The 71,261-nt window shown below is 55.7% G+C and overlaps 2 protein-coding genes across 2 annotated transcripts; one reads left to right on the top strand and one right to left on the bottom strand.

Annotated features, from left to right (window-relative positions):
- The first annotated feature begins 15,507 nt into the window (after window positions 1-15,507).
- Window positions 15,508-15,931, top strand: LOC137361191 (large ribosomal subunit protein eL33-like). The gene has a single exon (XM_068026114.1). It carries the CDS (start codon window positions 15,546-15,548, stop codon window positions 15,876-15,878), a length of 333 nt encoding a protein of 110 aa, XP_067882215.1. The 5' UTR covers window positions 15,508-15,545; the 3' UTR covers window positions 15,879-15,931.
- Window positions 15,932-29,856: 13,925 nt separating this feature from the next.
- Window positions 29,857-51,795, bottom strand: LOC137361192 (nuclear receptor-binding protein 2-like). Its single transcript, XM_068026115.1, has 4 exons — window positions 51,746-51,795; window positions 32,998-33,061; window positions 30,566-30,621; window positions 29,857-30,190 (listed from the first exon to the last, which is right to left on the bottom strand). Exons 1-4 carry the CDS (start codon window positions 51,788-51,790, stop codon window positions 30,089-30,091), a joined length of 267 nt encoding a protein of 88 aa, XP_067882216.1. The 5' UTR covers window positions 51,791-51,795; the 3' UTR covers window positions 29,857-30,088.
- Window positions 51,796-71,261: the final 19,466 nt, after the last annotated feature.

Genomic DNA, 71,261 nt, shown 5'->3' on the forward strand with positions numbered 1-71,261 from the left:
AAACTTGCCTCGCACATCCCCTCTAAACTTTTCCCCTCGCACCTTAAACCTTTGTCCCCTCGTAACTGACTCTTCCACCCTGGGAAAAAGCTTCTGACTATCCACTCTGTCCATGCCACTCATAACTTTGTAAACCTCTATCATGTCGCCCCTCCACCTCCGTCGTTCCAGTGAAAACAATCCGGGTTTTCCAACCTCTCCTCATAGCTAATACCCTCCAGACCAAGCAACATCCTGGTAAACCTCCTCTGTACCCTCTCAAAAGCCTCCACGTCCTTCTGGTAGTGTGGCGACCAGAATTGCACACAATATTCTAAGTGTGGCCTAACTAAGGTTCTGTACAGCTGCAACATGACTTGCCAATTTTTATACTCTGTGCCCCGACCGATGAAGGCAAGCATGCCGTATGCCTTCTTGACTACCTTATCCACCTGCGTTGCCACTTTCGGTGACCTGTGGACCTGTATGCCCAGATCTCTCTGCCTGTCAATACTCCTAAGGGTTCTGCCATTTACTGTATACCTCCCACCTGCATTAGACCTTCCAAAATGCATTACCTCACATTTGTCCGGATTAAACTCCATCTGCCATTTCTCCGTCCAAGTCTCCAACTGATCTATATCCTGCTGTATCCTCTGACAATCCTCATCATTATCCGCAACTCCACCAACCTTTGTGTCGTCCACAAACTTACTAATCAAACCAGCTACATTTTCCTCCAAATCATTTATATATACTCCAAACAGCAAAGGTCCCAGCACTGATCCCTGCGGAACACCACTAGTCACATCCCTCCATTCAGAAAACCACCCATCCACTGTTACCCTCTGTCTTCTGTGACAGAGCCAGTTCTGTATCCATCTTGCCAGCTCACCTCTGATCCCATGTGACTTCACCTTTTGTATCAGTCTGCCATGAGGGACCTTGTCAAAGGCTTTACTAAAGTCCATAATGACAACATCCACCGCCCTTCCCTCATCAATCAAATTAGTAAGACATGACCTCCCCTTCACAAAACCATGCTGTCTCTCGCTAATAAGTTTGTTTGTTTCCAAATGGGAGTAAATCCTGTCCCAAAGAATCCTCTCTAATAGTTTCCCTACGACTGACGTAAGGCTCACTGGCCTATAATTTCCTGGATTATCCTTACCACCCTTCTTCAACAAAGGAACAACATTGGCTATTCTCCAGTCCTCTGGGACCTCACCTGTAGCCAATGAGGATGCAAAGATTTCTGTCAAGGCCCCAGCAATTTCTTCCCTTGCCTCCCTCAGTATTCTAGGGTAGATCCCATCAGGCCCTGGGGACATATCTACCTTCATGCTTTGCAAGACACCCAACACCTCCTCCTTTTTGATAATGAGATGACTGAGACTATCTGCACTCCCTTCCCTCGGCTCATCCACTAAGTCCTTCTCCTTGGTGAATACTGATGCAAAGTACTCATTTAGCACCTCACCCATTTCCTCTGGCTCCACACATAGATTCCCATCTCTGTCCCTGAGTGGGCCAACCCTTTCCCTGGTTACCCTCTTGCTTTTTATATATGTGTAAAAAGCCTTGGGATTTTCCTTAATCCTGTTTGCCAATGACTTTTCATGACCCCTTTTAGCCCTCCTAACTCCTTGCTTAAGTTCCTTCCTACTGTCTTTATATTCCTCAAGTGCTTCATCTGTTCGCAGATGGCACAAAAATTGGTGGTGTCGTATTTAATGAGGAGGAAAGCCTTAGATTACAGATCGATATAGATGGGCTGGTAAGACGGGCGGAGCAGTGACAAATGGAATTTAATCCTGAGAAGTGTGAGGTGATGCATTTTGGGAGGACTAACAAGGCAAGGGAATATACAATGGATGGTAGGACCCTAGGAAGTACCGAAGGTCAGAGGGACCTTGGTGTACTTGTCCATAGATCACTGAAGGCAGCAGCACAGGTAGATAAGGTGGTTAGGAAAGCATATGGGATATTTGCCTTTATAAGCCGAGGCATAGAATATAAGAGCAGGGAGGTTATGATGGAGCTGTATAAAACACTAGTTAGGCCACAGCTGCAGTACTGTGTACAGTTCTGGTCACCACACTATAGGAAGGATGTGATTGCACTGGAGAGGGTGCAGAGGAGATTCACCAGGATGTTACCTGGGCTGGAGCATTTCAGCTATGAAGAGAGACTGAAAAGGCTTGGGTTGTTTTCCTTGGAACAGAGAAGGCTGAGGGGGGACATAATTGAGGTATACAAAATTATGAGGGGCATTGATAGGTTAGAAAGGAAGAAACTCTTTCCCTTAGTGGAGGGGTCAATAACCAGGGGGAAAATGGGACTAGAATTGTTCGGTGCTTTAAGGCTGGCACAGACACGATGGGCTGAAGGGCCTGTTTCTGTGCTGTATAACTCTATGACTCTCATGACTCTAATGCAAGGGAATGAGATTTTCTGGATTGCTCTACAGAGAGCTGGCATGGACTCAAGGGGCAGAATGTTCTCCTTCTGTGCTGTCATGACTCTTTGACGCGATGACATTCAACGACATTACCATCACTGAATCCTCACCATCAACATCCTGGGGGTTACCATTGCTCAGCCAGTTAACTAGACCAGCCACATCAATACTGTGGCTATAAGAGTAGGTGGGGAGGCAGTGGTGTTGTGATAATGTCACTAGACTACTAACCAAAAGCCCCAGGCGAATGCTCTGAGGACAGGGTTCGAATCCCTGTCACCACAGCAGGTGGTGAAATTTGAATTCAATTAATAAATCTGGAATTAAGAAGCTAGTCTAGTGGTGATCATGAAACCATTGTTGATTATTGTAAAAACCCATCTGGTTCAAGGAAATCTGCTGTCCTTACCTGGTCTGGCCTACATGTGATTCCAGACTCACAGCAATGTGGTTGACTCTTACATGCCCTCTGAAATGGTCTAGCCATTGTAAATTGCAGTGAATTCCAGACACCCACCACCCTCTGGGTGAATACGTTTTTCCTCATGTCCCCTCTGTTCCAAGGAAAACAACCCTAACTTATCCAATCTTTCCTCATAGTTGCAACTTTCAAACCCTGGCAACATTCTTGTAAATCTCCTCTGTACTCTCTCCAGAGCAACTATGTCCTTCCTGTAATGTGGTGACCAGAACTGTACACAATACTCCAGCTGTGGCCTAACCAGTGTTTTATACAGTTCCAGCATTACATCTCTGCTTTTGTATTCTATACCTCGGCCAATAAAGGAAAGCATTCCATGTGCCTTCTTCACCACTCTATCTACCTGTCCTGCCACCTTCAGGGACCTGTGGACATGCACTCCAAGGTCTCTCACTTCTTCTACCCCTCTCAATATCCTCCTGTTTATTGTGTATTCCCTCGCTTTATCTGCCCTCCCCAAATGCATTACCTCACACTTCTCTGGATTGAATTCCATTTGCCACTTTTCCACCCACTCAACCAAAACATTGATATCATTCTGGAGTCTACAGCTATCCTCTTCACTATTAACTGCATGGTCAATTTTTGTGTCATCAGCAAATTTCCCAATCATGCCTCCCACATTTAAGTCTAATTCATTAATATATATCACAAACAGCAAGGGACCCAACACTGAGCCCTGTAGAACACCACTGGAAACAGCTTTCCATTCGTAAAAACATCTGTCGCCCATTACCCTTTGTTTCCTGTCCCTGAGCCAATTCTGGATCCAACCTGCCACATTCCCCTGTATCCCATGGGCTTTCATTTTACTGATCAGTCTGTCATACAGGACCTTGTCAAATGCCTTACTGAAATCCATATAGACCACATCCACTGCACTACCCTCATCAATCCTCCTTGTTACCTCCTCAAAAAACTCAATTAAGTTAGTAAGACATGACCTTCCCTTAACAAATCCATGCTGACTATCTCTGATGCCATTCTAAGTGGCAGTTTATCCTTTCTCTCAGAATTGATTCTAATAATTTACCCATCAGACTGACTGGCCTATAATTATTTGGTCTACCCATCGCTCCCTTTTTTTACTTAGAGACACAGCACTGAAACAGGCCCTTCGGCCCACCGAGTCTGTGCCGACCAACAACCACCCATTTATACTAATCCTACATTAATCCCATATTCCCAACCACATCCCCACCTTCCCTCAATTCCCCTACCACCTACCTACACTAGGGGCAATTTATAATGGCCAATTTACCTATCAACCTGCAAGTCTTTGGCTGTGGGAGGAAACCGGAGCACCCGGCAGAAACCCACATGGTCACAGGGAGAACTTGCAAACTCTGCACAGGCAGTACCCAGAATCGAACCCGGGTACTGGAGCTGTGGGGCTGCAGTGCTAACCACTGTGCCACCCCCATGGCATAACATCACAGACCTCCAATCCTCTGGTACTTAGTATTTAATGAGGATTTGAAGATGATCCTCAGAGCATCCACTATTTCCTCCCTGGCTTCCTTTAACAACCTGGGATACAATCCATCCGGCCCTGGCGATTTATCCACTTTCAAGGATGTCAGACCCTCTAGTACTTCCTCTCTCATTATGCTTATTGTATCTAATATTTCACACTCCTCCTCTTTAACTACAATGTCTGCATCATCCCATCTCCTTTGTGAAGACAGAGACAAACAAATTCAGTCAGAACCCTGCCCACATCTTCTGCATCCACGCATAAGTTCCCTTGTGCATCTCTGATAGGCCCTACCCTTTCCTTAGTTATCCTCTTGCTCTTAATGAACTGATAAAACATCTTTGAGTTTGCCTTGATTTTAGCTGACAATAATTTTTCATGTCCTCTCTTTGCTTTCCTAATTTCCTTTTTTACTTCACTCCTGCACATTCTATACTCCTCTAGGCTTTCTAAAGTATTAAGCTATTTGTGATCATCAAAAGCTTTCTTTTTCTGCTTTAACTTACCCTGTAAGCTTCTAGATAACCAGGGGGCTCTAGATTTGTCAGTACCACCCTTTATCTTTGTGGGGACATGTCTACACTGTGCCTGTAGTATCTCGCTTTTGAATGCCTCCCATTGGTTTACCACTGATTTTCCTTCAAGTAGCTGTGTCCAGTCCACTTTCGCCAGATTGCCTTCCCCCAATTAAAAACAAGGGTTCCCCTTGTCCTCACTTTCCACCCCATCAGCCTCCATATCTAAAGGATCATCCTCCGCCATTTCCGCCACCTCCAACATGATGCCACTACCAAACGCATCTTCCCCTCCCTTCCCCTGTCAGCATTCCGAAGGGATCATTCCCTCTGTGACACCCTGGTCCACTCCTCCATTACCCCCACCACCTCGTCCCCGTCCCATGGCACCTTCCTCTGCAATCACAGGAGGTGTAATACCTGCCCATTTAGCTCCTCTCTCCTCACTATCCAAGGCCTCAAACACTCCTTTCAGGTGAAGCAGCGATTTACTTGTACTTCTTTCAATGTAGTATACTGTATTCACTGCTCACAATGTGGTCTCCTCTACATTGGGGAGACCAAATGCAGACTGGGTGACCGCTTTGCGGAATACCTCCGCTCAGTCCGTAAGCAGGACCCCGAGCTTCCGGTTGCTTGTCATTTCAACACTCCCCCCTGCTCTCATGCTCACATCTCTGTCCTGGGATTGCTGCAGTGTTCCAGTGAACATCAACGCAACCTCGAGGAACAGCATCTCATCTACCAATTAGGCACACTACAGTTTGCCGGACTGAACATTGAGTTCAATCATTTCAGAGCATGACGGGCCCCCCATTTTACTTTTATTTTTAGATTTTTTCTCTTTTTCCTATTTTTATATATATTTTTTCTTGTGTTTATTTTATTTTATTTCATCTTAGTTTGTTCAGTTTGCTTACCCACATTTTTTTTCATGTTTGTACTTGTGGCTGTTCAATTTTCAGTCCGTTAACACCCTATCTGTACTAATACTTTGTCTTTCAACACACCATTAACATATTGTTTGCCTTTGCTCCATGACCTTCTGGTCAGTTATTCTGTGACCTTGTCCTTTCTACACCTTCTCCTTTGTTATCTCTTGTCCCACCCCTGCTTTACTTGCTTAAAACCTTTTACATTTCTAATATTTGTCAGTTCTGAAGAAGGGTCACTGACCTGAAACATTAACTCTGCTTCTCTCTCCACAGATGCTGCCAGACCTGCTGAGTATTTCCAGTATTTCTTGTTTTTATTAAAACTTTTACACCTGTTTTACCTTTGTCCTTTTCCATGATTATGCTAAAACTAACTGTATTATGGTCACTGTCTCCAAAATGGTCACCCACTGTTACTTCATCCACTTGTCCAGCTTCATTTCCGAAGATTAAATCTAGAATTGTGCCCCCTCTCGTTGGGCTTGTTACGTGCTGGCTAAAAATGTTTTCTTGAATGCAGTTAAAGAATTTTGTCCCCTCTGTGCCCTTCTGTTTGTATCCCAGTTGATATTGGCGTAGTTGAAATCCCCAACTATTATTGCCTTATAGTTTTTGCACTCAGAAATTTGCCGACATATTTGTTCTTCTATCTCTCACTATTTGGGGGTCTCGTTTTTTTTTTCATTCGTTCATGGGAGGTGGGCATCGCTGGCTATGTCAGCATTTATTACCCATCCCTAATTGCCCTTGAGAAGGTGAACCACTTCAGTCCTTGTGAGGTAGGTACACCCACAGTTCTGTTTGGAAGGGAGTTCCAGGATTTTGACCCAGTGACAGTGAAGGAACGGTGATATAGTTCCAAGTCAGGATGGTGTGTGACTTGGAGGGGAACTTGCAGGTGGTGATGTTCCCATGCTTCTGCTGTCCTTGTCCTTCTAGGTGGTAGAGGTCGTGGGTTTGGAAGGTGCTGTTTAAGGAGCCTTGGTGAGTTGCTGCAGTGCATCTTGTAGATAGTACACACTGCTGCCACTGTGTGTCGGTGGTGGAGGGAGTGAATGTTTGTGGATGGGGTGCCAATCAAGCGGGCTGCTTTGTCCTGGATGGTGTCGAGCTTCTTGAGTGTTGTTGGAGCTGCACCCATCCAGGCAAGTGGAGAGTATTCCATCACACTCCTGACTTGTGCCTTGTAGATGGTGGACAGGCTTTGGGGAGTCAGGAAGTGAGTTACTCATCTCAGGATTCCTAGCCTCTGACCTGCTCTTGTAGCCATGGTATTTATATGGCTACTCCAGTTCAGTTTCTGGATTCTCTCTTGTTCATTGCCTGGCACTTGTGTGGCGCAAATGTTACTTGCCACTTATCAGCCCAAGCCTGGATATTGTCCAGGTCTTGCTGCATTTCTACACGGTCTGCTTCAGTATCTGAGGACTCATGAATGGTGCTGAACATTGTGCAATCATCAGCGAACATTCCCACTTCTGACTTTATGATTGAAGGAAGGTCATTGATGAAGCAGCTGAAGATGGTTGAGTAAGGAAGAGATTCAAGGAGTTGGGGTTCGGGCAGTTGGGGTTCGGGCAGTTGGGGTTCGGGGAGTTGGGGTTCGGGCAGTTGGGATTTGGGGAGTTCAGCTTCAAGGAGTTGGGATGCCAGATGTTGAGGTGCTGGGTAGACAGGGATTATAGTTTCTGGTCAGGATGTTGCTGTGCGGGGAGCTGGGTGGGATTGGAGTGCCGTATGTTGGGGTACGGGGAGTGCTGGTTTTGGGTATGGGGGATTACTGGGTCTGCTCAGGGGATTACTGTACTTGCTCCTGAAGGTTCCTCCTCTCTGCTCTAACATTGTCTAGACATATGAGGTACAGACAGCCGCGTTTGGCTGCTTCCTCCATCCAGATGTGAGTCCGGGGACAGAGCAAGGCAGCTCGGTGTTGAAGATAATATTTCACCAGGTGAGCATTGTTTGTAATTTGAATAACAGGGAGTCCTTCTATGTCACTGTGTCCTGAAACATTGCCTTTACCTCAACACGTCTCCAAATCATTGAACTCCTTCTGGCACTGAATCCACATCCTGGGAGTTTATTCCTGCCATTATCCTGACTGGTGATCTGTTCCCACTGTTTCCTGATCTCTGGACATAAGGCATGTTCCCCTCTTCTCCAGTTCCTGCAGCAAGTGCCTCTTTAGAAAGCATTGGAGCCATTTCCAGTACAAATAGTGCCAGGTGAAGGAGCCGGACCGACCCTCCCCGGGTACTGGATGCTTTTCAGTTACATCCTGACCCCTGAGAGATTTGAGTTAATAAACAGAGCAGGCAACTGGCACAGATGGTTACAGTGAGAGGGAACATCGCTGGCAACTGGTGCACATAAAGACCTGTATTTCCATAGTGCTTTCACTCAACTTTATACACCTCAATTAAATCTCCTCTCAACCTCCTCTGTTTCAAACAAGACAACTCATGTCGAATTATAGATTGGTTCAGCTCAGGATGCTGTTCAGCTCATTGTTTCTGAGACAGCTCAATGAAGGAGCAATTCACTGAATGCCATTCCCCTGCCTTCTGCCCGTTGCCCTGCACTTTAATCCTGTATTCCTTTGCCATGTTTGACCTCCCCAAATGCATCACCTCACACTTCTCCAAACTGAATTGCATTTGCCACTTTTCTGCCCATCTGACCAGACCATCAATATTTCCCTCCAGCCTACAGCTATCCTCCTCACTATCTACCACATGGCCAATCTTTGTACCATCTGCAAACTTCTTGATCATACTCCCGACATTCAAGTCCAAATTATTAATACATACGACAAAAAGCAAGGGACCTGATACTGAGCACTGTGGAACCCCAATGGAAACAGCCCTCCAGTTACAAAAACACCCATCAACCAATACCCTTTGCTTCCTGCCACTGAGACAATTTTGGATCTAATTTTCCCTATTGCCTTGGATCCCATGGGTTTTTACTTTTGTGAGCAGTCTGCCATGTGGAACCCTATTAAAAGCCTTGCTAAAATCCATATAGACTACATCAAATGCACTACCCTCATCGATCCTCCATGTTACCTCCTCAAAAAATGTAATCAGGATATTTAGACACAACCTTCCCTTAACAAATCCATGCTGACTGTCTTTGATTAATCTGTATCTTTCTAAAGGAAGATTTATTCTGTCCCTCAGAATGATTTTCCAGTAATTTGCCACCATCGAGGTTAGGTTGACTGGCCTGTAATTATTCACTCTATCCCTTTCTCCCTGTTTAAACAATATTACAATGTTAGTTATCCTCCAGTCCTCTGGGACCACACCTGTAGCCAGAGATTATTGGAAAATGATGGTCAGAGCCTCCGCTATTTCTTTTCTTGCTTCCCTTAACAGCCGAGGATACATTTTGTCCGGGCCTGGGGATTTATCCACTTTCAGAGATGTGAAACACCTTAATATTTCTTCTATCACCGTGTGATGTGATATGGACTTAATGTAATAATCTGTTTTAATGATGTTGATTGCGGGATAAATATTGTCCAGGACACCGAGAAAAACTCCCTTGATCTCCCTCCTGTAGTGGCTGTACATCTACCTGAGAGGGCAGACGGTCCTCAGTTTAACAATTCATCCAAAAGACAGCACCTCTGACAGTGCAGCACTCCCTCAGTACAGACCCTCAGACAGTGCAGCACTCCCTCAGTACTGACCCTCCGACAGTGCAGCACTCCCTCAGTACTGACCCTCAGACAGTGCAGCACTCCCTCAGTACAGACCCTCAGACAGTGCAGCGCTCCCTCAGTACTGACCCTCTGACAGTGCAGCACTCCCTCAGTACTGACCCTCAGACAGTGCAGCGCTCCCTCAGTACTGACCCTCTGACAGTGCAGCACTCCCTCAGTACTGACCCTCAGACAGTGCAGCACTCCCTCAGTACAGACCCTCAGACAGTGCAGCGCTCCCTCAGTACTGACCCTCTGACAGTGCAGCACTCCCTCAGTACTGACCCTCTGACAGTGCAGCACTCCCTCAGTACTGACCCTCCGACAGTGCAGCACTCCCTTAGTACTGACCATCCGACAGTGCAGCGCTCCCTCAGTAATGACCCTCCGACAGTGCGGCACTCCCTCAGTACTGACCCTCCGACAATGCAGCACTCCCTCAGTAATGACCCTCCGACAGTGCAGCACTCCCTCAGTACTGACCCTCCGACAGTGCAGCACTCCCTCAGTACTGACCCTCCGACAGTGCAGCACTCCCTCAGTACTGACCCTCCGACAGTGCAGCACTCCCTCAGTAATGACCCTCCGACAGTGCAGCACTCCCTCAGTACTGACCCTCCGACAGTGCAGCACTCCCTCAGTAATGACCCTCCGACAGTGCAGCACTCCCTCAGTAATGACCCTCCGACAGTGCAGCACTCCCTCAGTACTGACCCTCCGACAGTGCAGCACTCCCTCAGTAATGACCCTCCGACAGTGCAGCACTCCCTCAGTACTGACCCTCCGACAATGCAGCACTCCCTCAGTAATGACCCTCCGACAGTGCAGCACACCCTCAGTACTGACCCCTCCGACAGTGCAGCACTCCCTCAGTACTGACCCTCCGACAGTGCAGCACTCCTTCAGTAATGACCCTCCGACAGTGCAGCACTCCCTCAGTACTGACCCTCCGACAGTGCAGCACTCCCTCAGTACTGACCCTCCGACAATGCAGCACTCCCTCAGTAATGACCCTCTGACAGTGCAGCACACCCTCAGTACTGACCCCTCCGACAGTGCAGCACTCCCTCAGTACTGACCCTCCGACAGTGCAGCACTCCCTCAGTAATGACCCTCCGACAGTGCAGCACTCCCTCAGTACTGACCCTCCGACAGTGCAGCACACCCTCAGTACTGACCCCTCCGACAGTGCAGCACTCCCTCAGTACTGACCCTCCGACAGTGCAGCACTCCCTCAGTACTGACCCTCCGACAGTGCAGCACTCCCTCAGTACTGACCCCTCTGACAGTGCAGCACTCCCTCAGTACTGACCCTCCGACAGTGCACACACTCCCTCAGTACTGACCCCTCCGACAGTGCAGCACTCCCTCAGTACTGACCCTCCGACAGTGCAGCACTCCTTCAGTAATGACCCTCCGACAGTGCAGCACTCCCTCAGTACTGACCCTCCGACAGTGCAGCACTCCCTCAGTACTGACCCTCCGACAGTGCAGCACTCCCTCAGTACTGACCCTCTGACAGTGCAGCACACCCTCAGTACTGACCCCTCCGACAGTGCAGCACTCCCTCAGTACTGACCCTCCGACAGTGCAGCACTCCCTCAGTACCGACCCTCCGACAGTGCAGCACTCCCTCAGTAATGACCCTCCGACAGTGCAGCACTCCCTCAGTAATGACCCTCCGACAGTGCAGCACTCCCTCAGTACTGACCCTCCGACAGTGCAGCACACCCTCAGTACTGACCCCTCCGACAGTGCAGCACTCCCTCAGTACTGACCCTCCGACAGTGCAGCACTCCCTCAGTACTGACCCTCCGACAGTGCAGCACTCCCTCAGTACTGACCCCTCTGACAGTGCAGCACTCCCTCAGTACTGACCCTCCGACAGTGCAGCACTCCCTCAGTACTGACCCCTCCGACAGTGCAGCACTCCCTCAGTACTGACCCTCCGACAGTGCAGCACTCCTTCAGTAATGACCCTCCGACAGTGCAGCACTCCCTCAGTACTGACCCTCCGACAGTGCAGCACTCCCTCAGTACTGACCCTCCCACAGTGCAGCGCTCCCTCAGTACTGACCCTCTGACAGTGCAGCACTCCCTCAGTACTGACCCTCCGACAGTGCAGCACTCCCTCAGTACTGACCCTCCGACAGTGCAGCACTCCCTCAGTAATGACCCTCCGACAGTGCAGCACTCCCTCAGTACTGACCCTCCGACAATGCAGCACTCCCTCAGTAATGACCCTCCGACAGTGCAGCACTCCCTCAGTAATGACCCTCCGACAGTGCAGCACTCCCTCAGTACTGACCCTCCGACAATGCAGCACTCCCTCAGTAATGACCCTCCGACAGTGCAGCACACCCTCAGTACTGACCCCTCCGACAGTGCAGCACTCCCTCAGTACTGACCCTCCGACAGTGCAGCACTCCCTCAGTACTGCGGTGGAAGTGTCGGCCTGGATATTCTGCTAAAATTTCTCGAGTGGAACCTGAACCTTTGACCTAGTGAGTCAGGAACAGGAGTTTCACCTGCTGTGTAACTGAGTTAATATAAACCATCCGTCCCTCTGCAGAATCTGTCCATCTCGACTGCCACTCACTGCTCTTTGCACCTTTCCATTGCCAATGAATTTATTTTGAATGAATTAGAGTTTTTCAGCTGAATACAAGAATTGAAGGGATGTCTGAGAGAGAGGTTTAGGTGAATGGAAAAGGGAGTTTTATTCTCTCTAAGACAGTTTTATTGTGCCTAAGAGAGTTTTGGTCTCTCTAAGAGAGAGTTTTAGGCATGTCTAAGAGAAAGATTTGCGTCTCAGAGAATTTTACTTGAATGTAAGAGAGTTTTATTCAGCCTAAGAGATGATTTTCGTCTCTCTAATCAAGTGTTTTATTGTGTCTAAGAGAGAGTTTAATTGTGTCTACGACAGTGTTAAGCATGTCCCAGAGAGAGTATTAAGTGACTCTAAGAGAGAGTTTTATTCTCGCTGGTGGAGAGTTTTATTGTGCCTAAGACAGAGTTTTCGGTGACTCTAAGGGACAGTATGTGTGTTCGCTCATGAATGAGCCTCTTGTTTGGCTCCTGTTTTGCAGATGGTGGAAGACATGGGACCCTTCAGCAGACCTGCAGGGAGAATTCAGGATTCTGGAGTCTGCCACCCACCTCCAGGTAGTGGGAGGGATCTGCTGGGAGAGCCGGCTTTGGAATGTGAAGCTGCACCACCCATACAGCAGCAAGAGTGTATGGAGAGGGACAGGAGGCCTCAGTTCCGTGGGCTGCGCAGGAGGGTGACAATCGAGGAGCTGCTGGATGCTGGGATTATTGACGTGTCCACAGCTCAACAGCTGGATGATGGACAGGCCTCAGTGGAGGAGGTGAGCCGCACCATCTGCACCTACTTGGAGGGATCAAGCTGTGTGGCAGGAGTCCTGGTGAGGGAGTATGGGAGGAAGTTGTCCATCTACCAGGCCATCCTGGAGCAGAGGCTGAGGCCTGGAACGGGCTTGCTGCTGCTTGAGGCCCAGGCTGCCACTGGGTTCATGGTGGACCCTGCCCAGGGCCTGAAGCTGACAGTGGGCCAGGCAGTCAGGAGGGGTCTGGTGGGCCATGAGCTGAGGGACAAGCTGCTATCAGCTGAGCGAGCGGTCACTGGCTACACTGACCCTGACTCAGGTGCCCTCATCTCACTCTTCCAGGCCATGCAGAGAGGCCTTATTGTTCCCTCTCATGCCCTCCGCCTCCTTGAGGCTCAGGTGGCCACAGGTGGCATCATTGACCCCCAGCATAGTCACCGCCTGCCAGTGGAGGCAGCTTACCGGCGCGGACTATTCGACCGAGAGTTGCACGCCACACTCAGTGACCCCAGCGACGACACCAAAGGCTTCTTTGACCCCAACACCCAGCAGAACCTCACCTACCTCCAACTGACCCGTACCTGTGTCCGTGACCCCGAGACCGGCCTCCTGCTCCTGCCCCTCGGGGTCACTGGACCACATTCTCCTCCAACACTCAGCTCCAGTAATGAAGTTCAGCAAGTGAGGGAGTGGGGTACAGGGACTGAGGGAGTGGGGTTCAGGGGCTAAGGGAGTGAGGTTCAGGGAATGAGGGAGTGAGGGAGTGGGGTTCAGGGAGTGGGGTTGAGGCAGTGAGGGAGTGGGGCTCAGGGAGTGAGGGAATGCGGTTCAGGGGGTGAGGGAATGGGGTTGAGGGAGTGAGGAATGGGGTTGAAGAAGTGAGGAAATGGGGTTCGGGGAGTGAGGAGTGGGGTTCAGGGAGTGAGGAGGTGAGGCTCGGACTGAGGGAGTGGGGTTCGGGGAGTGAGGAAGTGGGATTCGGGGAGTGAGGGAATGGGGTTCAGGGAGTGAGGAAGTGTATTTGGGGAGTGAGGAATGGGGTTCAGGGAGTGAGGAATGGTGTTTGGAGGGTGAGGAAGTGGGTTTCGGTGAGTGGGGTTCGGAATGTGAGGAAATGGGGTTCGGGGAGTGAGGAGTGGGGTTCAGGGAGTGAGGAGGTGAGGCTCGGACTGAGGGAGTGGGGTTCGGGGAGTGAGGAAGTGAGATTCGGGGAGTGAGGGAATGGGGTTCAGGGAGTGAGGAAGTGTATTTGGGGAGTGAGGAATGGGGTTCAGGGAGTGAGGAATGGTGTTTGGAGGGTGAGGAAGTGGGTTTCGGTGAGTGGGGTTCGGAATGTGAGGAATGGGGCGTCGGGGAGTGAGGGAGTGGAGTTGAGGGAGTGAGGGAATGGGGTTGGGGGAATGAGGAAGTGGGATTCAGAGAGTGATGGAGTGCACTGGAGTAACCATATAAATGGCTACAAGAGCAGGTCAGAGGCTGGGAATTCTGTGGCGAGTAACTCACCTCCCCACAGCCTGTCCACCATCTAAAAGACACAAGTCAGGAGTGTGATGGAATACTCTCCACTTGCCTGGATGGGTGCAGCTCCAACAACACTCAAGAAGCTTGACACTATCCAGGACAAAGCAGCCCGCTTGATTGGCACCCCATCTACAAACATTCACTCCCTCCACCACCGACACACAGTGACAGCAGTGTGTACCATCTACAAGATGCACTGCAGCAATGCAACAAGGCTCCTTAGACAGCACCTTCCAAACCCGCGACCCCTACCAACTAGAAGGAGAAGGGCAGCAAATACATGGGAACACCACCACCTGCAAGTTCCCCTCCAAGCCACACACCATCCTGACTTGGAACTATATCACCGTTCCTTCACTGTCGCTGGGTCAAAATCCTGGAACTTTCTTCCTAACAGCACTGTGGATGTACCTACCCCACATGGACTGCAGCGGTTCAAGAAGGCAGCTCACCACCACCTTCTCAATGGCAATTAGGAATGGGTAATAAATGCTGGCCTGGCCAGTGATGCCCACATCCCATGAATGAATAAAAAAAAAGGGAGTGAGGAAGTGGGGTTTGGGGAGTGGTATTTATTTCTGCACTTTAAACCTTTGTCAATGCACAGTGGCGCAGTGTTAGCACCGCAGCCTCACAGCTCCATCGACCCGGGTTCAATTCTGGGTACTGCCTGTGTGGAGTTTGCAAGTTCTCCCTGTGTCTGCGTGGGTTTTCTCCGGGTGCTCCGGTTTCCTCCCACATGCCAAAGACTTGCAGGTTGATAGGTGAATTGGCCATTATAAATTGCCCCTAGTATAGGTAGGTGGAAGGGGAATATCGGGACAGGTGGGCATGTGGTAGGAATATGGGATTAGTGTAGGATTAGTATAAAAAAAAATGGGTGATAAATGGGTGATTAATGGGTGGCACAGACTCGGTGGGCCGAAGGGCCTGTTTCAGTGCTGTATCTCTATTTCAAAAAGAAAAATCAATAAATCAAATAATGTTTCGTCTGCATTTTAGTGTTTATTCAAATGAAGGTGTTAGAAAATGTTAGAACAATCAAACACTCCCAGGACAGGTACAGCACGGGGGTTAGATCAGGGTGGATGATCCAGCTGCCTCGCGCGTTCTCACAATGCCTGGAAGATTGTGGTGCAAAGCTGTGTTTACTGGCTATAAACGAGGCCTTCGAAACCAAAGAGAACACACTGCTCTCCTGAAGATTGAGGGTGTTTATTGTCGGGATGAGACAGAATTTTACCTGGGCAAGAGATGTGCCTATGTCTACAAAGCAAAGAACAACACTGTTACTCCTGGTGGTAAACCAAACAGGACTCGTGTCATTTGGGGTAAAGTGACCCGTGCTCATGGAAACAGTGGCATGGTGCGTGCCAAGTTCAGCAGTAACCTTCCTGCTAAGGCAATTGGGCACAGGATTCGTGTGATGCTGTACCCATCAAGGATTTAAAGCACAGCTGTACATAAGTTGACAATAAATAGTAAAATGATCTAAAAAAAAAAGGGGGTTAGATACAGAGTAAAGCTCCCTCTACACTGTCCCATTAAACACTCCCAGGACAGGTACAGCACGGGGTTAGATACAGAGTAAAGCTCCCTCTACACTGTCCCATCAAACACTCCCAGGACAGGTACAGCACGGGGTTAGATACAGAGTAAAGCTCCCTCTACACTGTCCCATTAAACACTCCCAGGACAGGTACAGCACGGGGTTAGATACAGAGTAAAGCTCCCTCTACACTGTTCCCCCATCAAACACTCCCAGGACAGGTACAGCACGGGGGTAGATACAGAGTAAAGCTCCCTCTACACTGTTCCCCCATCAAACACTCCCAGGACAGGTACAGCACGGGGTTAGATACAGAGTAAAGCTCCCTCTACACTGTTCCCCCATCAAACACTCCCAGGACAGGTACAGCACGGGGGTAGATACAGAGTAAAGCTCCCTCTACACTGTTCCCCCATCAAACACTCCCAGGACAGGTACAGCACGGGGTTAGATACAGAGTAAAGCTCCCTCTACACTGTTCCCCCATCAAACACTCCCAGGACAGGTACAGCACGGGGGTAGATACAGAGTAAAGCTCCCTCTACACTGTTCCCATCAAAAAAAAAAAAAATGGGGTTAGATAAAAAAGAAAAAGAAAAAAAAAAAAACGGGGTTAGATACAGAGTAAAGCTCCCTCTACACTGTCCCATCAAACACTCCCAGGACAGGTACAGCACTGGGATTGGCTGGTCAATTTGGAGCACTTCCTGCCAGCAATCAGGGGGAGCAGCTGCACCTGTGTTGCAGCAATTGCAGAGTGGAGAGTGGAGACTGCAGCAACTGGGGAGAGAGACTGGAGAAAGGTGAATACAGAGTGGAGAGTGGAGACTGCAGCAACTGGGGAGAGGAGAGTGGAGACTGAAAACTGCAGCAACTGGAGAAAGGTGAATACAGAGTGGAGGGAAACCATCAAGGAAGGCTGCAATTTTTCTGGAGAGGTGGGTGTCAGGGCACCTGAAAGACTATTAAGTTTAAACTGTTTGGGGGAGGGAGAAGAGGCCTGAAGACTCAGGGGTGGGGCAGCCAAATCCAGTAAGGGCCCCTGTGTTTGTATTTGTGTTTGCACACAGGGAGCTCCCTCCCCACCCCAACTGCCTGCTCGGGACAGCTGGAGTTGCCCGGGTGAAGACTGTCTTGTTAAAATCAGAAGAGGAGAGTACCGGGCGGATCCAGCTGTCCCGGGCGAAGAAGCCTCCCCCAACTGGAAGACAACAAACAAGTTTGGACGAATTGTGATAAAGGTGCTCCAACTGGCAGTTGAAACAAACATCCTTTTCAGCCTTTCTCTCCCTTCCTCCACTCAGTCGCCTCAATTACCTATCCTCCCCTTTTCCTTTACCATCCTACGCCATCCTCCTCTACTCCCACTCCACCTTGTTTAAAGTTTGCTTTTTTAAAAAAATTGTGTAAATTTGTTTTGTTTCTTGGGGGTGGACGTAGCTCTTAGACCCCATGGCAAGCCCCTCTTCGCCGGTGGCGGGGCCTTCCCGTTCATATGCTGCTGCGGCTGCTGCAGCTGCACCTGTTGCCCCGTCACCGTTTGCTTTATTAACAACGAAGCATGGGGTCAAGAGCTATGTCCACCCGAACATGACTATAGAGGCATGCGTGAAAGCAATGGCCGAGGTGGTCGGCCCTTCGGCCATTGTTGCAGCCTCTAAAATGTACGGGAAGGCAGTGTTTTTCCTGAAGACCGAGCGGGCGGTGTCCCTGGCTCTGAGCAAGGGGCTCACCGTGGGCGGGACCTTTCTGCCAGTGGACCCCCTGGAGGCCACTGCGCAAAGGCTCATTTTATCCAATGTCCCACCCTTCATCCCTGGTGAGCTCCTCCTTCCCCACCTGCACCATCTGGGGGAGGTAAAGACGGGGCTCACCCCAGTCCCGCTCGGTCTTCGGGAGAACAGCCTCCGACACGTCTACTCCTTCCGCCGCCAGTTATTCATGCAGCTGGCGCGGGAGGAGGTGACAGAGGGCCACTTCAATGTAGAATTCCAGGGGACGGCCTACCGCGTCTTCTGGACCTTGGACGGGGTGCGGTGCCATGTCTGTAAGGGGGTGGGGCATGTTCGTAAGAACTGCCCCAACCTCCCGGCTGCCAACTCCAACTCAGCGGCCCAGGGTGGCGACGCTGCACCTCCTCCCACCCCCACTACACCACCACCAGATACCATTCAGTCGGTACCGGAGGCTGTGGTTTTCACGGCCTCCAGCAGGGAGGGGGGAGACCGTCCAAGTGGAAGGAAGGCGCGGAGGAGAAATAAACATCGAGAGGCGCGTCCCCTGGATATCGTGACACTACCCGAGCCTGAGCTCAGCCCAAGGCCCGATCTCGGGAAGTCAACTTGCCCCAGGGCTGGGCTCAGGCCCAGGGTGAATAAAAAAAAGGAGAGTGTGGAGGTGGAGGCCTCTGATGATATGGAGGTCTCTGAGCCTCCGCACACAACTGGGAAAAAGAGGAGAAGGCACCCCTCCACAGAGGTAACAAGGGGCCCTGAGGCGCAGGGCCCATCTGTTGGAGGGGAGCTGCCTCCTGTTTCGGGTCCCCAGGTTTCCCCTACCGCCACCACCAAGGCTGCAAAGTCCGGGCAGGTGCTCCCTATTCCTCAGGATGGAGGGGAGGGGATGGCCCCGGTACATGAGGCCCCTCCTGAAGGAGTAAGTGGGGCCCTGCTTGTGGTGGGGGAGCCTGGGGAAGCCGCCCATTCTGCCACTGCTACTGGGTCGGGTGTCCTGAATGAAGGGGAGGGCGAGGCCCCAGAGGGTCGGGCCTCCCAGCCGGAGTCCACCACCAACCAGGAGACACCCGACCCAGTTATAACTGAGAATGCTGCCCCATCTGCTGGGCCTGTGGGTGCTGGCGGAGCGGGAGATAGCCTCCTCCCTCCGCCTCCAGTCTCGTCTCCGGCTGGTTTCCCGGAGTCCGGAACTTCTGTCTCCCCTGGACCACTCATTGGCCTGGGGATGGAGGTGGAGGGGGGTCCTGAACCGCTGGTGCCGACAGGCTCCAGTTTCACAATAGAACCCAGAGAGGACTCCTCCGCCATCGATCCTGGGGGTGGGATCGTGACGGAGGCGGGACCAGCTGGCGCGGCCGGGACGTCCGCCCCACAGTGTGTGGTGGATGTGTCGGCCGCTGGCGGTGACGACCCGGAGGAGGATGGGGATTCGGTGCGGGGCACGGAGGATGATCTTGATTCCATCGCCAGTGAGGTGGTGGAGTCCCTCGTGCCTCCCACCGAATCTCCTCTCATCCCCACGGCGGAACTCCGGGATTTCCTCGCGGCTTGCAGGGGTTGCCGCAATAAAGTTCAGCTGGCCCTCGACCGTTGGTCGAATCTGGCGCTGATCATCCAGTCCGTCCGTGCCGCCCTTAAGATAGCGGGCAAGCGCGCGGGCGTGAAACTGGTTGAGAGGCGCCGTTTTAATGTGTTCCTCAATGGGTTGCTGGGGGAGTGGAGGGCCAGGTGCACTTCCACTCCTTCCTCACAGTGAGGTGTTGGTGACGGGTTTTAAGTACCTTTGACATGAAGATAACCATAGCCAGCCTCAACATCAACGGCAGCAGAGGGGCTCACCGCAGATTTCACAATCTCTCAGTCCTTAGGGAAGGGAGATACGCGGTGAGCTTTCTGCAGGAAACCCACACCGTTCCGGGAGACGAAGCCACCTGGCTCCTGGAGTGGCAGGGTGGGGTCTACATGAGTCACCTCACCCCTATTTCTAGTGGGGTGGCTATCTTGTTGGCCCCGACTTTTCAGCCGGAGATCTTGGGGGTCAAGGAGCTAGTGCCGGGCCGCTTGCTCCACCTCGCCATTCGCCTGGGTAGCGTGCCGCTCCACTTTGTGAGCGTGTACGCGCCCAGGCCCGGCGCGTTGCAAGCGCGCTTCTTTGAAGAAGTGTCCGCTCTCTTGAGCTCCATCGATAGCGGCGAGTGCATCATCCTCGGGGGGGATTTTAACTGCACCCTCGAGGTGGGGGATCGCTCCGGTCCCCAGCGCGGCCAAGCGTCGGTGGAGAAGTTGAGGGGACTGATCAGCTCCCTTAACTTGGTGGACGTCTGGCGGAATCTCCATCCCGACTCCAGCGCCTTCACGTGGAGGTCTGGAGGAGGGGGGTCGCGAATCGACCGCCTCTACATTTCGCAGGCGTACGTCTCCCGCGTTTCGGCGGCCTCCATGCGGCTGGTGCCGTGCTCGGACCACCGCCTGGTGTGGGCGGAGTTCACTCCGCTCCGCACGCGGGCGGGGTCCGCGTACTGGCACTTTAACAACCGGCTGCTGGAGGACGTGCGATTTCGGGACTCGTTCTGTCGATTCTGGGCCGACTGGAGAAGGAAGCAGGGGGGCTTCCCCTCCTTGAGGCTATGGTGGGATGTGGGCAAGACTCACATCCGCGTCTTCTGTCAGGAGTACGCGAAGGGGTCGACCAAGAGGCGGGAAGCCGAGATCGGGCGCCTTGAGAGGGAGGTGCTCGACTTGGAGTCCCGCCTCGGTCATGCCGTCGCGGACCCGGCTCTGTGGCAGGCGTACAAAGAGAAGAAGGGCGCGCTGAGGGACCTGCAGCTCATAGCGTCCCGAGGCGCGTACGTGAGGTCGCGGATCCAGATCCTGGAAGATTTGGACCGCGCCTCTCCCTTCTTCTACTCGCTGGAAAAATGGCGGGGGGTCCGTAAGCAGCTCGTCGAGCTGCTGGCCGACGACGGATCCTCCATCACGGATCCGGAGGGAATGGGCCTCCTGGTCCGGACGTATTACAGTGCGTTGTTCTCTCCGGATCCGTCCAGCGAGGATGCGCGCAGAGTTTTGTGGGAGGACCTGCCGCAGGTCAGCCCGGAGGGCGCCGAAGGATTGGAGGCTCCGCTCACGTTGGCGGAGCTGACTGGCGCCCTCCACCAGCTCTCGAGGGGCAAATCCCCAGGGCTGGATGGGTTGACCGTGGAGTTCCTCAGGGCGTTCTGGGACGTCCTGGGGGACGATTACGCGCGGGTCCTGGGGGAAAGCCTGGCGACCGGGGAGATGCCCCTCTCGTGGCGCAGGGCGGTCATCGTCCTGCTGCCGAAGAGGGGCGATCTCCGCCTGCTTAAAAACTGGCGTCCGGTCTCCCTCCTCAGCACGGATTATAAGATCTTTGCCCGGGCTATGTCTACCCGCCTGGGCTCCGTGCTGGCCCACATGATCCACCCCGACCAGTCCTACACGGTCCCGGGCCGGTCCATCCAGGACAACATCCACCTGGTCCGGGACCTGATCCATCTTTCCCAGAGGACTGGTCAGTCGGTCGCCTTTCTCTCCCTCGATCAGGAGAAGGCGTTCGACAGGGTGGATCACGATTACCTTTTCGGGACTCTGCGCGCTTTCGGACTCGGGCCGCATTTCGTGGCCCGGGTCCGACTTTTATACGCCGCCGCAGAGTGTCTAGTCAAAGTTAACGGGTCCTTGACGGCGCCCCTTCGATTTGGGAGAGGAGTGCGTCAGGGGTGCCCCATGTCCGGCCAATTGTATACCATCTGCGTGGAGCCCTTCCTGTGCCTGCTTCGCAGGAGGTTGACGGGATTGGCTCTGCGCGAGCCGGCCATGCGGGTCGTCCTCTCGGCTTACGCCGACGACGTGCTCCTCGCAATCACAGATCCCATTGACTTGCGGAGGATGCGCGACTGCCAGCAGACCTTTTCTGCCGCGTCCTCCGCGAGGATCAATTGGGAGAAATGTTCCGGACTCCTGGTTGGTCAGTGGCGGGTGGACTCCCTGCCGGAGGAGATGACACCTTTTGCGTGGAGCACCACGCACCTCCTCTATCTGGGAGTCCACCTTAGCCCCGCTGAGGAAGCCTGGCCGGCAAACTGGCAGGAGTTGGAGGCGAAAGTCACCGCTCGGCTGGGGCGCTGGACAGGACTGCTCCGAGTGCTTTCCTACAGGGGCCGAGCGTTGGTCATAAACCAACTGGTGGCCTCCATGCTGTGGTACCGGTTGGTCACTTTGGCCCCGCCCCCTGTATTTGCCACCAAGATCCAGAAGAAACTCGTCGATTTCTTCTGGGGCAAGAGGAAACACTGGGTCTCTGCCGCGGTCCTGAGTCTACCGATCGAGGAGGGCGGTCAGTCGCTGGTGTGCATCCGCACCCAGGCTGCGACTCTCCGCCTTCGGACCCTGCAGAGATACCTGTACGTCGAGCGTCCTGCCAGATGGTGTGCGCTGGCGACGTATTTTTTCCGCCAGTGTCACTGCCTTCAAGACGACACGCAGCTCCCGGTGGAGTCCGTTAGCCGCGCCTCTCTGAGGGAGTTGCCTGTCTTTTACCGGGATCTTTTCCGAGTCTGGAACACGGTCGCCTCCAGTCAGGGCGCTCCCCCGCCGGCGGAGGAGAGCGCCTCGGCTGTCCGGGCGGCCGACTCCGGGGACGGTCCGGCGGGCGGAGGAGTAGCCGAAACCCCCGGGACGCCCCTCACTGCGGGTGGCGAGGGGGCTCGGGAGTGCGGAGCGATCCCGGCCGAGCTGACCCCCGCTGGGCCGGAACTGCTCATCGGACCCAGGCCCCGAAACCCTCCTCGGGAGCCGGTCCCGCACAACCCGAGCCGCCTCTCGGGAATGCCCTCCGTGCCATTCCAATCGGCGCGGAGGGGTTTCCTGTACGGGCTGCTCCTGCACACTTTCCACTTCCTCGCCCTCGTCAGCCGGCCGGACACGCCCTGGCGGTCCGCGTTGCCATCTGGCGGCGAGGGGAAACCCCGATGGAGGTGTCTCTCCGCGGGAGTCTTCCCCCTTTACATCGGGGACCTGGGGTGGAGGGTGCTGCACAGAGCAGTCCCGTGCAATAGGCTTTTAAGTAGGTTCACGGACTCCCAGGCCACCTGTACTTTCTGCGGCCTGGACGAGTCCGTGTTCCACATTTATACGGAGTGTGCGAGGTTGCAGCCCCTATTTGAGTATCTGAAGGGGCTGCTCCTCAAATTCTGGCTGCACTTCAGTCCCACGCTCCTGATCTTTGGGCACCCGGTGCGGAGGGGCTTGGGCCGGGAGGAGGATCTCCTCGTCGGTCTGCTCCTGGGCCTGGCCAAGGTGGCAATTCACAGGTCCAGGTTGCGGGCCGTTGGGGGTTCCGTCCTCCCCGATTGCCTGCCCCTCTTCCGCGGTTACGTTCGCGCCCGGGTGTCCCTGGAAAAGGAGCATGCGGTGTCCGCTGGTACGCTTGAGGCCTTCCGCGACCGGTGGGCACCGCAGGGACTGGAGTGCATTGTCGACGCCGAGAATGGCATTTTAATTTGAGTTTTTTTTTTTTTTATTTATCTGTTTTAATAAAGTTATTTTAAAACTGTAAATATGTACATAAAGGGGGCCTGAGGGATAAAGGCCCCCTCGATGTGAAAAATATAAAAGGGGCCTGGGGTATAAAGGCCACAAAAAAAAAAAAAAAAAAACAGGGTTAGATACAGAGTAAAGCTCTCTCTACACTGTCCCATTAAACACTCCCAGGACAGATACAGCACGGGGATTAGATACAGAGTAAAGCTCCCTCTACACTGTCCCCCATCAAACACTCCCAGGACAGATACAGCACGGGGTTAGATACAGAGTAAAGCTCCCTCTACACTGTCCCATTAAACACTCCCAGGACAGGTACAGCACGGGGATTAGATACAGAGTAAAGCTCCCTCTACTCTGACAACATCCACCTCTGCTTCACCATCACCTCTCGACTCCTCCACTGTCTCTAAATTATCAGACTAATTATTTGATGTCTAATACTGGATGAGCCAAAATTTCCTCCATCTAAATATTAAGATTGAAGGCATTGTGTTTGTCTCCACCACAAACTCTGTTCCCTCGTCATTGACTTCATCTCTCTCTCCCCGCCATCTGTCTGAAACTAAACCAGCCCATTTGTAACCTTGGTGTTGTATTTGACCCCGAGATGAACTTCTGACCACCTATCCGCTCTGTCACTAAGTTGCCTCTTTCCACCTCTGTAACATTGCCTGACTCCAGTCCTGTCTCAGCTGATTTGCTGCTGAAACCCTCATTCATACCTTTGTTACCTCTTGGTTTGATTTTTCCAATATGGCCATGGCCGACCTCCCACATTCTGTCCTTCGTAAACTCGAGCTCATCCAGAACTTATTACCCAATTTGGGAACTTCTTGCTGGAAATGTCTGTTCACTTCCTGCCGGTCATACATGAGAAATGAGTCTGTGCAGACCATAATGTTTCTGAACTGCAGGATCAGTATGTAAAGGGTTAAATTCTTGCCAGCCAAGATTTTTGCTTCCGGAGAGGAGTCTAAGGGTCACAAATTCATTCTGCAGGGAGTAGCAATGTCACTGCTTTCATAAGCTCATCGTTTGATAAGGTTCCCCACGGTAGGCTATTGCAGAAAATACGCAAGTATGGGGTTGAAGGTGATTTAGAGCTTTGGATCAGAAATTGGCTAGCTGAAAGAAGACAGAGGGTGGTGGTTGATGGCAAATGTTCATCCTGGAGTTTAGTTACTAGTGGTGTACCGCAAGGTTCTGTTTTGGGGCCACTGCTGTTTGTCATTTTTATAAACGACCTGGATGAGGGTGTAGAAGGGTGGGTTAGTAAATTTGCGGATGACACGAAGGTCGGTGGAGTTGTGGATAGTGTCGAAGGGTGTTGTAGGGTACAGAGGGACATAGATAGGCTGCAGAGCTGGGCTGAGAGATGGCAAATGGAGTTTAATGCGGAGAAGTGTGAGGTGATTCACTTTGGAAGGAGTAACAGCAATGCAGAGTACTGGGCTAATGGGAAGATTCTTGGTAGTGTAGATGAGCAGAGAGATCTTGGTATCCAGGTACATAAATCCCTGAAAGTTGCTACCCAGGTTAATAGGGCTGTTAAGAAGGCATATGGTGTGTTAGCCTTTATTAGTAGGGGGATCGAGTTTCAGAGCCACGGGGTCATGATGCAGCTGTACAAAACTCTGGTGAGGCCGCACCTGGAGTATTGCGTGCAGTTCTGGTCACCGCATTATAGGAAGGATGTCGAAGCTTTGGAAAGGGTGCAGAGGAGATTTACTAGGATGTTGCCTGGTATGGAAGGAAGGTCTTACGAGGAAAGGCTGAGGGACTTGGGGTTGTTTTCGTTAGAGAGAAGGAGGAGGAGAGGTGACTTAATAGAGACATACAAGATAATCAGAGGGTTAGATAGGGTGGATAGTGAGAGTCTTTTTCCTCGGATGAGGATGGCAAACACGAGGGGACATAGCTTTAAGTTGAGGGGTGAAAGATATAGGACAGATGTCAGAGGTAGTTTCTTTACGCAGAGAGTAGTAGGGGCGTGGAACGCCCTGCCTGCAACAGTAGTAGACTCGCCAACTTTAAGGGCATTTAAGTGGTCATTGGATAGACATATGGATGTAAATGGAATAGTGTAGGTCAGATGATCGGCGCAACATCGAGGGCCGAAGGGCCTGTACTGCGCTGTAATATTCTAATTCTAATTCTAATCCCTGTAGCTGTGCTTTTTTTAAAAATTCATTTATGGGATGTGGGCATCGCTGGCCAGGCCAGCATTTATTGCCCATCCCTAATTGCCCTTGAACTGAGTGGCATTTAAGAGTTAACCACATTGCTGTGGGTCTGGAGTCACACGAAGGTCAGACCCAGTAAGGACAGCAGATTTCCTTCCCTAAAGGATGTTAGTGAACCAGATGGGTTTTTACAATAATGGATTAGCTTTTCATTCCAGATTTATTGAATTCACCATCTGCTGTGGTGGGATTTGAACTCCTGTCTCCAGGTCTTTAGCTTGGAATTTCTTGGTTATTAGTCCAGTGACATTACCACTACACCATTGCCTTCCCCAGGAAGTATCATACTCATGACACAAACCAACAACCTCAACCACCATTAAGCCTCTTGCACAGTGTCTTCATCCAGAATGGCTGATGTCACCTTTCTGTGTTACTGAAATCATCAAAACTAGAAGAAAGAAAGACAGACTTGCATTTTACAGCACTTTTCACAACCTCAGGACATCCCAAAGTGCTTTACAGCCAATGAGGTGCAGTCACTATTGGAATGTAGGAAACACAGCAGTCAATTTGTGCACAGCAAGCTCCCACAAACAGAAGTAAGATAATGACCAGATAATCTGTGTTTTTTTGTGATGTTGATTGAGGGATAATTATTGGCCAGGACATGGGGGAGATAATTCCCCTGCTCTTCTTCAGAATAGTGCCATAGGATCTTTTATATCCACCTGAAGCCAAACGGGGACTCAGTTTAACATCTCCTCTGAAAGACATCATCTCTGACCGTCCAGAGCACAGGTCTTCAGTACTATTGCCGGAATATTGTCAGGGCCCATAGCCTTTGCAGTATCCAGTGCCTTCAGTCATTTCTTCATATCACGTGGAGTGAATCGAATTGGCTGAAGTCTGGCATCTGTGATGCTGGGGACTTCAGGAGGAGGCCGAGATGGATCATCAACTCGGCACTTCTGGCTGAAGATTGTTGCAAATGCTTCAGCCTTATCTTTCGCACTGATGTGCTGGGCTCCCCCATCATTGAGGATGGGGATATTTGTGGAGCCACCTCCTCCAGTTAGTTGTTTAATTGTCCACCACCACTCACGACCGGATGTGGCAGGACTGCAGAGCTTAGATCTGACCCGTTGGTTATGGTTCTGTCTATCGCATGCTGTTTATGAAGTTTGGCACGCAGATAGTCCTGTGTTGTAGCTTCACCAGGTTGACACCTCATTTTGAGGTATTCCTGACATGCCCTCCTAAGCTCTCCAATGTTCCACTGTCTGAATGAATGTCACTCTCAGTGTTCCCTCCATTTCTCTCACCAATGGTGTCTGTTTAATAGACTAGCTTCCCTCATTCCCTCGAAGACTTGCAATCCAGACAATTCTCACTACCCAGGGCAAGAATCTCTCCATATCCAGTCAGGACGTGGAGCTGGATTTACAGGCAGTCGTCGAAGCTCAGCTCATCCCCTCCTTGTCGCAGTTCATTTTATCAGCTAATCCATGATTCTAATGCAAGTTTAAACAGTGCCTGCTGCAACATGAGGCCAGAAGGGTTTCATATAAAGGGTATTTGTGTAGCAGGTGGGATTGAGAGGTAGCTGGATACTATTGCTATTCATGAACTTTTCTCTGCTGGTGTGTAATATCTTCCTATTAAATGGAGCCTGGAGTGGCTGTGATGTTTTCAGAGTCCACACTTAGCTTTGTTCTTGAGGGATCTAGATTGTTCCATTTACTTTCCAGTTACTGTAATCGTGGCAGTTGTGATGGGGCTAATTTTAGTTAAGGGATGTTAAATAAAGTGGATTTGGTAATCCTGTCCTGTGTTGGACTCTGTGTTTTGATGTCTCTGGTATGAATGCTTCAAGTTGCACGTTGTTAAGCTGTGCCCCTGCTGGAAAGCTATCTGGCTGAATTCATGATCAATAATCAATGACATTCCCATTGCCAGGTACAAGGAGTTGGGAGCAGGAGATTCCGCAATCCTGTAAACCTGCTCCTCCGCCTGTAGAATTCCACCACTTTAACTCCTGGTGTTTCCTCTGCATCCCTTCATGGTCTTAGCTACCCTCGGAGATCTCTGCACATTCTCACAATCCCCTTCCTGGATTGACTTTTCACAGCTTTATGCTGTTTACATTTAAGTTTTCCAATCAGCTATAGAGTGATCACAGCAACAGGGCTCAGTCACAACATCTCACAACATCTAGTCTGGTTACAGATTGACAGTTCTCTCTTTAACTATTCCTACGCACTCTCTGTCATTTAGCACTCTCATGTCCCACAAGGGTGCATTGTAGGAGGAGGCCATTCAGCCCATCATGTCTGTGCTAGCTCTTTGAAAGAGCTATCCAATTAGTCCCAGTCACCTGCTCTTTCCCCCATAGCCCTGAAAATGTCTCCTTTTTATCCAATCCCCTTTTGAAAGTTACTATTGAATCTGCTTCCATTGCCCTTTCAGGCAGTGCGTTCCAGATCACAATAACGCACTGTGTAAAAACATTCTTCTCATCTCCCCCTCTGGTTCTTTTGCTGATCACCTTAAATCTCAGGTTTCTGGTTACTGAACCTCCTGCCACGGGAAACAGTTTCTCCTTATTTACTATCTCAAAATGTTTCAACACCTCTATTAAATTCGCTAATCTTCTCTCCATGCTAATATATCACCCCCAACATCATGAGCTCCTTATCTTGTGTAATAACCTTTTATGTGGCACCTTATCGAATGTCTTTTGGAAATCCAAATACACTACATCTACTAGTTCCCCTTTATCTATCCTGCTTGTACATCTTCAAAGAACTTTAATAAATTTGTCAAACACAATTTCCCTTTGCTAAAACCATGTTGACTCTGTGATTGCATTATGATTTTTAAATGTCCTGCCACTACTTCCTTAATAATGGATTCCAGCATTTTCCCAATGACAGTTGTTAGGTTAAATGGCCTATAGTTTCCTACTTTCTGTCTCCCTCCTTTCTTGAACAGTGGTGTTACATTTGCAGTTTTCCAATCCACTGGGACCTTTCCAGAATCTAGGAAATTTTGGAAGATTTTTTAAAAATTCATTCCTGGGATGTGGGCGTCGCTGGCTAGGCCAGCATTTATTGCCCATCCCTAATTGCCCTTGAGAAGGTGGTGGTGAGCTGCCTTCTTGAACCGCTGCAGTCCATGTGGGGTAGGTACACAGTGCTAGCAGTTAGATACAACTGAGTGACTTGCTAGGCCATTTCAGAGAGCATGTAAGAGTCAACTACATTGCTGTGGGTCTGGAGTCACCTGTAGGCCAGACCAGGTAAGGACAACAGATTTCCTTCCCTAAAGGACATTAGTGAATCAGATGGGTTTTTACAACAATCGACAATGCTTTCTTGGTCACCATTAGACTAGCTTTTTTTTAAAATTCCAGATTTATTAATTGAATTCAAATTCCACCTTCTGTGGTGGGATTCGAACCCATGTCCCCAGAGCAATAACCTGGGTCTCTGGGTTACTAGTCCAGCGACAATACCAGTACGCCACCGCCTCCCCCTGAGAAATTACAACCAATGCATCCACTATCTCTGCAGCCACTTCTTTTAAGACCCTCAGATGCAGGTCATCTGGTCCAGGGAACTTGTCAGCCTTTAGTCCCATTAGTTTTTCTAGTGCTTTTTCTATAATGATAGTGATGGTTTTAAGTTCCTCCCTCCCTTTTGCCCCTGATTGTTTACTATAATGGAGATGCTTTTTGTGTCTTCCACTGTGAAGACAGAGACAAAATACTTTTTAAAGTCTTGTTTCCCATTATTAATTCCCCAGTCTCTTCCTCTTAGGGACCAATGTTTACTTTAGCTACTCTCTTCCTTTTTCTATACTTGTAGAAGCTCTTACTGTCTGCTTTACTATTTCTTGCTAGTTTACTCACATAAACTCTTTTAGCCATCCTCAACTGGTTTCTAAAATTTTCCAAATCTTCTGGCTGACCACTAACAACAAAGGCCCTGGGTTCAGAGAACCTGTCCTGGGAGTGTTTGATGGGGACAGTGTAGAGGGAGCTTTACTCTGTATCTAACCCCCGTGCTGTACCTGTCCTGGGAGTGTTTGATGGGGACAGTGTAGAGGGAGCTTTACTCTGTATCTAACCCCGTGCTGTACCTGTCCTGGGAGTGTTTGATGGGACAGTGTAGAGGGAGCTTTACTCTGTATCTAACCCCGTGCTGTACCTGTCCTGGGAGTGTTTGATGGGGACAGTGTAGAGGGAGCTTTACTCTGTATCTAACCCCGTGCTGTACCTATCCTGGGAGTGTTTGATGGGGACAGTGTAGAGGGAGCTTTACTCTGTATCTAACCCCGTGCTGTACCTGTCCTGGGAGTGTTTGATGGGGACAGTGTAGAGGGAGCTTTACTCTGTATCTAACCCCGTGCTCTATCTACCTTGGAGGTGTTTGATGGAATTTAGGAATTAAATAATGAATTGCAAAGTTGGATGAAAACATGGACTGTATGGAGGTGGGTGTATTTTATTGAAGTCGAGGGAGAAGCTATGTTTGAGAAGGTCTGCTGCCTTGTGCAGTGGTGTGGGAGTGTGCGCGTGGGACAGTGTGAATGGGGGTGTGGATGTGTTCCTGCTTCTGTCCTGTTAGTCTCGGTTCGCCACCAGCCGTGAGGGGGATGCAACACCTTTCCCTTCAAGTTTGCTAAAGGTATCTTCTAGAAAGTTGGCCAACTTCTGACAGTCATCCTAGAGAGAGAGAGAGAGAGAAATGTGAAGAGAAATACTTTGGAATAACAACAGGGGAAGGGGCTGTTTGTTAAATGGTGAAACTGGAAATGGAACAGAGGGTCCTTGGTATGAAGTGCGGTTGTAAAATTTGCTACTCCTGTAATATGAATCCGGCCCAGACATCATTATGTCAGCGGCCGTGTGTTGGCAGTAAATATCAGCTTCATCAGGAAAACTGCAGCAAGCAGGAGGTTGGGAACAGTGTTAAGCATAGACTGGGAAAGAGAGCCTGATTGGAGCTGGGAGCTTACCCAATGTGAGTGTGGTTGTGAGGCAGTGGGAGGATGGAGTGTTGGGTAACTGTTGGGTGGGAGTGGGTGCACTTGCAGATACCTGGCTGATAAATCCGTATTGCACCAGCTCCTGGGCCAAGTCCTGGGAGTCATCGGCTGTTGGAGAGGGAGAGAGAGAGAGAATCAGATCATCGAGCAACTCATAACAGAACACACTCAGAGTAAGGCAGCAGGAGAACGGGGGTGGGGGGGGGGAGGGAGATCAGGGACGGGATAGCTCAGGACGAGGGGAGAAGGGTTAGGGAAGTGGAAGGGTTGGGGGATTTGGGGGAACGAAGGGGGGTCAGGGGAGCAGGATATTAGGGAGATGGGGGTTGATTCTAACCCCGGAATCAGCGAGGGGGGAGAGTGTGACATTCTGACTGAGTGGAGTTTCAGGCCCTGGGTATTTTTAAGGGCAAGAGGATAACCAGGGAAAGAGTAGGGCCCATTAGGGACCAAAGTGGCAATGTGTGTGTGGAGCCAGAAGACATAGGTGAGGTTTTAAATCCTTACTTTTCATCTGTTTTCACTATGGAGAAGGACGATGTAGGTGTAGAGATCAGGGAGGGGGATTGTGATATACTTGAACATATTAGCATTGAAAGGGAGGAAGTATTAACTGTTTTAATGGGCTTAAAAGTGAATAAATCCCCAGGCCCAGATGAGATGTATCCCAGGCTGTTATGTGAGGCAAGGGAGGAGATAGCAGGGGCTCTGACACAAATTTTCAAATCCTCTCTGGCCACAGGAGAGGTACCAGAGGATTGGAGGACAGTGAATGTGGTACCATTATTCAAGAAGGGTAGTAGGGATAAACCAGGGAATTACAGGCCGGTGAGTCTAACATCAGTGGCAGGAAAACTATTGGAAAAAATTCTGAGGGGCAGGATTAATCTCCACTTGGAGAGGCAGGGATTAATCAGGGATAGTCAGCATGGCTTTGTCAGGAGGAGATCGTGACCAACAAATTTGATTGAATTTTTTGAGGAGGTGACTAGATGTGTAGATGAGGGTAAAGCAGTTGATGTAGTCTACATGGACTTTAGTAAGGCTTTTGATAAGGTCCCAGATGGGAGATTGGTTTAGAAGGTTAGAGCCCAAGGGATCCAGGGCAATTTGGCAAATTGGATCCAAAATTGGCTTAGTAGCAGGAGGCAGAGGGTGATGGTCGAGGGTTGTTTTTGCGATTGGAAGCCTGTGACCAGTGGTGTACCACAGGGATCGGTGCTGGGACCCTTGCTGTTTGTAGTGTACATTAATGATTTAGACGTGAATATAGGAGGTATGATCAGTAAGTTCGCAGATGACACAGAAATTGGTGGTGTTGTAAATAGTGAGGAGGAAAGCCTTAGATTACAGGATGATTTAGATGGGCTGGTAAGATGGGCGGAGCAGTGGCAAATGGAATTTAATCCTGGGAAGTGTGAGGTGATGCATTATGGGAGGACTAACAAGGCAAGGGAATATACAATGGATGGTAGGACACTAGGAAGTACAGAGGGTCAGAGGGACCTTGGTGTACTTGTCCATAGATCACTGAAGGCAGCAGCACAGGTAGATAAGGTGGTTAGGAAGGCATATGGGATACTTGCCTTTATTAGCCGAGGTATAGAATATAAGAGCAGGGAGGCTGTGATGGAGCTGTATAAAACGCTAGTTAGGCCACAGCTGGAGAACTGTGTACAGTTCTGGTCACCACACTATAGGAAGGATGTGATTGCACTGGAGAGGGTGCAGAGGAGATTGACAAGGATATTGCCTGGGCTGGAGCATTTCAGCTATGAAGAGAGACTGAAAAGGCGAGGGTTGTTTTCCTTCGAGCAGAGAAGGCTGAGGGAGGACATGATTGAGGGATACAAAATTATGACGGGCATTGATAGGTTAGGTAGGAAGAAACTTTTCCCCTTAGCGGAGGGGTCAATAACCAGAGGGCATAGATTTAAGGTAAGGGACAGGAGGTTTAGAGGGAATTTGAGGAAAAATATTTTCACCCAGAGGGTGGTTGGAATCTGGAACACACTGCCTGAAGAGGGAGTAGAGGCAGGAACCCTCACAACATTTAAGAAGTATTTAGATGAGCACTTGAAACACCATAGTATACAAGGCTACGGGCCAAGTGCTGGAAAATGGGATTAGAATAGCTAGGTGCTTGATGGCCGGCACAGACACGATGGGCAGAAGGGCCTGTTTCTGTGCTGTTTAACTCTATGACTCTATTTAATACACCGAGGGACATTTCATTGGGTTGGGAGTGGGAGTAGGGGTGCCAGTGATGGGGCAGGTGGAGGGGAGGGGGGGGGGGCGGAGGAGGAGGAAGGGGAGGTGGAGGGGGAAGGGGAGGAGGAGGTGGAGGGGGGTCAGTATGGTGGAGGAGGGGTCAGTAAAGTGGAAAAGGGGTCAATACAGTGCAGGAGGGGTCAGTGCAGTGGAGGAAGGTTCTGTACATGGTGGGAATAAGCCCAGATTACCTGTGCATGGGGAGATACTCACTCGGCAGGAAGTCACAGGTCAGATGTCTGTGCAACCGATCATTCAACTTCAGAAAGAGTGTGAGCTGTAGGAGTAAGGAAGAGAGGGGTCAGTATGGTGGAAGAGGGGTTGGTAGAGTGGAGGAGGGATCAGTACAGTAGAGGAGAGGTCAGGACGGTGGAGGAGGGGTCAGGACGGTGGAGGAGGGGTCAGGACGGTGGAGGAGGGGTCAGGACGGTGGAGGAGGGGTCAGGACGGTGGAGAAGGGGTTGGTAGAGTGGAGGAGGGATCAGTACGGTGGGGGAGAGGTCAGGACGGTGGAGGAGGGGTCAGGACGGTGGAAGAGGGGTTGGTAGAGTGGAGGAGAGGTCAGGACGGTGGAGGAGGGGTCAGGACGGTGAAGGAGGGCTCAGGACGGTGGAGGAGAGGTCAGGACGGTGGAGGAGGGGTCAGGACGGTGGAAGAGGGGTTGGTAGAGTGGAGGAGGGATCAGTACAGTGGAGGAGAGGTCAGGACGGTGGAGGAGGGGTCAGGACGGTGGACGAGAGGTCAGGACGGTGGAGGAGGGGTCAGGACAGTGGAGGAGGGATCAGTACGGTGGAGGAGGGATCAGTACGGTGGAGGAGGGATCAGGACGGTGGAAGAGGGGTTGGTAGAGTGGAGGAGGGATCAGTACAGTGGAGGAGAGGTCAGGACGGTGGAGGAGGGGTCAGGACGGTGGACGAGGGGTCAGGACAGTGGACGAGAGGTCAGGAGGGTGGACGAGGGGTCAGGACGGTGGAGGAGGGGTCAGGACAGTGGAGGAGGGGTCAGGAGGGTGGAGGAGGGGTCAGGACGGTGGAGGAGGGGTCAGGACGGTGGAGGAAGGTTCTGTACGGTGGAGGAGGGGTCAGGACGGTGGAGGAGGGGTCAGGACGGTGGAGGAGGGGTCAGGACGGTGGAGGAGAGGTCAGGACGGTGGAGGAGGGGTCAGGACGGTGGAGGAGGGGTCAGGACGGTGGAGGAGGGATCAGGACGGTGGAGGAGAGGTCAGGACGGTGGAGGAGGGATCAGTACGGTGCAGGAGAGGTCAGGACGGTGGAGGAGGGGTCAGGACGGTGGAGGAGAGGTCAGGACGGCGGAGGAGGGGTCAGGACGGCGGAGGAGGGGTCAGGACGGCGGAGGAGGGGTCAGGACGGCGAAGGAGGGGTCAGGACGGCGGAGGAAGGTTCTGTACAGTGGAGGAGGGTTCAGTACGGTGGAGGAGGGATCAGTACAGTGGAGGAGGGGTCAGGACGGTGGAGGAGGGGTCAGGACGGCGGAGGAGGGGTCAGGACGGCGGAGGAGAGGTCAGGACGGTGGAGGAGGGGTCAGGACGGTGGAGGAGAGGTCAGGACGGTGGAGGAGGGGTCAGGACGGTGGAGGAGGGGTCAGGACGGTGGAGGAAGGTTCTGTACAGTGGAGGAGGGTTTAGTACAGTGGAGGAGGGGTCAGTACAGTGGAGGAGGGGTCAGTACAGTGGAGGAGGGGTCAGTACAGTGGAACAGGGGTCAGTACAGCGGAGGAGGGGTCGGTACAGTGGAGGAGGGGTCAGCACAGACAAGGAAGGTTCTGTACAGTGGAGGAGGGTTCAGTACAGTGGAGGAGGGGTCAGGACGGTGGAGGAGAGGTCAGGACGGTGGAGGAGGGGTCAGGACGGTGGAGGAGGGGTCAGGACGGTGGAGGAAGGTTCTGTACAGTGGAGGAGGGTTTAGTACAGTGGAGGAGGGGTCAGTACAGTGGAGAAGGGGTCAGTACAGTGGAGAAGGGGTCAGTACAGTGGAACAGGGGTCAGTACAGCGGAGGAGGGGTCGGTACAGTGGAGGAGGGGTCAGCACAGACAAGGAAGGTTCTGTACAGTGGAGGAGGGTTTAGTACAGTGGAGGAGGGGTCCGTACAGTGGAGAAGGGGTCAGTACAGTGGAACAGGGGTCAGTACAGCGGAGGAGGGGTCGGTACAGTGGAGGAGGGGTCAGCACAGACAAGGAAGGTTCTGTACAGTGGAGGAGGGTTCAGTACAGTGGAGGAGGGGTCAGGACGGTGGAGGAGAGGTCAGGACGGTGGAGGAGAGGTCAGGACGGTGGAGGAGGGGTCAGGACAGTGGAGGAGGGGTCCGGACGGTGGAGGAGAGGTCAGGACGGTGGAGGAGAGGTCAGGACGGTGGAGGAGGGGTCAGGACGGTGGAGGAGGGGTCAGGACGGTGGAGGAGGGGTCAGGACGGTGGAGGAGGGATCAGGACGGCGGAGGAGGGGTCAGGACGGCAGAGGAGGGGTCAGGACGGCGGAGGAGGGGTCAGGACGGCGGAGGAGGGGTCAGGACGGCGGAGGAGGGGTCAGGACGGCAGAGGAGAGGTCAGGACGGTGCAGGAGAGGTCAGGACGGTGGAGGAGGGGTCAGGACGGCGGAGGAGGGGTCAGGACGGCAGAGGAGGGGTCAGGACGGCGGAGGAGGGGTCAGGACGGCGGAGGAGGGGTCAGGACGGCGAAGGAGGGGTCAGGACGGCGGAGGAAGGTTCTGTACAGTGGAGGAGGGTTCAGTACGGTGGAGGAGGGTTCAGTACGGTGGAGGAGGGATCAGTACGGTGGAGGAGAGGTCAGGACGGCGGAGGAGGGGTCAGGACGGCGGAGGAGGGGTCAGGACGGTGGAGGAGGGGTCAGAACGGTGGAGGAGGGGTCAGGACGGTGGAGGAGAGGTCAGGACGGTGGAGGAAGGTTCTGTACAGTGGAGGAGGGTTCAGTACGGTGGAGGAGGGTTCAGTACGGTGGAGGAGGGATCAGTACGGTGGAGGAGAGGTCAGGACGGTGGAGAAGGGGTCAGTACAGCGGAGGAGGGGTCGGTACAGTGGAGGAGGGGTCAGGACGGTGGAGGAGGGGTCAGGACGGTGGAGGAGGGGTCAGTACGGTGGAGGAAGGTTCTGTACAGTGGAGGAGGGTTTAGTACAGTGGAGGAGGGGTCAGTACAGTGGAGAAGGGGTCAGTACAGTGGAAGAGGGGTCAGTACAGCGGAGGAGGGGTCGGTACAGTGGAGGAGGGGTCAGCACAGACAAGGAAGGTTCTGTACAGTGGAGGAGGGGTCAGTACAGTGGAGGAGGGTTCTGTACAGTGGAGGAGGGTTCTGTACAGTGGAGGAGGGGTCAGTACAGTGGAGGAAGGCTCTGTCCAGTGGAGGAAGGTTCTGCAGAGTGGAGGAGGGGTCAGTACAGTGGAGGAGGGTTCTGTACAGTGGAGGAGGGGTCAGTACAGTGGAGGAGGGATCAGTACAGTGGAGGAAGGTTCTGCAGAGTGGAGGAGGGGTCAGTACAGACAAGGAAGGTTCTGTACAGTGGAGGAGGGGTCAGTACAAGACGAGGAAGGTTCTGTGCAGTGGAGGAATGTTCTGCAGAGTGGAGGAGTGGTCAGTACAGTGGAGGTGGTTTCTGCACAGTGGTCGAGGGGTCAATACAGTGGAGGAGGGGTCAGGACGGTGGAGGAAGGTTCTGTACAGTGGAGGAGGGGTCAGTACGGTGGAGGTGGTTTCTGCACAGTGGTCGAGGGGTCAATACAGTGGAGGAGGGGTCAGGACGGTGGAAGAGGGGTTGGTAGAGTGGAGGAGGGATCAGTCCAGTGGAGGAGAGGTCAGGACGGTGGAGGAGGGGTCAGGACGGTGCAGGAGGAATCAGTACGGTGGAGGAGAGGTCAGGACGGTGGAAGAGGGGTTGGTAGAGTGGAGGAGGGATCAGTACAGTGGAGGAGAGGTCAGGACGGTGGAGGAGGGGTCAGGACGGTGGAAGAGGGGTCGGTAGAGTGGAGGAGGGATCAGTACAGTGGAGGAGAGGTCAGGACGGTGGAGGAGGGATCAGTACGGTGGAGGAGAGGTCAGGAAGGTGGAAGAGGGGTTGGTAGAGTGGAGGAGGGATCAGTACGGTGGAGGAGAGGTCAGGACGGTGGAGGAGGGGTCAGGACGGTGGAGGAGGGATCAGTACAGTGGAGGAGAGGTCAGGACGGTGGAGGAGGGGTCAGTACGGTGGAGGAGAGGTCAGGACGGTGGAAGAGGGGTTGGTAGAGTGGAGGAGGGATCAGTACGGTGGAGGAGAGGTCAGGACGGTGGAGGAAAGTTCTGTACAGTGGAGGAGGGGTCAGTACAGTGGAGGAGGGGTCAGGACGGTGGAGGAGAGGTCAGGACGGTGGAGGAGAGGTCAGGACGGTGGAGGAGGGGTCAGGACGGTGGAGGAGGGGTCAGGACGGTGGAGGAAGGTTCTGTACAGTGGAGGAGGGGTCAGTACAGTGGAGGAGGGGTCAGTACAGTGGAGAAGGGGACAGGACGGTGGAGGAGAGGTCAGGACGGTGGAGGAGGGGTCAGGACGGTGGAGGAGGGGTCAGGACGGTGGAGGAGGGGTCAGGACGGTGGAGGAAGGTTCTGAACAGTGGAGGAGGGTTCTGTACAGTGGAGGAGGGTTTAGTACAGTGGAGGAGGGGTCAGTACAGTGGAAGAGGGGTCTGTACAGCGGAGGAGGGGTCGGTACAGACAAGGAAGGTTCTGTACAGTGGAGGAGGGGTCAGTACAGTGGAGGAGGGTTCTGTACAGTGGAGGAGGGGTCAGTACAGTGGAGGAAGGCTCTGTACAGTGGAGGAAGGCTCTGTACAGTGGAGGAAGGTTCTGCAGAGTGGAGGATGGGTCAGTACAGTGGAGGAGGGTTCTGTACAGTGGAGGAGGGGTCAGTACAGTGGAGGAGGGGTCAGTACAGTGGAGGAAGGCTCTGTACAGTGGAGGAAGGTTCTGCAGAGTGGAGGAGGGGTCAGTACAGACAAGGAAGGTTCTGTACAGTGGAGGAGGGGTCAGTACAGTGGAGGAGGGGTCAGTATAAGACGAGGAAGGTTCTGTACAGTGGAGGAATGTTCTGCAGAGTGGAGGAGGGGTCAGTACAGTGGAGGAGGGGTCAGTACAGTGGAGGAAGGCTCTGTACAGTGGAGGAAGGTTCTGCAGAGTGGAGGAGGGGTCAGTACAGACAAGGAAGGTTCTGTACAGTGGAGGAGGGGTCAGTACAGTGGAGGAAGGGTCAATAAAGTGGAGGAGGGGTCAGGACGGTGGAGGAGGGGTCAGGACGGTGGAGGAGAGGTCAGGACGGTGGAGGAGGGTTCAGGACGGTGGAGGAGGGTTCAGTACGGTGGAGGAGGGTTCAGTACGGTGGAGGAGGGATCAGTACGGTGGAGGAGAGGACAGGACGGTGGAGGAGGGGTCAGGACGGTGGAGGAGGGGTCAGGACGGTGGAGGAGGGGTCAGGACGGTGGAGGAGAGGTCAGGACGGTGGAGGAAAGTTCTGTACAGTGGAGGAGGGTTCAGTACAGTGGAGGAGGGGTCAGTACAGTGGAGGAGGGGTCAGGACGGTGGAGGAGAGGTCAGGACGGTGGAGGAGAGGTCAGGACGGTGGAGGAGAGGTCAGGACGGTGGAGGAGGGGTCAGGACGGTGGAGGAGGGGTCAGGACGGTGGAGGAGGGGTCAGGACGGTGGAGGAAGGTTATGTACAGTGGAGGAGGGGTCAGTACAGTGGAGGAGGGGTCAGTACAGTGGAGAAGGGGACAGGACGGTGGAGGAGAGGTCAGGACGGTGGAGGAGGGGTCAGGACGGTGGAGGAGGGGTCAGGACGGTGGAGGAGGGGTCAGGACGGTGGAGGAGAGGTCAGGACGGTGGAGGAAAGTTCTGTACAGTGGAGGAGGGTTCAGTACAGTGGAGGAGGGGTCAGTACAGTGGAGGAGGGGTCACGACGGTGGAGGAGAGGTCAGGACGGTGGAGGAGAGGTCAGGACGGTGGAGGAGGGGTCAGGACGGTGGAGGAGGGGTCAGGACGGTGGAGGAGGGGTCAGGACGGTGGAGGAAGGTTCTGTACAGTGGAGGAGGGGTCAGTACAGTGGAGGAGGGGTCAGTACAGTGGAGAAGGGGACAGGACGGTGGAGGAGAGGTCAGGACGGTGGAGGAGGGGTCAGGACGGTGGAGGAGGGGTCAGGACGGTGGAGGAGGGGTCAGGACGGTGGAGGAGGGGTCAGGACGGTGGAGGAAGGTTCTGAACAGTGGAGGAGGGTTCTGTACAGTGGAGGAGGGTTTAGTACAGTGGAGGAGGGGTCAGTACAGTGGAAGAGGGGTCTGTACAGCGGAGGAGGGGTCGGTACAGACAAGGAAGGTTCTGTACAGTGGAGGAGGGGTCAGTACAGTGGAGGAGGGTTCTGTACAGTGGAGGAGGGGTCAGTACAGTGGAGGAAGGCTCTGTACAGTGGAGGAAGGCTCTGTACAGTGGAGGAAGGTTCTGCAGAGTGGAGGATGGGTCAGTACAGTGGAGGAGGGTTCTGTACAGTGGAGCAGGGGTCAGTACAGTGGAGGAGGGGTCAGTACAGTGGAGGAAGGCTCTGTACAGTGGAGGAAGGTTCTGCAGAGTGGAGGAGGGGTCAGTACAGACAAGGAAGGTTCTGTACAGTGGAGGAGGGGTCAGTACAGTGGAGGAGGGGTCAGTACAGTGGAGGAGGGGTCAGTATAAGACGAGGAAGGTTCTGTACAGTGGAGGAATGTTCTGCAGAGTGGAGGAGGGGTCAGTACAGTGGAGGAGGGGTCAGTACAGTGGAGGAAGGCTCTGTACAGTGGAGGAAGGTTCTGCAGAGTGGAGGAGGGGTCAGTACAGACAAGGAAGGTTCTGTACAGTGGAGGAGGGGTCAGTACAGTGGAGGAAGGGTCAATACAGTGGAGGAGGGGTCAATACAGTGGAGGAGGGGTCAGGACGGTGGAGGAGGGGTCAGGACGGTGGAGGAGGGGTTGGTAGAGTGGAGCAGAGGTCAGGACGGTGGAGGAGGGGTCAGGACAGTGAAGGAGGGGTCAGGACGGTGAAGGAGAGCTCAGGACGGTGGAGGAGAGGTCAGGACGGTGGAGGAGAGGTCAGGACGGTGGAGGAGGGATCAGGACGGTGGAGGAGGGGTCAGGACGATGAAGGAGGGCTCAGGACGGTGGAGGAGAGGTCAGGACGGTGGAGGAGGGATCAGTACGGTGGAGGAGAGGTCAGGACGGTGGAAGAGGGGTTGGGAGAGTGGAGGAGGGATCAGTACAGTGGTGGAGAGGTCAGGACGGTGGAGGAGGGCTCAGGACGGTGGAAGAGGGGTCAGGACGGTGGAGGAGGGATCAGGACGGTGGAGGAGAGGTCAGGACGGTGGAGGAGGGATCAGTACGGTGGAGGAGAGGTCAGGACGGTGGAGGAGAGGTCAGGACGGTGGAGGAGGGGTCAGGACGGTGGAGGAGGGATCATGACGGTGAAGGAGGGCTCAGGACGGTGGAGGAGAGGTCAGGACGGTGAAGGAGGGCTCAGGACGGTGGAGGAGAGGTCAGGACGGTGGAGGAGGGGTCAGGACGGTGGAAGAGGGGTTGGTAGAGTGGAGGAGGGATCAGGACGGTGGAGGAGGGGTCAGGACGGTGAAGGAGGGATCAGTACGGTGCAGGAGAGGTCAGGACGGTGGAGGAGGGGTCAGGACGGTGGAGGAGGGGTCAGGAGGGTGGAGGAGGGGTCAGGACGGTGCAGGAGGGGTCAGGACGGTGGAGGAGGGGTCATGACGGTGGAGGAGGGATCAGTACGGTGCAGGAGAGGACAGGACGGTGGAGGAGGGGTCAGGACGGCGGTGGAGGGGTCAGGACGGCGGAGGAGGGGTCAGGACGGCGGAGGAGGGGTCAGGACGGCGAAGGAGGGGTCAGGACGGCGAAGGAGGGGTCAGGACGGTGGAGGAAGGTTCTGTACAGTGGAGGAGGGTTCAGTACGGTGGAGGAGGGTTCAGTAAGGTGAAGGAGGGATCAGTACGGTGGAGGAGAGGTCAGGACGGCAGAGGAGGGGTCAGGACGGTGGAGGAGGGGTCAGGACGGCGGAGGAGGGGTCAGGACGGCGGAGGAGGGGTCAGGACGGCAAAGGAGGGGTCAGGACGGCGGAGGAAGGTTCTGTACGGTGGAGGAAGGTTCTGTACGGTGTAGGAAGGTTCTGTACGGTGGAGGAGGGGTCAGTACGGTGGAGGAGGGGTCAGTACGGTGGAAGAGGGATCAGTACGGTGGAGGAGGGGTCAGTACGGTGGAGGAGGGGTCAGGACGGTGGAGGAGGGGTCAGGACGGCGGAGGAGGGATCAGGACGGCGGAGGAGGGGTCAGGACGGTGGAGGAGGGTTCAGTCCGGTGGAGGAGGGGTCAGGACGGCGGAGGAGGGGTCAGGACGGCGGAGGAGGGATCAGGACGGCTGAGGAGGGATCAGGACGGCGGAGGAGGGGTCAGGACGGTGGAGGAGGGGTCAGGACAGTGGAGGAAGGTTCTGTACGGTGGAGGAGGGGTCAGGACGGTGGAGGAGGGGTCAGGAGGGTGGAGGAGGGGTCAGGACGGTGCAGGAGGGGTCAGGACGGTGGAGAAGGGGTCAGGACGGTGGAGGAGGGGTCATGACGGTGGAGGAGGGATCAGTACGGTGCAGGAGAGGACAGGACGGTGGAGGAGGGGTCAGGACGGCGGTGGAGGGGTCAGGACGGCGGAGGAGGGGTCAGGACGGCGGAGGAGGGGTCAGGACGGCGAAGGAGGGGTCAGGACGGCGAAGGAGGGGTCAGGACGGTGGAGCAAGGTTCTGTACAGTGGAGGAGGGTTCAGTACGGTGGAGGAGGGTTCAGTAAGGTGAAGGAGGGATCAGTACGGTGGAGGAGAGTTCAGGACGGCGGAGGAGGGGTCAGGACGGTGGAGGAGGGGTCAGGACGGTGGAGGAGGGGTCAGGACGGTGGAGGAGAGGTCAGGACGGTGGAGGAGAGGTCAGGACGGTGGAGGAGAGGTCAGAACAGTGGAGGAAGGTTCTGTACAGTGGAGGAGGGGTCAGGACGGTGGAGGAGAGGTCAGGACGGTGGAGGTGAGGTCAGGATGGTGGAGGAGGGGTCAGGACGGTGGAGGAGGGGTCAGGACGGTGGAGGAGGGGTCAGGACGGTGGAGGAGGGTTTAGTACAGTGGAGAAGGGGTCAGTACAGTGGAGAAGGGTCCAGTACAGTGGAGAAGGGGTCAGTACAGTGGAAGAGGGGTCAGTACAGTGGAGGAGGGGTCAGCACAGACAAGGAAGGTTCTGTACAGAGGAGGAGGGGTCAGTACAGTGGAGGGGGGTTCTGTCCAGTGGAGGAAGGCTCTGTCCAGTGGAGGAAGGCTCTGTACAGTGGAGGAAGGTTCTGCAGAGTGGAGGAGGGGTCAGTACAGACAAGGAAGGTTCTGTACAGTGGAGGAGGGGTCAGTGCAGTGGAGGAGGGGTCAGTACAGACAAGGAAGGTTCTGTACAGTGGAGGAATGTTCTGCAGAGTGGAGGAGTGGTCAGTACAGTGGGGGTGGTTTATGCACAGTGGAGGAGGGGTCAATACAGTGGCGGAGGGGTCAGGACGGTGGAGGAAGGTTCTGTACATTGGAGGAGGGGTCAGTACGGTGGAGGAGGGGTCAGGACGGCGGAGGAGGGGTCAGGACGGCGGAGGAGGGGTCAGGACGGTGGAGGAGAGGTCAGGACGGTGGAGGAGAGGTCAGGACGGTGGAGGAGAGGTCAGGACGGTGGAAGAGGGGTCAGGACGGTGGAGGAGAGGTCAGGACGGTGGAGGAGGGTTCAGTACGGTGGAGGAGGGGTCAGGACGGTGGAGGAGGGGTTAGGACGGCAGAGGAGGGGTCAGGACGGCGGAGGAGGGGTCAGGACGGCGGAGGAGGGGTCAGGACGGCGGAGGAGGGATCAGGACGGTGAAGGAGAGGTCAGGACGGTGGAGGAAGGTTCTGTGCAGTGGAGGAGGATTCAGTACAGTGGAGGAGGGGTCAGGACGGTGGAGGAGTGGTCAGGACGGTGGAGGAGGGGTCAGGACGGTGGAGGAAGGTTCTGTACAGTGGAGGAGGGTTCAGTACAGTGGAGAAGGGGTCAGCACAGTGGAAGAGGGGTCAGTAAGGCGGAGGAGGGGTCAGTACAGTGGAGGAGGGGTCAGTACAGTGGAGGAGGGGTCAGTACAGTGGAGGAAGGCTCTGTACAGTGGAGGAAGGCTCTGTACAGTGGAGGAAGGTTCTGCAGAGTGGAGGAGGGGTCAGTTCAGACAAGGAAGGTTCTGTGCAGTGGAGGAGGGGTCAGTACAGTGGAGGTGGGTTCTGTGCAGTGGAGGAGGGGTCAGTATAAGACGAGGAAGGTTCTGTACAGTGGAGGAATGTTCTGCAGAGTGGAGGAGTGGTCAGTGCAGTGGAGTGGTTTCTGCACAGTGGAGGAGGGGTCAATACAGTGGAGGAGGGGTCAGTACAGTGGAAGACGGGTCAGTACAGACAAGGAAGGTTCTGTATAGTGGCGGAGGGGTCAGTACAGGTGAGGAAGTTTCTGTAATTTGGAGGAGGGGTCAGTACAGTGGAGGAGGGGTCAGTATAAGACGAGGAAGGTTCTGTACAGTGGAGGAATGTTCTGCAGAGTGGAGGAGTGGTCAGTGCAGTGGAGTGGTTTCTGCACAGTGGAGGAGGGGTCAATACAGTGGAGGAGGGGTCAGTACAGTGGAAGACGGGTCAGTACAGACAAGGAAGGTTCTGTATAGTGGCGGAGGGGTCAGTACAGGTGAGGAAGTTTCTGTAATTTGGAGGAGGGGTCAGTACAGTGGAGGAAGGCTCTGTCCAGTGGAGGAGGGGTCAGGACGGTGCAGGAGAGGTCAGGACGGTGGAGGAGAGGTCAGGACGGTGGAGGAGGTGTCAGGACGGTGGAGGAGGGGTCAGGAATGCGCAGGAGAGGTCAGGACGGCGCAGGAGAGGTCTGGACGGCGCAGGAGAGGTCAGGACGGCGGAGGAGGGGTCAGGACGGTGGAGGAAGGTTCTGTACAGTGGAGGAGGGTTCAGTACGGTGGAGGAGGGTTCAGTAAGGTGAAGGAGGGATCAGTACGGTGGAGGAGGGATCAGTACGGTGGAGGAGAGGTCAGGACGGCGGAGGAGGGGTCAGGACGGTGGAGGAGGGGTCAGGACGGTGGAGGAGGGGTCAGGACGGTGGAGGAGAGGTCAGGACGGTGGAGGAGAGGTCAGGACGGTGGAGGAGAGGTCAGGACGGTGGAGGAGAGGTCAGAACAGTGGAGGAAGGTTCTGTACAGTGGAGGAGGGGTCAAAACGGTGGAGGAGAGGTCAGGACGGTGGAGGAGAGGTCAGGATGGTGGAGGAGGGGTCAGAACGGTGGAGGAGGGGTCAGGACGGTGGAGGAGGGGTCAGGACGGTGGAGGAGGGTTTAGTACAGTGGAGAAGGGGTCAGTACAGTGGAGAAGGGTCCAGTACAGTGGAGAAGGGGTCAGTACAGTGGAAGAGGGGTCAGTACAGTGGAAGAGGGGTCAGTACAGTGGAGGAGGGGTCAGCACAGACAAGGAAGGTTCTGTACAGTGGAGGAGGGGTCAGTACAGTGGAGGGGGGTTCTGTCCAGTGGAGGAAGGCTCTGTCCAGTGGAGGAAGGCTCTGTACAGTGGAGGAAGGTTCTGCAGAGTGGAGGAGGGGTCAGTACAGACAAGGAAGGTTCTGTACAGTGGAGGAGGGGTCAGTACAGTGGAGGAGGGGTCAGGACAGTGGAGAAGGGGTCAGTACAGTGGAAGAGGGGTCGGTACAGTGGAGGAGGGGTCAGCACAGACAAGGAAGGTTCTGTGCAGTGGAGGAGGGGTCAGTACAGTGGAGGAGGGTTCTGTACAGTGGAGGAGGGGTCAGTACAGTGGAGGAACGCTCTGTACAGTGGAGGAAGGTTCTGCAGAGTGGAGGAGGGGTCAGTACAGACAAGGAAGGTTCTGTGCAGTGGAGGAGGGGTCAGTATAAGACGAGGAAGGTTCTGTACAGTGGAGGAATGTTCTGCAGAGTGGAGGAGTGGTCAGTACAGTGGAGGTGGTTTCTGCACAGTGGAGGAGGGGTCAATACAGTGGAGGAAGGGTCAGTACAGTGGAAGAGGGGTCAGTACAGTGGAAGAGGGGTCAGTACAGTGGAAGGCGGGTCAGTACAGACAAGGAAGGTTCTGTACAGTGGAGGAGGGGTCGGTGCAGTGGAGGAGGTGTCGGTACAGTGGAGGAGGGGTCGGTACAGTGGAGGAGGGGTCAGTATAGTGGAGGAGGGGTCAGTATAGTGGAGGAGGGGTCAGTACAGGTGAGGAAGGTTCTGTAATTTGGAGGAGGGGTCAGTACAGTGGAGGAGGGGTCAGTACAGTGGAGGAAGGCTCTGTACAGTGGAGGAGGGGTCAGTACATACAAGGAAGGTTCTGTGCAGTGGAGGAGGGGTCAGTACAGTGGAGGAAGGCTCTGTACAGTGGAGGAGGGGTCAGTACAGTGGAGGAGGGGTCAGTACAGTGGAGGAGGGGTCAGTACAGTGGAGGAGGGGTCAGTACATACAAGGAAGGTTCTGTGCAGTGGAGGAGGGGTCAGTACAGTGGAGGAAGGCTCTGTACAGTGGAGGAGGGGTCAGTACATACAAGGAAGGTTCTGTACAGTGGAGGTGGGTTCTGTACAGTGGAGGATGGGTCAGTACAATGGAGGAGGGTTCTGTACAATGGAGGAGCATTCTGTACAATTGAGGAGGGGTCAGTACAGTGGAGGAAGGTTCTGCACAGTGGAGGAGGGGTCAGTACAATGGAGGAGGGGTCAGTACAGTGGAGGAGGGGTCAGTACAATGGAGGAGGGCTCAGTACAGTGGAGGAGGGCTCAGTACAGTGGAGGAGGGCTCAGTACAGTGGAGGAGGGGTCAGTACAGTGGAGGAGGGGTCAGTACAATTGAGGAGGGTTCTGTACAGTGGAGGAGGGGTCAGTCCAGTGGAGGAGGGATCAGTACAGTGGAGGAGGGCTCAGTACAGTGGAGGAGGGCTCAGTACAGTGGAGGAGGGCTCAGTACAGATGAGGAAGGTTCTGCAGAGTGGAGGAAGCTCCCCATCCATGGAACCTTTCCTGTGAATCTTTTCTGCATCCTCTCTAATGCTTTCATATCCTTCTTAAAGTGTGGTGCCCAGAACTGGAGACAATATTCCAGCTGAGGCTGAATCAGTGTTTTATACAGGTTTATCTTAACTTTCTTGTTTTTGTATTCTGTGCTTCTATTTCTAAAACCCAGGGTTCCATATGCCTTATTAACCACTTTCTCAACCTGCCCAGCCACTTTCAACAATGTGTGTACATATACACCTCTGCTCCTGAACTCACTTTAGAAATGAACCCCTTAAATTTATACCGTCTCTCCTCATTCTCCCTCCCAAAATGGATCACTTGGCACCTCTGTGCATTAAACTTCATCTGTCATTTATCTGCCCATTCCACCTGCCTGTCTGTTTCTTCTTGAAGTTTATCACTCTCGTCCTCACAGTTCACAACACTTCCACGTTTGTGTCATCTGCAAATTTTTAAATTGTGCCCTGCACACACACGGCAAGGCATTTTTTACAATTGCCTGGTTCATGGTTTGTGTGAATATTTTAGATGTCACTTTTAGTTTTGGGGAATTAACTGTGTAGCTGTAAGAATTTCAAACAGTTGCAGACTGCACAGCGGATAGGGCGGCACAGTGGCGCAGTGGTTAGCACCGCAGCCTCACAGCTCCAGCGACCCGGGTTCGATTCTGGGTACTGCCTGTGCGGAATTTGCAAGTTCTCCCTGTGTCTGTGTGGGTTTCCTCCGGGTGCTCCGGTTTCCTCCCACATGTCAAAGACTTGCAGGTTGGTAGGTAAATTGGCCATTATAAATTGCCCCTAGTAGGTGGTAGGGAAATATAGGGACAGGTGGGGATGTGGTAGGAATATGGGATTAGTGCAGGATTAGTATAAATGGGTGGTTGATGGTTGGCACAGACTCGGTGGGCCGAAGGGCCTGTTTCAGTGCTGTATCTCTAAACTAAAAAAAAAACGAAACTAAATCCATGTTGACTCTGCCCAATCCTACCATTATTTTCCAAGTGTCCTGTTATCGCATCCTTTGCACAATTAATGGGTAAATTCTGAGAAGTGTAGAGGAAGTGAGGGACCTTGGAGTGAATGTCCACAGATCCCTGAAGGTAGCAGGTCAGGTCGATAAGGTGGTTAAGAAGGCATACGGAATCCTTTCCTTTATTAGCTGAGGTATAGAATATAAGAGCAGGGAGGTTATGCTGGAACTGTATAACTCATTGGTTAGGCCACAACTTGAGTACAGTGTGCAGTTCTGGTCACCTCATTACAGAAAGGATGTAATTACACTAGAGAGGGTACAGAGGAGATTTACGAGGATGTTGCCAGGACTGGAAAAATGCAGCTATGAGGAAAGATTGGATCGGCTGAGGTTGTTCTCCTTGGAACAGAGAAGGCTGAGGGGAGATCTGATTGAAATGTACAAAATTTTGAGGGGCCTGGATAGAGTGGAGGTGAAGGGTCTATTCACCTTAGCAGAGAGGTCAGTGACGAGGGGGCATAGATTTAAAGTGATTGGTAGAAAGATTAGAGGGGAGATGAGGAAAAACATTTTCACCCAGAGGGTGGTGAGGGTCTGGAACCCACTGCCTGAAAGGGTAGTTGAGGCAGAAACCCTCAACTCATTCAAAAGGAGTCTGGATATGCACCTCAAGTGCTGTAATCTGCAGGGCTACGGACCAAATGCTGGAAGGTGGGATTAGAATAGGTGGATTGCTTTTCAGCCAGCACAGACACGATGGGCCAAGTGGCTTTCTATTATTTCTATGATTTATTATAAATTCTAGCATTTTCCCTACAACTGATAACATATGACCATATGAATTAGGAGCAGAAGTTGGCCATTCGGCTCCTCGAGCCTTCTCCGCCATTCAATAAGATCATGGCTGATCTGTTTGTGTCTCGAATTCCACACTCCCATCTACCCCTGATAACCTTTGCCTAACAAGAATCTATCTACCTCTGCCTTAAAAATATTCAATGATCCCGTCTCCACCACCTTCTGAGGCAGAGAGTTCCAAAGTCACACAACCCTCTGAGAGAAAACATTTCTCCTCATCTCTGTCCTAAAAGGGCGACCCCTAATTATAAAACAGTGAGCCCCAGTTCTGGACTCACCCACAAGAGGAAACATCCTTTCCATATCCACCTTGTCAAGACCGTTCAGGATCTTATAAACTTCAATCAAGTCTCCCCTTACTCTTCTAAACTCCAGTGAAAACAAACCCAGTCTGTCCAACCTTTCCTCATAAGACAACCTGTTCATTCCAGGTCTTGTTAGACTAACAGGTCTGTTGTTCCCTATTGTCTCTCTCCCTCCTTTCTTTAATACTGGGGTTACATTTGCCACCTTCCAATCTTCAGGAACCATTCCAGTGTTTATAGAATTTTGAAAGATGATCTCCAATGTACCTATTATCTCTATAACTGCCTCTTTCAACACTCTGGGAGGTAGATCATCAGATCCAGGGGATTTGTCTCCTTTAAGTTCCATTAATTTCTCTGGTACTACTTTTTTAAGAATATTAATATCTTGCTAGTCTTTTCTCATATTCTCTCTTTGCTGCAGTTTTCTTTCACTTTCCCTCTGAACTTTCTATATTGAGCCTGTTTCTCATTTGTATTATCAACTCGACATCTGTCATATCTAATCTTTTTCTGCTTCAGAAGGGATCATGCAGCGAGGCAATATGGGTGGAGCTCAGGAATAGGAAGGGTGCAGTCACGATGTTGGGGGTTTACTACAGGCCTCCCAACAGCCAGCAGGAGGTAGAGGAGCAGATATGTAGACAGATTTTGGAAAGATGTAAAGGTAACAGGGTTGTGGTGGTGGGTGATTTTAACTTCCCCTATATTGACTGGGACTCACTTAGTGCTCGGGGCTTGGATGGGGCAGAATTTGTAAGGAACATCCAGGAGGGCTTCTTGAAACAATATGTAGATAGTCCAACTAGGGATGGGGCCGTACTGGACCTGGTATTAGGGAATGAGCCCGGCCAGGTGGTCGAAGTTTCAGTAGGGGAGCATTTCGGGAACAGTGACCATAATTCCATAAGTTTTAAGGTACTTGTGGATAAGGATAAGAGTAGTCCTCGGGTGAAGGTGCTAAATTGGGGGAAGACTAATTATAACAATATTAGGCAGGAACTGAAGAATTTAGATTGGGGGCGGCTGTTTGAGGGTAAATCAACATCTGACATGTGGGAGTCTTTCAAACATCAGTTGATTAGAATCCAGGACCAGCATGTTCCTGTGAGGAAGAAGGATAAGTTTGGCAAGTTTCGGGAACCTTGGATAAAGAGGGATATTGTGAGCCTAGTCAAAAAGAAATAGGAAGCATTCGTTAGGGTTGGAAGGCTAGGAACAGACGAATCCCTTGAGGAATATAAAGACAGTAGGAAGGAACTTAAGCAAGGAGTCAGGAGGGCTAAAAGGGGTCATGAAAAGTCATTGGCAAACAGGATTAAGGAAAATCCCAAGGCTTTTTATGCATATATAAAGAGCAAGAGGGTAACCAGGGAAAGGGTTGGCCCACTAAAGGACAGAGAAGGGAATCTATGTGTGGAGCCAGAGGAAATGGGTGAGGTGCTAAATGAGTACTTTGCATCAGTATTCACCAAAGAGAAGGACTTGGTGGATGATGAGCCGAGGGAAGGGAGTGTAGATAGTCTCAGTCATCTCATTATCAAAAAGGAGGAGGTGTTGGGTGTCTTGCAAAGCATTAAGGTAGATATGTCCCCAGGGCCTGATGGGATCTACCCCAGAATACTGAGGGAGGCAAGGGAAGAAATTGCTGGGGCCTTGACAGAAATCTTTGCATCCTCATTGGCTACAGGTGAGGTCCCAGAGGACTGGAGAATAGCCAATATTGTTCCTTTGTTTAAGAAGGGTAGCAAGGATAATCCAGGAAATTATAGGCCAGTGAGCCTTACGTCAGTCGTAGGGAAATTATTAGAGAGGATTCTTCGGGACAGGATTTACTCCCATTTGGAAACAAACAAACTTATTAACGAGAGACAGCATGGTTTTGTGAAGGGGAGGTCGTGTCTCACTAATTTGACTGAGTTTTTTGGGGAAGTGACGAAGATGATTGATGAAGGAAGGGCAGTGGATGTTATCTATATGGACTTTAGTAAAGCCTTTGACAAGGTCCCTCATGGTAGACTGGTACAAAAGGTGAAGTCACATGGGATCAGAAGTGAGCTGGCAAGATGGATACAGAACTGGCTAAGTCACAGAAGACAGAGGGTAGCAGTGGAAGGGTGCTTTTCTGAATGCAGGGATGTGACTAGTGGTGTTCCGCAGGGATCAGTGCTGGGATCTTTACTGTTTGTAGTATATATAAATGATTTGGAGGAAAATATAGCTGGTCTGATTAGTAAGTTTGCGGACGACACAAAGGTTGGTGGAGTTGCGGATAATGATGAGGATTGTGAGAGGATACAGCAGGATATAGATCGGTTGGAGACTTGGGCGGAGAAATGGCAGATGGAGTTTAATCCGGACAAATGTGAGGTAATGCATTTTGGAAGGTCTAATGCAGGTGGGAAGTATACAGTAAATGGCAGAACCCTTAGGAGTATTGACAGGCAGAGAGATTTGGGCGTACAGGTCCACAGGTCACTGAAAGTGGCAATGCAGGTGGATAAGGTAGTCAAGAAGGCATACGGCATGCTTGCCTTCATCGGTCGGGGCAGAGAGTATAAAAATAGGCAAGTCATGTTGCAGCTGTACAGAACCTTAGTTAGGCCACACTTAGAATATTGTGTGCAATTCTGGTCGCCACACTACCAGAAGGACGTGGAGGCTTTGGAGAGGGTACAGAGGAGGTTTACCAGGATGTTGCCTGGTCTGGAGGGCATTAGCTATGAGGAGAGGTTGGATAAACTCGGATTGTTTTCACTGGAACGACGGAGGTGGAGGGGCGACATGATGGAGGTTTACAAAGTTATGAGCGGCATGGACAGAGTGGATAGTCAGAAGCTTTTTCCCAGGGTGGAAGAGTCAGTTACTAGGGGACAAAGGTTTAAGGTGAGAGGGGCAAAGTTTAGAGGGGATGTGCGAGGCAAGTTTTTTTACACAGAGGGTGGCGAGTGCCTGGAACTTGCTGCCGGGGGAGGTGGTGGAAGCAGGTACGATAGCAACGTTTAAGAGACATCTTGACAAATACATGAATAGGATGGGAATAGAGGGATACGGGCCCCGGAAGTGCAGAAGGTTTTAGTTTAGGCAGGCATCAAGATCGGCACAGGCTTGGAGGGCCAAATGGCCTGTTCCTGTGCTGTACTGTTCTTTGTTCTTTGTTCAACTTACTCTCTACCTCTATTGTCATCCAGGGAGCTCTGGCTTTGTTTGTCCTACATTTCCCCATCATGTGAATGTACCCTGACTGAAACTGAACCATGTCCCCTTTAAAGGCAGCCCATTCTTCTGTTCCACGTTTTACTGCCAATCTTTGATTCCAAGTTACCTGGGCCAGATTCATTTTCACTCCATTTAAGATGGCCCTCCCTCAAATAATTAATTTTACTCTCGATTACTCCTTCTCCAAAGCCAACCTAAACCTTAAGATCACTGTCCCCTAAATATTCCCCTTGACCCACTTGACCCAACTCATTCCAAAGAACCATATACAGCGATGACTCCTTCCTATTTCCACTAGAAACATACTGATCTCGAAAATTCCCCTGAACACTCTTTCGAAACTTTTCTTCCTCTCTGCCCTTTACACTCTTACTATCCCAGTCTACATGAGGATAAAGTCCCCCATGATACCTACTCTCCAATTCTTACACAGCTCTGTAATTTCCTTGGAAATACCTTCCTCTCTGTGTCCCACTAGTTGCTCAGTGGTCAGGCTGTTACTCACATGCCATCTTGTGTTGTCCTCGTCTAATTCCACTTGGCACTGCATCTGAATCACCTGTCAGAGACACGGCTGAGAGTTCACTATTCACCACTGCCCAGCACATAATATTCAACACAATCACAGACCCACTCACCGCCCTCCACTCACACTCACCCCCCCTCCAGTCACACTCACCCCCCCTCCAGTCACACTCACACCCCTCCACTCAATCACCTGTCAGAGACACGGCTGAGAGTTCACTATTCACCACTGCCCAGCACATAATATTCAACACAATCACAGACCCACTCACCGCCCTCCACTCACACTCACCCCCCCTCCAGTCACACTCACCCCCCCTCCAGTCACACTCACACCCCTCCACTCAATCACCTGTCAGAGACACGGCTGAGAGTTCACTATTCACCACTGCCCAGCACATAATATTCAACACAATCACAGACCCACTCACCGCCCTCCACTCACACTCACCCCCCCTCCAGTCACACTCACACCCCTCCACTCACACTCACCCCCCCTCCAGTCACACTCACACCCCTCCACTCACACTCACCCCCCCTCCAGTCACACTCACACCCCTCCAGTCACACTCACACCCCTCCACTCACACTCACCCCCCCTCCAGTCACACTCACCCCCCCTCCAGTCACACTCACCCCCCCTCCAGTCACACTCACACCCCTCCACTCAATCACCTGTCAGAGACACGGCTGAGAGTTCACTATTCACCACTGCCCAGCACATAATATTCAACACAATCACAGACCCACTCACCGCCCTCCACTCACACTCACCCCCCCTCCAGTCACACTCACCGCCCTCCACTCACACTCACCCCCCCTCCAGTCACACTCACCGCCCTCCACTCACACTCACCCCCCCTCCAGTCACACTCACCGCCTTCCACTCACACTCACCCCCCCTCCAGTCACACTCACCGCCCTCCACTCACACTCACCCCCCCTCCAGTCACACTCACACCCCTCCACTCAATCACCTGTCAGAGACACGGCTGAGAGTTCACTATTCACCACTGCCCAGCACATAATATTCAACACAATCACAGACCCACTCACCGCCCTCCACTCACACTCACCCCCCCTCCAGTCACACTCACCGCCCTCCACTCACACTCACCCCCCCTCCAGTCACACTCACCGCCCTCCACTCACACTCACCCCCCCTCCAGTCACACTCACCGCCCTCCACTCACACTCACCCCCCCTCCAGTCACACTCACCGCCCTCCACTCACACTCACCCCCCCTCCAGTCACACTCACACCCCTCCACTCAATCACCTGTCAGAGACACGGCTGAGAGTTCACTATTCACCACTGCCCAGCACATAATATTCAACACAATCACAGACCCACTCACCGCCCTCCACTCACACTCACCCCCCCTCCAGTCACACTCACCGCCCTCCACTCACACTCACCCCCCCTCCACTCACACTCACACCCCTCCACTCAATCACCTGTCAGAGACACGGCTGAGAGTTCACTATTCACCACTGCCCAGCACACAATATTCAACACAATCACAGACCCACTCACCGCCCTCCACTCACACTCACCCCCCCTCCAGTCACACTCACACCCCTCCACTCACACTCACCCCCCCTCCAGTCACACTCACACCCCTCCACTCACACTCACCCCCCTCCAGTCACACTCACACCCCTCCACTCACACTCACCCCCCCTCCAGTCACACTCACACCCCTCCACTCACACTCACCCCCCCTCCAGTCACACTCACACCCCTCCAGTCACACTCACACCCCTCCACTCACACTCACCCCCCCCCTCCAGTCACACTCACACCCCTCCACTCAATCACCTGTCAGAGACACGGCTGAGAGTTCACTATTCACCACTGCCCAGCACATAATATTCAACACAATCACAGACCCACTCACCGCCCTCCACTCACACTCACCCCCCCTCCAGTCACACTCACCGCCCTCCACTCACACTCACCCCCCCTCCAGTCACACTCACACCCCTCCACTCAATCACCTGTCAGAGACACGGCTGAGAGTTCACTATTCACCACTGCCCAGCACATAATATTCAACACAATCACAGACCCACTCACCGCCCTCCACTCACACTCACCCCCCCTCCAGTCACACTCACACCCCTCCACTCATACTCACCCCCCCTCCAGTCACACTCACACCCCTCCACTCACACTCACCCCCCCTCCAGTCACACTCACCCCCCCTCCAGTCACACTCACCCCCCCTCCACTCACACTCACCCCCCCTCCAGTCACACTCACACCCCTCCACTCAATCACCTGTCAGAGACACGGCTGAGAGTTCACTATTCACCACTGCCCAGCACATAATATTCAACACAATCACAGACCCACTCACCGCCCTCCACTCACACTCACCCCCCCTCCAGTCACACTCACACCCCTCCACTCACACTCACACCCCCTCCAGTCACACTCACACCCCTCCACTCAATCACCTGTCAGAGACACGGCTGAGAGTTCACTATTCACCACTGCCCAGCACATAATATTCAACACAATCACAGACCCACTCACCGCCCTCCACTCACACTCACCCCCCCTCCAGTCACACTCACACCCCTCCACTCACACTCACCCCCCTCCAGTCACACTCACACCCCTCCACTCACACTCACCCCCCCTCCAGTCACACTCACACCCGTCCACTCACCGCCCTCCACTCACACTCACCCCCCTCCAGTCACACTCACACCCCTCCACTCACCGCCCTCCACTCACACTCACCCCCCCTCCAGTCACACTCACACCCCTCCACTCACTGCCCTCCACTCACACTCACCCCCCCTCCAGTCACACTCACACCCCTCCACTCACACTCACCCCCCCTCCAGTCACACTCACACCCCTCCACTCACTGCCCTCCACTCACACTCACCCCCTCCAGTCACACTCACCGCCCTCCACTCACACTCACCCCCCCTCCAGTCACACTCACCGCCCTCCACTCACACTCACCCCCCCTCCAGTCACACTCACACCCCTCCACTCACTGCCCTCCACTCACACTCACCCCCCCTCCAGTCACACTCACACCCCTCCACTGACACTCATCCCCTCCACTCACACCCACCCCCCCCTCCAGTCACACTCACCGCCCTCCACTCACACTCACCCCCCCCCTCCAGTCACACTCACCGCCCTCCACTCACACTCACCCCCCCCTCCAGTCACACTCACACCCCTCCACTGACACTCATCCCCTCCACTCACACCCACCCCCCCTCCAGTCACACTCACACCCCTCCACTGACACTCATCCCCTCCACTCACACCCACCCCCCCTCCAGTCACACTCACCGCCCTCCACTCACACTCACCGCCCTCCACTCACACTCACCCCCCCTCCAGTCACACTCACCCCCCCTCCACTCACACTCACCCCCCCTCCAGTCAAACTCACACCCCTCCACTGACACTCATCCCCTCCACTCACACCCACCCCCCCTCCAGTCACACTCACACCCCTCCACTGACACTCATCCCCTCCACTCACACCCACCCCCCCTCCAGTCACACTCACACCCCTCCACTCACTGCCCTCCACTCACACACATCCCCTCCACTCACACTCACCCCCCCTCCAGTCAAACTCACACACCTCCACTGACACTCATCCCCTCCACTCACACCCACCCCCCCTCCACTCACCGCCCTCCACTCACACTCATCCCCCCTCCAGTCACACTCACAACCCTCCACTCACCGCCCTCCACTCACACTCACCCCCCCTCCAGTCACACTCACACCCCTCCACTCACCGCCCTCCACTCACACTCACCCCCCCTCCAGTCACACTCACACCCCTCCACTCACTGCCCTCCACTCACACTCACCCCCCCTCCAGTCACACTCACACCCCTCCACTGACACTCATCCCCTCCACTCACACCCACCCCCCCTCCAGTCACACTCACACCCCTCCACTGACACTCATCCCCTCCACTCACACCCACCCCCCCTCCAGTCACACTCACCGCCCTCCATTCACACTCACCCCCCTCCAGTCACACTCACCGCCCTCCACTCACACTCACCCCCCCTCCAGTCACACTCACACCCCTCCACTGACACTCATCCCCTCCACTCACACCCACCCCCCCTCCAGTCACACTCACACCCCTCCACTGACACTCATCCCCTCCACTCACACCCACCCCCCCTCCAGTCACACTCACACCCCTCCACTCACCGCCCTCCACTCACACACATCCCCTCCACTCACACCCACCCCCCCTCCACTCACCGCCCTCCACTCACACTCATCCCCCCTCCAGTCACACTCACACCCCTCCACTCACCGCCCTCCACTCACACTCACCCCCCTCCAGTCACACTCACACACCTCCACTGACACTCATCCCCTCCACTCACACCCACCCCCCCTCCACTCACCGCCCTCCACTCACACTCATCCCCCTTTCCAGTCACACTCACAACCCTCCACTCACCGCCCTCCACTCACACTCACCCCCCCTCCAGTCACACTCACACCCCTCCACTCACCGCCCTCCACTCACACTCACCCCCCCCTCCAGTCACACTCACACCCCTCCACTGACACTCATCCCCTCCACTCACACCCACCCCCCCTCCAGTCACACTCACACCCCTCCACTGACACTCATCCCCTCCACTCACACCCACCCCCCCTCCAGTCACCGCCCTCCACTCACACTCATCCCCCCTCCAGTCACACTCACACCCCTCCACTCACCGCCCTCCACTCACACACATCCCCTCCACTCACACCCACCCCCCCTCCACTCACCGCCCTCCACTCACACTCATCCCCCCCTCCAGTCACACTCACACCCCTCCACTCACCGCCCTCCACTCACACTCACCCCCCCTCCAGTCACACTCACACCCCTCCACTGACACTCATCCCCTCCACTCACACCCACCCCCCCTCCAGTCACCGCCCTCCACTCACACTCATCCCCCCTCCAGTCACACTCACACCCCTCCACTCACCGCCCTCCACTCACACACATCCCCTCCACTCACACCCACCCCCCCTCCACTCACCGCCCTCCACTCACACTCATCCCCCCTCCAGTCACACTCACACCCCTCCACTCACCGCCCTCCACTCACACTCACCCCCCCTCCAGTCACACTCACACCCCTCCACTGACACTCATCCCCTCCACTCACACCCACCCCCCCTCCACTCACTGCCCTCCACTCACACTCATCCCCCCTCCAGTCACACTCACAACCCTCCACTTACCGCCCTCCACTCACACTCACCGCCCTCCACTCACACTCATCCCCTCCACTCACACCCACCCCCCCTCCAGTCACACTCACACCCCTCCACTCACCGCCCTCCACTCACACTCATCCCCCCTCCAGTCACACTCACACCCCTCCAGTCACCGCCCTCCACTCACACTCACCACCCCTCCAATCACACTCACACCCCTCCACTGACACCCTCCACTCACACTCATCCCCTCCACTCACACCCACCCCCCCTCCAGTCACACTCACACCCCTCCACTCACACTCATCCCCCCTCCAGTCACACTCATCCCCCCTCCACTCACCGCCCTCCACTCACACTCACCCCCCCTCCAGTCACACTCACCCCCTCCACTCACGCTCACACCCCTCCACTCACTCTCACACCCCTCCACTCACGCTCACACCCCTCCATTCTCGCTCACACTCACCCCCTCCACACTCACTCACACTCACCCCCTTCACACTCACTCACACTCACCCCCCTCCTCTCACCATAACCCCCCTCTACTCACACTCACTCCCCTCCACTCACTCCCCTCCACTCACACTCAACCCCCTCCACTCACATTCAACCCCTTCCAATCACACTCACCCCCCCTCCAGTCACACTCACCCCCCTCCACTCACCCCTCGGCATCCTCACTCATCCCCTCCACTCACACCCCTGCACTCACACTCACCACCGTCCACTCACACTCACACCCCTCCACTCAGACTCACCCCCTCCACCCTCACTCACCCCCTTCCACTCACACTCACTCCCCTCCACACACACTCACTGCCCTCCACCCACACTCACTACCCTCCACTCACACTCACTACCCTCCACTCACACTCACTCCTCTCCACCCTCACTCACCCCCCTCCCCTCCACTCCCACTCACCCCACTCCACTCCCACTCTGTCCCCTCCACCCTCACCCACTCCCGTCCATTCCCACGCACCCCCCTCCACTCCCACTCACTCCCCTCCACTCCCACTCACTACCCTCCACTCCCACTCTCCCGCCTCCACACACCTTCATCCCCCTCTACCCTCACTCACCACCTTCCACTCACACTCACTCCCCTCCATTCACACTCACTCCCCTCTACACACACTCACTGCCCTCTACCCTCACTCACCACCCACCACCCTCACTCACTACCCTACACTCACACTCACTCTGCTCCACTCACACTCACTCTGCTCCACTCACACTCACTCCCCTCCACCCTCACTCACTCCCTTCCACCCTCACTCACTCCCCTCCTCTCCCACTCACGCCCCTCCACCCCACTCCACTCCCACTCTGTCCCCTCCAACCTCACCCACTCCCCTCCATTCCCACGCACCCCCTCCACTCCCACTCACTCCCCTCCGCTCCCACTAACTCCCCTCCGCTCCTACTAACTCCCCTCCGCTCCCACTCACTGCCCTCCGCTCCCACTCACTGCCCTCCACCCTCACTCACTACCCTCCACCCTCACTCACTCCCTTCCACCCTCACTCATTCCCCTCCTCTCCCACTCACTCTCCTCCACCCTCACTCACCCCCCTCCACCCCAACCACTCCCCTCCACTCCCACTCACCCCACTCCACCCACACGCACCCCCCTCCACTCCCACTCACTCCCCTCCACTCCCACTCACTGCCCTCCACTCCCACTCACTGCCCTCCACTCCCACTCACCGCCCTCCACACCCACTCTCCCGCCTCCACACACCCTCATCCCCCTCCACCCTCACTCACCACCTTCCACTCACACTCACTCCCCTCCATTCACACTCACTCCCCTCCATTCACACTCACTCCCCTCTGCACACACTCACTCCCCTCCGCATCCACTCACTCCCCTCCGCTCCCACTCATTCCCCTCCGCTCCCACTCATTCCCCTCCGCTCCCACTCACTGCCCTCCACCCTCACTCACTGCCCTCCACCCTCACTCACTACCCTCCACTCACACTCACTCCTCTCCACTCACACTCACTCCTCTCCACTCACACTCACTGCCTTCCACCCTCACTCATTCCCCTCCTCTCCCACTCACTCTCCTCCACCCTCACTCACCCCTTCCACCCCAACCACTCCCCTCCACTCCCTCTCACCCCACTCCACCCACACTCACCCCCCTCCACCCACACTCACCCCCCTCCACTCACACTCACCACCCTCCACTCACACTCACCACCCTCCACTCACACTCACTACCCTCCACTCACACTCACTACCCTCCACGCTCACTCACTCCCTTCCGCCCTCACTCACTCCCCTCCGCATCCACTCACTCCCCTCCGCATCCACTCACTCCCCACCGCATCCACTCACTCCCCTCCGCTCCCACTAACTCCCCTCCGCTCCTACTAACTCCCCTCCGCTCCCACTCACTGCCCTCCGCTCCCACTCACTGCCCTCCGCTCCCACTCACTGCCCTCCACCCTCACTCACTACCCTCCACCCTCACTCACTCCCTTCCACCCTCACTCATTCCCCTCCTCTCCCACTCACTCTCCTCCACCCTCACTCACCCCCCTCCACCCCAACCACTCCCCTCCACTCCCACTCACCCCACTCCACCCACACGCACCCCCCTCCACTCCCACTCACTCCCCTCCACTCCCACTCACTGCCCTCCACTCCCACTCACTGCCCTCCACTCCCACTCACCGCCCTCCACACCCACTCTCCCGCCTCCACACACCCTCATCGCACTCCACCCTCACTCACCACCTTCCACTCACACTCACTCCCCTCCATTCACACTCACTCCCCTCTGCACACACTCACTCCCCTCCGCATCCACTCACTCCCCTCCGCTCCCACTCATTCCCCTCCGCTCCCACTCACTGCCCTCCACCCTCACTCACTGCCCTCCACCCTCACTCACTGCCCTCCACTCACACTCACTCCTCTCCACTCACACTCACTCCTCTCCACTCACACTCACTCCTCTCCACTCACACTCACTCCCTTCCACCCTCACTCATTCCCCTCCTCTCCCACTCACTCTCCTCCACCCTCACTCACCCCCCTCCACCCCAACCACTCCCCTCCACTCCCTCTCACCCCACTCCACCCACACTCACCCCCCTCCACCCACACTCACCCCCCTCCACTCACACTCACCACCCTCCACTCACACTCACCACCCTCCACTCACACTCACTACCCTCCACTCACACTCACTACCCTCCACGCTCACTCACTCCCTTCCGCCCTCACTCACTCCCCTCCGCATCCACTCACTCCCCTCCGCATCCACTCACTCCCCACCGCATCCACTCACTCCCCTCCGCTCCCACTCACTCCCCTCCGCTTCCACTCACTCCCCTCCGCTCCCACTCACCCCCCTCCCCCCACACTCACCCCCCTCCCCCCACACTCACCCCCCTCCAACCACACTCACCCCCCTCCAACCACACTCATCCCCCTCCAACCACACTCATCCCCCTCCACTCCTACTCACCCACCTTCACTCCTACTCACCCCCACTCCACTTACACGCTCCCCCCTCCACTACCACTCACGCCTTCCACTCAAACTCAGCCCCCTCCACCCTCAATCACTCCCCTCCGCTCACACACACTCCCCTCCGCTCACACTCACCCCCCTCCGCTCACACTCACCCCCCTCCGCTCACACTCACCCCCCTCCGCTCACACTCACCCCCCTCGGCTCACACACACTCCCCTCCGCTCACACACACTCCCCTCCGCTCACACACACTCCCCTCCACTCACACTCACCCCCCTCCACTCACACTCACTCCCCTCCACTCACACTCACCCCCTCCATTCACACTCAACCCCCTCCACTCACCCCTCTCCACCCTCACTCATCCCCTCCACTCACACTCACCCCATTCCACTCACACTCACTCCCCTCTACTCACACTCACTCCCCTCTACTCACACTCACCCCCCTCCACCCCAACCACTCCCTTCCACTCCCACTCTGTCCCCTTCACCCTCACCCACTCCCCTCCACTTCCACGCACTCCCCTCCACAACCACTCACTCCCCTCCACTTCCACTCACTCCCCTCCACGCCCACTCACTGCCCTCCACTCCCACTCACCCCCCTCCACTCACACTCTCCCGCCTCCACTCACACTCTCCCGCCTCCACTCACACTCTCCCGCCTCCACTCACACTCTCCCGCCTCCACTCACACTCTCCCGCCTCCATTCACACTCACTCCCCTCCACACACACTCACTCCCCTCCACCCTCACTCACCCCCCTCCACCCCAACCACTCCCCTCCACTCCCACTCTGTACCCTCACCCACTCCCCTCCACTCCCACTCACTCCCCTCCGCTCCCACTCACTCCCCTCCGCTCCCCTCCACTCACAATCACCCCCTCCACCCTCACTCACCCCCTTCCACTCACACTCACTCCCGTCCATTCACACTCACTCCCCTCCACACACACTCACTCCCCACCCTCCACTCACACTCACTCCCCTCCACTCACACTCACTCCTCTTCACCCTCACTCACCCCCCTCCACCCCAACCACTCCTCTCCACTCCCGCTCACCCCACTCCACTCCCACTCTGTCCCCTCCACCCTCACCCACTCCCGTCCATTCCAACGCACCCCCCTCCACTGCCACTCACTCCCCTCCACTTCCACTCACTCCCCTCCACTCCCACTCACTGCCCGCCACTCCCACTCACTGCCCGCCACTCCTACTCACCCCCCTCCACACACACTCTCCCGCCTCCACACACACTCATCCCCCTCCACCCTAACTCACCCCCTTCCACTCACACTCACTCTCCTCCATTCACACTCACTCCCCTCCACCCACACTCACTGCCCACCACTCTCACTCACCACCCTCCACCCTCACTCACTACCCCCCACCCTCACTCACTACCCTCCACCCTCACTCACTACCCTTCACTCACACTCACTCCCCCCACTCACACTCACTCCCCTCCACTCACACTCACCCCCCTCCACTCACACTCAACCCCCTCCACTCACACTCAACCCCCTCCACTCACACTCACCCCATTCCACTCACACTCACTCCCCTCCACACTCACTCATTGCCCTCCACCCACACTCACTCCCCTCCACTCACACTCAATCCCCTCCTCCCCCACTCCCGCCCCTCCACCCCAACCACTCCCCTCCACTCCCACTCACCCCACTCCACTCCCACTCTGTCCCCTCCACCCTCACCCACTCCCCTCCATTCCCACGCACCCCCCTCCACTCCCACTCACTCCCCTCCACTTCCACTCACACCCCTCCACGCCCACTCATTCCCCTCCACTCCCACTCACTGCCCTCCACTCCCACTCACCGCCCTCCACTCCCACTCACCCGCCTCCACTCACACTCTCCCGCCTCCACTCACACTCTCCCGCCTCCACTCACACTCTCCCGCCTCCACACACACTCACTGCCCTCCACCCTCACTCATTCCCCTCCTCTCCCAATCACTCCCCTCCACCCTCACTCACCCCCCCTCCACCCCAACCACTCCCCTCCACTCCCACTCTGTCCCCTCCACCCTCACCCACTCCCCTCCATTCCCACGCACTCCCCTACACTCCCACTCACCCCACTCCACTCCCACTCTGTCCCCTCCACCCTCACCCACTCCCCTCCACACCCACTCACTCCCCTGCACTCCCACTCACTCCCCTGCACTCCCACTCACTCCCCTCCGCTCACACTCACTCCCCTCCGCTCCCACTCACTCCCCTCCGCTCCCACTCACCCCCCTCACTCCCGTCCACTCACACTCACCCCCCTCCACCCTCACTCACCCCCTTCCACCCTCACTCACCCCCTTCCACCCTCACTCACCCCCTTCCACTCACACTCACTCCCGTCCATTCACACTCACTCCCGTCCATTCACACTCACTCCCCTCCACACACACTCACTGCCCGCCACCCTCACTCACTGCCCTCCACCCTCACTCACTGCCCTCCACCCTCACTCACCACCTTCCACTCACACTCACTCCCCTCCACTCACACTCACTCCTCTCCACCCTCACTCACCCCCCTCCACCCCAACCACTCCTCTCCACTCCCGCTCACCCCACTCCACTCCCACTCTGTCCCCTCCACCCTCACCCACTCCCGTCCATTCCCACGCACCCCCCTCCACTCCCACTCACTCCCCGCCACTCCCACTCACTGCCCGCCACTCCCACTCACTGCCCGCCACTCCCACTCACCCCCCTCCACACACACTCTCCCGCCTCCACACACACTCATCCCCCTCCACCCTAACTCACCCCCTTCCACTCACACTCACTCTCCTGCATTCACACTCACTCCCCTCCACCCACACTCACTGCCCTCCACTCTCACTCACGACCCTCCACCCACACTCACTACTCTCCACTCACACTGCTCCACTCACACCCACTCCCCTCCACCCTCACTCACTCCCTTCCACCCTCACTCACTCCCCTCCTCTCCCACTCACTCCCCTCCACCCTCACTCACCCCCTCCACCCCAACCACTCCCCTCCACTACCACTCCACTCCCACTCTGTCCCCTCCACCCTCACCCACTCCCCTCCATTCCCACGCACCCCCCTCCACCCCCACTCACTCCCCTCCACCCTCACTCACTCCCTTCCACCCTCACTCATTCCCCTCCTCTCCCACTCACTCCCCTCCACCCTCACTCACCCCCTCCACCCCAACCACTCCCCTCCACTCCCACTCACCCCACTCCACTCCCACTCTGTCCCCTCCACTCTCACCCACTCCCCTCCATTCCCACGCACCCCCCTCCGCTCCAACTCACTCCCCTCCGCTCCCACTCACTGCCCTCCGCTCCCACTCACTCCACTCCACCCTCACTCACCCCCCCTCCACCCCAACCACTCCTCTCCACTCCCGCTCACCCCACTCCACTCCCACTCTGTCCCCTCCACCCTCACCCACTCCCGTCCATTCCCACGCACCCCCCTCCACTCCCACTCACTCCCCTCCAACTCACTCCCCTCCACTCCCACTCACCGCCCTCCACACACACTCTCACCCCCTTCCACTCACACTCACTCCCCTCCACCCACACACACTGCCCTCCACCCACACTCACTGCCCTCCACCCACACTCACTGCCCTCCACCCACACTCACTACCCTGCACTCACTCACTCACCTCCACCCTCACTCACTCCCTTCCACCCTCACTCACTCCCCTCCTCTTCCACTCACCCCCCTCCACCCCAACCACTCCCCTCCACTCCCACTCACCCCACTCCACTCCCAATCTGTCCCCTCCACCCTCACCCACTCCCCTCCATTCCCACGCACCCCCCTCCACTCCCACTCACTTCCCTCCACTCCCACTCACTCCCCTCCACTCCACTCACTCCCCTCCACTCCCACTCACCGCCCTCCACACACACTCTCCCGCCTCCACACACACTCACCCCCCTCCACCCTCACTCACCCCCTTCCACTCACACTCACTCCCCCTCCACCCACACTCACTGCCCTCCACCCTCACTCACTACCCTCCACCCTCACTCACTACCCTCCACTCACACTCACTCCGCTCCACTCACTCACTCACCTCCACCCTCACTCACTCCCTTCCACCCTCACTCACTCCCCTCCTCTTCCACTCACCCCCCTCCACCCCAACCACTCCCCTCCACTCCCACTCACCCCACTCCACTCCCACTCTGTCCCCTCCACCCTCACCCACTCCCCTCCATTCCCACGCACCCCCCTCCGCTCCCACTCACTCCCCTCCACTCCCACTCACTCCCCTCCGCTCCCACTCACTCCCCTCCGCCTCCACTCACTCCCCTCCGCCTCCACTCACTCCCCTCCGCCTCCACTCACCCTCCTCCGCTCCCACTCACTGCCCTCCGCTCCCACTCACTGCCCTCCACCCTCACTACCCTCCACTCACACTCACTCCGCTCCACTCACACTCACTCCCCTCCACCCTCACTCACTCCCCTCCACCCTCACTCACCCTACTCCACTCCCACTCTGTCCCCTCCACCCTCACCCACTCCCCTCCTTTCCCACGCACCCCCCCTCCGCTCCCACTCACTCCCCTCCGCTCCCACTCACTCCCCTCCGCTCCCACTCACTCCCCTCCGCTCCCACTCACACTCACTGCCCTCCTCTCGCACTCACTGCCCTCCTCTCGCACTCACCCCCACTCCACTCCCACTCTGTCCCCTCCACTCTCACCCACTCCCCTCCTTTCCCACGCACCCCGCTCCACTCCCACTCACTCCCCTCCACTCCCACTCACTCCCTCCACTCCCACTCACTGCCCTCCACTCCCACTCACCGCCCTCCACACACAGTCTCCCGCCTCCGCACACACTCACCCCCCTTCCACTCACACTCACCCCCTTCCACTCACACTCACTCCCCTCCTTTCACACTCACTCCCCTCCACCCTCACTCACTCCCCTCCACCCTCACTCACTCCCCTCCACTCACACTCACTCCCCTCCACTCACACTCACTCCCCTCCACTCACACTCATTCCTCTCCACCCTCACTCACCCCCCTCCACCCCAACCACTCCCCTCCACTCCCACTCACCCACTCCACTCCCACTCTGTCCCCTCCATTCCCACGCACCCCCCCTCCACTCCCACTCACTTCCCTCCACTCCCACTCACTCCCCTCCACTCCCACTCACCCCAATCCACTCCCACTCACCCCACTCCACTCCCACTCACCCCACTCCACTCCAACTCACCCCACTCCATTCCCACGCACCCCCCCTCCACTCCCACTCACCCCACTCCACTCCACCCACTCTGTCCCCTCCACCCTCACCCACTCCCCTCCATTCCCACGCACCCCCCTTCACTCCCACGCACTCCCCTCCACTTCCACTCACTCCCCTCCACTCCCACTCACTCCCCTCCACTCCCACTCACTCCCCTCCATTCCCACGCACCCCCCTCCACTCCCACTCACCCCCCTCCACTCCCACTCTGTCCCCTCCACCCTCACCCACTCCCCTCCATTCCCACGCTCCCACCTCCACTCGCACTCACTCCCCTCCGCTTCCACTCACTCCCCCTCCGCTCCCACTCACTCCCCTCCGCTCCCACTCACCCCCCCTCCGCACACACTCACCCCCCTCCGCACACACTCACCCCCCCTCCGCACACACCCCTCCACTCACACTCACCACCCTCCACTCACACTCACCACCCTTCACTCACACTCACCACCCTTCACTCACACTCACCCCCTCCACCCTCACTCCCCTCCATTCACACTCACTCCCCTCCATTCACACTCATTTCCTTCCACTCACACTCGCCCCCCTCCTCTCCCACTCGCCCCCCTCCTCTCCCACTCGCCCCCCTCCTCTCCCACTCGCCCCCCTCCTCTCCCACTCGCCCCACCTTCCTCCAATCCCACTCACCCCCCACCCTCCTCCACTCCCACTCACCCCCCTCCACTCCCACTCACCCCCACCCTCCTCCACTCACCCCCACCCCCCTCCACTCACCCCCACCCCCCCTCCACTCCCACTCACCCCCCCTCCACTCCCACTCCTCCACTCCTCCACTCCCACTCCTCCACTCCCACTCACCACCTCCACCCTCATTCACTCCCCTCCAAACCCCCTCACGCCCTCCAACCCCGCTCACCCCCATCCACCCTCAATCACTCCCCTCCCACTCCCACTCACTCCCCTCCACCCTCAATCACTCCCTCCAATCCCACTCACTCCCCTCCACTCACGCTCACCCCCCTCCACCCTCACTCACTCCTCTCCCACTCACTCCCCTCCACTCACACTCACCCCCCCTCCATCCTCACTCACTGATCTCCACCCCCAGTCCCTTCACTCCGACTCCACTCACACCCCTCCAACTCCACTCACTCCCCTCCGACCAAACTCACTCCCCTCCAACCCCACTCACACCCCTCCGAGACCACTCACACCCCTCCGAGACCACTCACACCCCCTCCGAGACCACTCACTCCCCTCAGACCCCACTCACTCTCCTCAGACCCCACTCACTCCCCTCAGACCCCACTCACTCTCCTCAGACCCCACGCACTCCCCTCCACCCTCACTCACTCCCCTCCACCTTCGCACTCCCCTCCACCTTCAATCACCCCACTTCACCCTCACTCACCCCACTTCACCCTCACTCACCCCACTTCACCCTCACTCACCCCACTTCACCCTCACTCACCCCACTCCACCCTCACTCATCCCACTCCACCCTCACTCATCCCACTCCACCCTCGCACTCCCCCCCACCCTCAATCACTCCTCTCCATCCCCACTCATTCCCCTCCACCATCACTCACTCCCTCCAGCCTCAATCACTCCCCTCCAGCCTCAATCACCCCCACTGCACCCTCAATCACCCCACTGCACCCTCACTCACCCCACCTCACTCACCCCACTGCACCCTCACTCACCCCACTTCACCCTCACTCACCCCACTTCACCCTCACTCACCCCACTCCACCCTCACTCACCCCACTCCACCCTCACTCACTCCACCCCACCCTCACTCACTCCACCCTCACTCACTCCACCCCACCCTCACTCACTCCACCTAACCCTCACTCACTCCACCTAACCCTCACTCAATCCACCCTCACTCACTCCACTCCACCCTCACTCACTCCACTCCACCCTCACTCACTCCACTCCACCCCTCACTCACTCCTTCCACCCTCACTCACTCCCCTCCAACCCCCCACTCACTCCCCTCCAACCCCCACTCACTCCCCTCCAACCCCACTCCCCTGCACCCTCACTCAGTCCCTTCCACCCCCACTCACTGCCCTCTGACTCCACTCACTCCCCTCTGACTCCACTCACTCCCCCCACTTCTCACTCACACAACCTCCCGTCACCACACTCATCACCCAATACCCGAACTCCCACATCCCCACTCATCTCCAGCTGAATGCAGGAACCAAAGCTTCAGCTGAGAAAGAATGAGATTTGCCCCTTTCTACAGAATCAGATAGGGGAACTGACAGTCGGGGAGGTATGGAGGGGGAGGAGGAAGGGAGCAGGGAGGGAGTGGAGGGGGAGGAGGAAGGGAGCAGGGTGGGAGTGGAGGGGGAGGAGGAAGGGAGCAGGGTGGGAGTGGAGGGGGAGGAGGAAGGGAGCAGGGTGGGGGTGGAGGGGGAGGAGGAAGGGAGCAGGGAGGGGGTGGAGTGGGAGGAGGAAGGGAGCAGGGAGGGGGCGGAGGGGGAGGAGGAAGGGAGCAGGGAGGGGGTGGAGGAAGGGAGCAGGGTGGGGGTGGAGGGGGAGGAAGAAGGGAGCAGGGTGGGGGTGGAGGGGGAGGAGGAAGGGAGCAGGGAGGGGGTGGAGGGGGAGGAGGAAGGGAGCAGGGAGGGGGTGGAGGGGTAGGAGGAAGGGAGCAGGGTGGGAGTGCAGGGGGAGGAGGAAGGGAGCAGGGAGGGTGTGGAGGAAGGGAGCAGGGAGGGGGTGGAGGAAGGGAGCAGGGTGGGGGTGGAGGGGGAGGAGGAAGGGAGCAGGGTGGAGGTGGAGGGGGAGGAGGAAGGGAGCAGGGTGGGGGTGGATGGGGAGGAGGAAGGGAGCAGGGTGGGGGTGGAGGGGGAGGAGGAAGGGAGCAGGAAGGGAGCAGGGAGGGGGTGGAGGGGGAGGAGGAGGGAGCAGGGAGGGTGTGGAGGGGGAGGAGGAAGGGAGCAGGGTGGGGGTGGAGGGGGAGGAGGAAGAGAGCAGGGTGGGGGTGGAGGGGGAGGAGGAAGGGAGCAGGGTAGGGGTGGAGGGGGAGGAGGAAGGGAGCAGGGAGGGGGTGGAGGGGGAGGAGGCAGGGAGCCGGGGGGAGGGGGAGGAGGAAGGGAGCAGGGAGGGGGTGGAGGGGAGGAAGAAGGGAGCAGGGTGGGGGTGGAGGGGGAGGAGGAAGGGAGCAGGGAGGGGGTGGAGGGGGAGGAGGAAGGGAGCAGGGAGGTGGGGAGGGGGAGGGGAAAGGAGCGGGGGGGGAGGGGGAGGAGGAAGGGAGCAGGGAGGGGGTGGAGGGGGAGGAGGAAGGGAGCAGGGAGGGGGTGGAGGGGGAGGTGGAAGGGAGCAGGGAGGGGGTTAGGGGGAGGAGGAAGGGAGCAGGGAGGGAATGGAGGGGGAGGAGGAAGGGAGCATGGAGGGGGGAGGGGGGAGGGGGAGAGGGGGAGGAGGAAGGGAGCATGTAGGGGGAGGAGGGGGAGGAGGAAGGGAGCAGGGAGGGGGAGGAGGAAGGGAGCAGGGAGGGAGTGGAGGGGGAGGAGGAAGGGAGCAGGGTGGGAGTGGAGGGGGAGGAGGAAGGGAGCAGGGTGGGAGTGGAGGGGGAGGAGGAAGGGAGCAGGGTGGGGGTGGAGGGGGAGGAGGAAGGGAGCAGGGAGGGGGTGGAGTGGGAGGAGGAAGGGAGCAGGGAGGGGGCGGAGGGGGAGGAGGAAGGGAGCAGGGAGGGGGTGGAGGAAGGGAGCAGGGTGGGGGTGGAGGGGGAGGAGGAAGGGAGCAGGGTAGGGGTGGAGGGGGAGGAGGAAGGGAGCAGGGTGGGGGTCGAGGGGGAGGAGGAAGGGAGCAAAGAGGGGGTGGAGGGGCAGGAGGAAGGGAGCAGGGTGGGGGTGGAGGGGGAGGAAGAAGGGAGCAGGGTGGGGGTGGAGGGGGAGGAGGAAGGGAGCAGGGAGGGGGTGGAGGGGGAGGAGGAAGGGAGCAGGGAGGGGGTGGAGGGGTAGGAGGAAGGGAACAGGGTGGGAGTGCAGGGGGAGGAGGAAGGGAGCAGGGAGGGGGTGGAGGGGGAGGAGGAAGGGAGCAGGGAGGGGGTGGAGGGGGAGGTGGAAGGGAGCAGGGAGGGGGTTAGGGGGAGGAGGAAGGGAGCAGGGAGGGAATGGAGGGGGAGGAGGAAGGGAGCATGGAGGGGGAGGGGGGAGGGGGAGAGGGGGAGGAGGAAGGGAGCATGTAGGGGGAGGAGGGGGAGGAGGAAGGGAGCAGGGAGGGGGAGGAGGAAGGGAGCAGGGAGGGAGTGGAGGGGGGAGGAGGAAGGGAGCAGGGTGGGAGTGGAGGGGGAGGAGGAAGGGAGCAGGGTGGGAGTGGAGGGGGAGGAGGAAGGGAGCAGGGTGGGGGTGGAGGGGGAGGAGGAAGGGAGCAGGGAGGGGGTGGAGTGGGAGGAGGAAGGGAGCAGGGAGGGGGCGGAGGGGGAGGAGGAAGGGAGCAGGGAGGGGGTGGAGGCAAGGGAGCAGGGTGGGGGTGGAGGGGGAGGAGGAAGGGAGCAGGGTAGGGGTGGAGGGGGAGGAGGAAGGGAGCAGGGTGGGGGTCGAGGGGGAGGAGGAAGGGAGCAAAGAGGGGGTGGAGGGGCAGGAGGAAGGGAGCAGGGTGGGGGTGGAGGGGGAGGAAGAAGGGAGCAGGGTGGGGGTGGAGGGGGAGGAGGAAGGGAGCAGGGAGGGGGTGGAGGGGGAGGAGGAAGGGAGCAGGGAGGGGGTGGAGGGGGAGGAGGAAGGGAGCAGGGAGGGGGTGGAGGGGTAGGAGGAAGGGAACAGGGTGGGAGTGCAGGGGGAGGAGGAAGGGAGCAGGGAGGGGGTGGAGGAAGGGAGCAGGGTGGGGGTGGAGGGGGAGGAGGAAGGGAGCAGGGAGGGTGTGGAGGGGGAGGAGGAAGGGAGCAGGGTGGAGGTGGAGGGGGAGGAGGAAGGGAGCAGGGTGGGGGTGGAGGGGGAGGAGGAAGGGAGCAGGGTGGGGGTGGAGGGGGAGGAGGAAGGGAGCAGGAAGGGAGCAGGGAGGGGGTGGAGGGGGAGGAGGAGGGAGCAGGGAGGGTGTGGAGGGGGAGGAGGAAGGGAGCAGGGTGGGGGTGGAGGGGGAGAAGGAAGGGAGCAGGGTGGGGGTGGAGGGGGAGGAGGAAGGGAGCAGGGTAGGGGTGGAGGGGGAGGAGGAAGGGAGCAGGGAGGGGGTGGAGGGGGAGGAGGCAGGGAGCCGGGGGGAGGGGGAGGAGGAAGGGAGCAGGGAGGGGGTGGAGGGGGAGGAAGAAGGGAGCAGGGTGGGGGTGGAGGGGGAGGAGGAAGGGAGCAGGGAGGGGGTGGAGGGGGAGGAGGAAGGGAGCAGGGAGGTGGGGAGGGGGAGGGGAAAGGAGCGGGGGGGGAGGGGGAGGAGGAAGGGAGCAGGGAGGTGGTGGAGGGGGAGGAGGAAGGGAGCAGGGAGGGGGTGGAGGGGGGAGGTGGAAGGGAGCAGGGAGGGGGTTAGGGGGAGGAGGAAGGGAGCAGGGAGGGAATGGAGGGGGAGGAGGAAGGG

This window comes from Heterodontus francisci, unplaced genomic scaffold, assembly GCF_036365525.1.
Source record: "Heterodontus francisci isolate sHetFra1 unplaced genomic scaffold, sHetFra1.hap1 HAP1_SCAFFOLD_885, whole genome shotgun sequence".
Classification (NCBI taxonomy): domain Eukaryota; kingdom Metazoa; phylum Chordata; class Chondrichthyes; order Heterodontiformes; family Heterodontidae; genus Heterodontus; species Heterodontus francisci.

Bases quoted from the DNA above. Each gene is read 5' to 3' on its own strand.
- LOC137361191 (XM_068026114.1), top strand. From the start codon at position 15,546: ATGCCTGGAAGATTGTGGTGCAAAGCTGTGTTTACTGGCTATAAACGA.
- LOC137361192 (XM_068026115.1), bottom strand. From the start codon at position 51,790: ATGCAGTGCCAAGTGGAATTAGACGAGGACAACACAAGATGGCAT. The intron at 33,062-51,745 runs GTGAGTAACAGC...TTACTCCTACAG, and splicing joins AGGACAACACAAGATGGCAT to CTCACACTCTTTCTGAAGTT. The intron at 30,191-30,565 runs GTATCTGCAAGT...CTCTCTCTCTAG, and splicing joins AATACGGATTTATCAGCCAG to GATGACTGTCAGAAGTTGGC.